At 34.8% G+C, this 67,759-nt stretch overlaps 7 protein-coding genes, 4 long non-coding RNA genes and 1 other non-coding gene across 24 annotated transcripts; 8 read left to right on the forward strand and 4 right to left on the reverse strand.

Moving 5' to 3' along the window:
• LOC105159215 (methyltransferase-like protein 2) lies at positions 246-5,348 on the forward strand. Of its 6 annotated transcripts, XM_020692659.1 has the most exons (13): positions 248-625; positions 728-950; positions 1,586-1,656; positions 1,769-1,899; positions 2,120-2,157; positions 2,420-2,495; positions 2,684-2,861; positions 2,940-3,029; positions 3,104-3,203; positions 3,365-3,548; positions 3,702-3,775; positions 4,708-4,772; positions 5,091-5,348. In XM_020692659.1, the coding sequence occupies exons 1-10, from the start codon at positions 329-331 to the stop codon at positions 3,505-3,507; spliced, it is 1,347 nt and encodes a 448-aa protein (XP_020548318.1). In that variant the 5' UTR covers positions 248-328; the 3' UTR covers positions 3,508-3,548; positions 3,702-3,775; positions 4,708-4,772; positions 5,091-5,348. The 6 variants fall into 6 exon arrangements, with proteins under 6 accessions (XP_020548320.1, XP_020548319.1, XP_020548318.1 ...); XM_020692658.1 differs by having other exon boundaries at positions 3,365-3,775; XM_011076197.2 differs by lacking the exon at positions 1,586-1,656 and having other exon boundaries at positions 249-625; positions 1,769-1,922; positions 3,365-3,775.
• On the forward strand, positions 7,125-7,856 carry LOC110011717 (uncharacterized mitochondrial protein AtMg00810-like). The gene has a single exon (XM_020692528.1). It carries the CDS (start codon positions 7,125-7,127, stop codon positions 7,854-7,856), a length of 732 nt encoding a protein of 243 aa, XP_020548187.1.
• On the reverse strand, positions 13,380-14,286 carry LOC105159214. The gene is made up of 3 exons (XR_847567.2): positions 14,148-14,286; positions 13,983-14,052; positions 13,380-13,772 (listed from the first exon to the last, which is right to left on the reverse strand). It is a non-coding gene; the product is annotated as an uncharacterized LOC105159214 (long non-coding RNA).
• LOC105159213 lies at positions 15,528-16,335 on the forward strand. The gene is made up of 3 exons (XR_847566.2): positions 15,528-15,785; positions 15,860-15,959; positions 16,121-16,335. It is a non-coding gene; the product is annotated as an uncharacterized LOC105159213 (long non-coding RNA).
• Positions 16,353-18,318, forward strand: LOC110011724. Its single transcript, XR_002286778.1, has 3 exons — positions 16,353-16,707; positions 17,625-17,688; positions 18,008-18,318. It is a non-coding gene; the product is annotated as an uncharacterized LOC110011724 (long non-coding RNA).
• On the reverse strand, positions 23,805-27,623 carry LOC105159216. The gene is made up of 3 exons (XR_847568.2): positions 27,485-27,623; positions 27,320-27,389; positions 23,805-23,999 (listed from the first exon to the last, which is right to left on the reverse strand). It is a non-coding gene; the product is annotated as an uncharacterized LOC105159216 (long non-coding RNA).
• On the forward strand, positions 30,615-30,686 carry TRNAD-GUC. The gene has a single exon. It is a non-coding gene; the product is annotated as a tRNA-Asp (tRNA).
• LOC105159217 (geranylgeranyl pyrophosphate synthase, chloroplastic-like) lies at positions 32,743-34,133 on the reverse strand. Its single transcript, XM_011076201.2, has 2 exons — positions 33,608-34,133; positions 32,743-33,515 (listed from the first exon to the last, which is right to left on the reverse strand). Exons 1-2 carry the CDS (start codon positions 34,131-34,133, stop codon positions 32,962-32,964), a joined length of 1,080 nt encoding a protein of 359 aa, XP_011074503.1. The 3' UTR covers positions 32,743-32,961.
• LOC105159218 (NEDD8-conjugating enzyme Ubc12) lies at positions 38,249-42,328 on the forward strand. 2 transcript variants are annotated; one of them, XM_011076202.2, is made up of 6 exons: positions 38,249-38,398; positions 40,222-40,335; positions 41,296-41,404; positions 41,556-41,634; positions 41,750-41,866; positions 41,945-42,328. In XM_011076202.2, exons 2-6 carry the CDS (start codon positions 40,227-40,229, stop codon positions 42,101-42,103), a joined length of 573 nt encoding a protein of 190 aa, XP_011074504.1. In that variant the 5' UTR covers positions 38,249-38,398; positions 40,222-40,226; the 3' UTR covers positions 42,104-42,328. The 2 variants fall into 2 exon arrangements, with proteins under 2 accessions (XP_011074504.1, XP_011074505.1); XM_011076203.2 differs by lacking the exon at positions 38,249-38,398 and adding an exon at positions 38,406-38,542.
• Positions 44,593-46,846, forward strand: LOC105159220 (protein BRASSINAZOLE-RESISTANT 1). Of its 2 annotated transcripts, none has more exons than XM_011076204.2 (2): positions 44,593-45,077; positions 45,705-46,846. In XM_011076204.2, exons 1-2 carry the CDS (start codon positions 44,781-44,783, stop codon positions 46,395-46,397), a joined length of 990 nt encoding a protein of 329 aa, XP_011074506.1. In that variant the 5' UTR covers positions 44,593-44,780; the 3' UTR covers positions 46,398-46,846. The 2 variants fall into 2 exon arrangements, with proteins under 2 accessions (XP_011074506.1, XP_011074507.1); XM_011076205.2 differs by having other exon boundaries at positions 44,596-45,074.
• Positions 50,776-56,627, forward strand: LOC105159221 (lysophospholipid acyltransferase LPEAT1). Of its 4 annotated transcripts, none has more exons than XM_011076207.2 (9): positions 50,776-51,688; positions 52,873-52,992; positions 53,115-53,152; positions 53,803-53,867; positions 54,216-54,284; positions 54,648-54,781; positions 55,243-55,383; positions 55,720-55,783; positions 56,539-56,627. In XM_011076207.2, the coding sequence occupies exons 1-9, from the start codon at positions 51,179-51,181 to the stop codon at positions 56,571-56,573; spliced, it is 1,176 nt and encodes a 391-aa protein (XP_011074509.1). In that variant the 5' UTR covers positions 50,776-51,178; the 3' UTR covers positions 56,574-56,627. The 4 variants fall into 4 exon arrangements, with proteins under 4 accessions (XP_011074509.1, XP_011074511.1, XP_011074512.1 ...); XM_011076209.2 differs by lacking the exon at positions 56,539-56,627 and adding an exon at positions 55,893-56,041; XM_011076210.2 differs by lacking the exon at positions 56,539-56,627 and adding an exon at positions 55,881-56,041 and having other exon boundaries at positions 50,777-51,688.
• On the reverse strand, positions 56,671-60,394 carry LOC105159222 (deSI-like protein At4g17486). 3 transcript variants are annotated; one of them, XM_011076211.2, is made up of 4 exons: positions 59,697-60,394; positions 57,815-58,080; positions 57,339-57,626; positions 56,671-57,156 (listed from the first exon to the last, which is right to left on the reverse strand). In XM_011076211.2, the coding sequence occupies exons 2-4, from the start codon at positions 58,023-58,025 to the stop codon at positions 56,903-56,905; spliced, it is 753 nt and encodes a 250-aa protein (XP_011074513.1). In that variant the 5' UTR covers positions 58,026-58,080; positions 59,697-60,394; the 3' UTR covers positions 56,671-56,902. The 3 variants fall into 3 exon arrangements, with proteins under 3 accessions (XP_011074513.1, XP_020548322.1, XP_020548321.1); XM_020692663.1 differs by lacking the exon at positions 59,697-60,394 and adding an exon at positions 58,864-58,993; XM_020692662.1 differs by lacking the exon at positions 59,697-60,394 and adding an exon at positions 58,292-58,461.

A 67,759-nucleotide genomic window follows, 5' to 3' on the forward strand; every position in this document is an offset into this window, starting at 1 on the left:
TTTTATTTATTAAATAAAAACAAACGTTAGTAATATCAAAATTATGTATAATTATATTAAACTTGAATGAACGACGGTGTAATTATCCCAAATATTATTTGTAGAAGGTTTCGATAAAAAAAATGATTGCAATGATGGAAAAGAAGTAAAGTTAATGGGCCCTTCTTCTTCTTGGGCTAGACTACCTGTTGCGCTATGAAAAGCCCATCTGTAAGTGGACAAATTCGGATCCGATTTGACATTTTGGGCTGAGTCAAGGCCGACCTGCCCAAGACCCATCTCGTAACCCGCCTGCCTAAATTCCCGCTGACAGCCGTTCTCGGTGAAAATGGCCGCCTCCGAGTCCGATGATCGGCTGTCGGCTTTCTCAAAGTCGGGCATTTACCGATTTGACGATGCAAATGCTTTTTTCGTCGATCCTGTTCGGGTACTGAACCGGTGCTACACCAGGTTTAGGGTTTCTCCTTCCGCTTACTACTCCCGCTTCTTCCCCTCTTCGATTTTTTCCACTGGAAATTACAACAATGTTCCCAAAAACTCGGGAAAACGTAAACGCCGCGAGAAAGAAAAGAAGAAATCCCAAGCTCTCAACTTGCGGGAACAGATGGCCGATCGACGTCACCAGGTGAGTGTGTGCCGGGGTGTGAATTGTGTGTAGTTTTGATTTTTATCCTCTCTCTCTCTCTCTCTTTCAATTGTTTGCTCTTTTTTCCCCTTGGGTTGTAAGGAGGTGAGAGTAGCGTTGTTGAAGGCGCATGAAGCATTGCTTGGTGCTAGTCAAGTATTGGAAACTTTGAGGAACTTGAGGGATGATGTGGAGGAGCGTGGTGGGGATTCGATTCTGCGGGAGAATGAGCTCGATTTTGTGGGGTTAGGGAGCGTTTGGCAAGCTCCATTTTATGAGATTGTTCTTAAGGTTAATGAAGATGAGGCAGCAGTTGAAAATGCAGGTTGGGTTTCATTTGATGAAAACAGAGTATTAACTGTTACCTTTATCCTTTTGACATTTAGAATTAAGATCATCTTTGTCCATAATGGAAAAGATTGTCTTGATATACATTTAGCGGTGGTACATAGCTTGGTAGCTCGACCTTGGCAGCTTTCTAATATACTCTGATACTTGAGTGTTTGATATTTGTTGTCATTGCATGTTACAAATTGTATTATGATCTTCAGGGTGTATGATATTCTAAAAACTGATTTCAAGTGTGAACCTTTATATGTAGCATGACGAGCATGCATGAGTTTCGGCAATTCACCACAAACCAATTCACGATTTTTTAAATTATTAAGACTGATTCAGGAAGCTATCATTGTCTGAACTTATACTTAGTCAATCTATGTTTGTTTCCATTATATCAGATTGATGTATGGTGACCTATTGTTAAAGATATTTTCATGATGTTATACTTAGTCATGACTCAATAATTCCTTGGACCAGATGTCTGTGCTGCAGTACAACGCCTTAGCTGACTCTGTATGCATGACTCAGTTTATAGAAGTCAGGAAGGGATGCTAGCATATGCTTCTACTTACTCATATTATATGTCAATATATAAAATGCTCAGAAAATTCTTTTGTTTAGGATTTTGCGTCATTGTTTGTATGTATGAGCTGGACAATGTTATTATATGTATCTGCATATGCAAGAGACAGGTAAGTCAGTTTTGCCCTAAATAGTGATGTAAGCTAGAGTAGAAGGCAAATTAAATATGTTTGTCCTTTTTCTTTAAGTCTATATGGACATATATGTCCCTTGAATTTGCAGGTGGTGAGTCGTATTATCAAAAAGTGGTTCCGCTTTTTGAAACCCACGTCGCCAATGAGGCAAGTAATGATATGGAGGCTGAGTTATTGGACCACAAGTACATTTTGCCCAAGAATAGTTGCTTCTACATGGTATGGATTGAAAATCTTTTCAGGTATTTAGCTTCTGATGTTGTTCAATTCTAAATTTATAAATATTCTTTGTTTGCTCAATATGCTGTCAATATTGGGCTTTTGAGTTCTCACTGAAAGATGGCTCTAATTTTCATTGAGAAGTTCATTCTTTAATATAAATGCCTCCATTTAATATACTGCATCTAATATTCCGAATGCTTTGTTTCCATGTCATGAGGAAGTCTGACCTCAGGCAGATTCACAACTTAATTCCTGGTAAGGATCTTTGCTCTTATTATTCATATGAATCTTCTTTCTAGGGATGCAAGAAAAGGTTCTTTGTTCTCTGAAAGTTTATAAGTTAGCTGATTACTACCATTCACCAAATCTCTAGAGCATGCATTTGCAGTTGCCTTGTTCTTGGCTCTTCTGTTTGAATAACTCCATGTAGAAGTTGTTATGGACTTCTGTGCATATATTGCTAAATATCCTATATCTTTTACAAATTGGATTAAGGTTCATTATTGACCTTTGGCAGCGGAGTCTGATTGTGGCTTCAATCTTATACTGATCGATCCTCCATGGGAGAATAGCAGTGCACATCAGAAACTGAAGTATGTTCATCTGTATTATTCTATTAAGTTTAAATTCTGAATTACGAGAGGTTTCCTGTTAAATTGTGAAAATATTGGACCTCTTTATAGAGGCTGCTTATAAAATTTTATTTTATTCATCTTCTAACAAATGATGTAACAGTTTCATTGAGCTTTCTTTTCAGATTTTCTTTCTCTCACAACTGCAGGTACCCGACTTTGCCCAATCGGTACTTTTTATCTCTTCCTATAAAGCAGCTTACCCATACTGCTGGAGCCCTGGTAGCCTTGTGGGTAACCAATAGGGAGAAATTGCGGAACTTTGTGGAGAATGAATTATTTCCCAAATGGGGTGTCAAGTATGCTACTACGTTTTACTGGCTGAAGGTATTATTATCTTTCACATAAATTAGAATTCATCACTTGTTGCTTGGTTTTCTCACATTCAACCTAGTTCACTGGTAGGTGAAAGCAGATGGCTCATTGATCAGTGAATTGGATCTCTTTCATCACAGACCGTACGAGTGTCTTCTTCTGGGTTTTAGTCATGGGAAGGTGAGGATCAGTAATCAGGTATCAGTCTACTATTACTCCTTGTCGGATACTGATCTCAATCACTATCATTGCAGGAAATGAATTCTGAACAGTTGCTGAGACCAAACCACTTACCAGATAATCAAGTCTTTATCAGTGTCCCAGGAGATTATTCAAGGAAACCCCCAATTGGAGGTATTCTTGTGGCAACATAGCCTCGGGATCTTGTGTTCTGATTTCAGTTACTTATCCGATCCCGAATTGGCGCCCCAGTTTGGTCTCGTTTATGTCTTACTCCTGATGTCACTAAGTCTATAAAATCGAGGTTATTCATTGTTATGTCTTTGCATTCTCAGAGATTCTGCTAGACTATGTGCCAGGGTTTAAGCATGCCCGCTGCATTGAACTGTTTTCTAGGGAGATGATAGCAGGCTGGACTTCTTGGGGTAACGAACCCCTACACTTTCAAGATTCAAAGTACTTTCTAAAGTACAATTAATTGATCTCTACATGAAATGAAGGGCCTCATGATCAGAGAAGGTCATCCTTTCCATCCGAACCTCTGCTGACATTCTGATGATCTTTGCTCACCAATATGTTCCCGTATCCCTATGAAATCCAGCATTCTCGGACGGATTAGTTGAGGAATTTCGATTTGGTTTCTTATTAATAAGATCTGATTACTCCTCTCAGGAAGTAATGACTCTCTGGAAGGCCAGCAGCCCATTGTTCTATGTCATGTAGGCTTATTATCAGTCAACACAAAGGTAAGTGTAGTCAGACGACAATTGGAATGCACGTTAAATCTCTATAGTGCCAAACAATAGTTTCTTGATGCTTTCAATAGTGTCAACCGGTTGTTTCTTGATGTTTTGTGTTGAATGGATGTGATGATGGTTTGATCATTGACCATGCAAATAATTAGAGTGCTTTTGTCAGATAATTTGTATCCACATCTTGAATCAGGCGATGATACTGTGCACTCTAATACCAAACGACATTGCATTTGCTTGTGATAAGGTTGATAGGACTTCCTATGCATTCCCTAACATTTAGTTCAGTATCTCCAAATGGTACCAACATCCAACCAAAGCTATGTGATGATGATCAGTAACTTCTTGATAAAAAAACAGTTTGGTCTTCTTTAACATCTTGAAACCTGAAAAAAGACGAGTATCATATAAATTACTTGGAACTTGCTCACTCATATTTCTAACACGCCTGACTTGACTAATATTTTCGAGAGTCGCCAAGCTAGTGAATGTTTTAACTGAAACAGAAAACATGCCGTGAAAAGTTAGGAATCAAAAATAATTTTTTTTTTCTTTTATAATATGAATTTGTTACTCGAGTAGCCACTTCACAAAAGTATTTTTTCTTTAGAAAAAAAGGAAATTGCGAAAGAAAAAAAAAAGGAAAAGAAAACACTAACCTATGTGAAGTTAACGACTTCACATAGTTTATGCGTGCTCATCATTATCTCATGCCCAAACCCCTAAAATCTGTTCACCACTTCACAATACACTTACGTGACAACTCATTACAAATAGTCAGTCGTGTTGGAAATGTTCTCAAATAAACTCATTGTATAGTGATGCACTTCATGTTCACATTCAAGTATAATGTTCTATATGTGAGTTAGCTATGTGCACAATATAATATGAGCTTACAGTTTGTTCCTTCACACTGCATTGTGCAGAACCGGATGGGAACTTGGCTCACGAGAGGTGCATGGGAACTTGGCTCACGAGGACGATTTCGCAGGTATGAACGTTGCCTTTGGTAGCTTTGGAAATAGCATTTTATCTTCTTGGATTATAGACACGGGGGCGACTAACCATATGTGTGGCAATATTTGCTCCCTTGACAATCTTATAGCTCTTCCTAATCTCACACTTATACATTTACCCGATGCCTCTACACACTCTATTACACATACTGGGAATGTTTCTGCACAAAAATTTCACTCTTACAAACGTTTTGTTGGTTCCCTCCTTCAAGTTCAACCTTCTCTCTATTCCCAAACTTTGCTCCTCATTATTTGTTGAAGTGTTGTTTCATGCGTCTCATTGTATGTTTCAGGACCCGAAGAATAAACAAGTTATAGCGGTGGGCAATCAGGCTGGAAATCTGTATTTTGTGGATAAATCCTCCTTTGATTATGATGTGATAGAATCTTGTATTAATAATTCTTGTTTTACTTCACATAATTGTGCTGATTCCTTGTGGCACTTGAGGCCGGGTCACCCCTCCTCTGTTGTAATGCAGTATATTACAGATATTGAAACTGCAATCTCACTTTGCAACCTGAATTGTGAAGTCTGTCCTATTGCGGAACAACATCGTCTGCCTTTTTCTTCAAGTAGCATCACTTTCGCCTCCATATTTGAGTTGTTACACACTGATCTTTGGGGACCCTATTCATTAGAGTTCCCTAAATGGCTGCAATAATTTCCTAACTGTTGTGGGCGATCTTACCCGTGCCACTTGGACATTCTTACTTAGATACAAATCACAGGTGCATCAAACAATATCCAACTTCCCTGCTATGGTAAAAACCCAATTTCATACCTCAGTAAAATGCATCCGCTCTGACAATGGAACCGAGTTTAACAACTCTCAGTGTCAGTCCCTATTCCATTCTTCTGGTATTATTCATTAGACATCATGCTCGTACACCCTTAGCAAAACGAGGTCATCGAACGAAAGCACAGACATGTACTTCAGGTAGCTAGAGCTCTGTTGTTCCAAGCCCACTTACCTCGAAAATTTTGGGGTGAATCCATTCTAATAACTACTTATCTTATCAATAGATTGCCCACATCCATTTTTCATTGGAAATCTCCCTTTGAAGTGCTCTATAACAAACCTCCCAACCTCAATAACATCAAAGTCTTTTGGCTGTCTCTGCTTTACCATGAACACCTCACCCCAGAAGCAAAAATTTGATGCGAGAGCCTCCAAATGCCTTAGTATAGGTTATTGCCAATTGAAGAAAGCCTATAGGGTGTATGATTTGGATACACCTATCTCCTTTGCCTCTAGAGATGTTATATTTTGCAAACACTCCTTTCCCTTTAGCTCTACTTATTCGCCCCCTGATCCAATATGCCTTCCTTTTCCAATTGATGATATGGAACCTCCTTGTGATGCACCTGTCCCCTCTCCTCCATCCTCTGAATTCGTTCCAGCCACAACAGCACCTTCTCCCCCTCTTCGTCGGTCACAAATGACCCATTCCAAGCCTTCTTGGCTCGCTGATTACGTCTACAATTGTTCTTATTCTGCATCCTCTTGTACTCCCTCTTCTTACTCTGGTGCACATAGTGTTTTTGTTACCAACTTGTCTGCCTTGCAGGAACCTAAAAGTTATCTCCAGGCCAGTAAAGACGAGCGTTAGGTGAAGGCTATGTCTCAGGAGCTGTAGGCGCTTGCTGCAAATAACACTTGGACCTTCACTTCCTTGCCGCCTGGGAAGAGAACTATTGGCTCGCGCTGGGTCTTTAAGTTGAAGCTCAAGCCAGATGGGTCCGTTGATTGCTACAAGGCACGCTTGGTTGCAAAAGGTTACAACCAGATTGAAGGGGTAGATTACTTCGACTCCTTTTCCCCTGTTGCAAAATCAGTAACTGTTTGTGTGTTTATCTCTTTGGCAGCTTCTAAATCTTGGCCATTGATGCAGCTCAACGTTAATAACACATTCCTCCATGGCTCCTTAGATTTGGATGTGTACATGGACCCTCCTGAGGGCTTGCTCAATGTGCTTGCTGGTTAAGTTTGCAAATTGCAGAAATCCCTCTACGGCCTTAAACAGACCTCTCGTCAGTGGAACCTCGAGCTGACCTCCAAGCTTGTCAAGTTTGGCTTCAGTCAATCTTCCCATGAACATTGCCTTTTTCTCAAGAAATTTGCAGGTGAGTTATATGTGGACGACATCTTGTTGGCTGAATCATCTCCTGCTGCTCTTCAATCTGTCAAGGATTAACTCCATCGCTTTTTCACCATTAAAGATCTTGAGGCGGCTAAATATTTCCTTGGTCTCGAATTGGCTCGTTCCTCACATGGCATTTTAGTCTCGCAGCATAAAATTTGCAAGATATTCTATCAGACACTTCCATGATCAATGCAAAACCTGTTCCCACTCCCTTGCCTGTTGGACTTAAGTTAGTTCTTGATGATGGTCATGTCCTTCCTGATCCTGGCCGTTTTAGGCGCTTGGTTGGTTGCCTTCTCTACTTGGGTTTTACTCGCCCAGATATCTCCTTCGCCGTCCAGCAACTTAGTCAGTTTCTTCAGGCACCTCGGCGCTCTCCTTGGGATGCAACATTGCATATTCTTTCCTACCTCAAGGGCACTCCCACCATCGGTTTGTTCTTCTCTTTTGCCAGTTCCACTCAGTTCACTGCTTACTCCGATGCTTCGTGGGCTTCGAGTTTGGATTCTCACTGTTCGATTATTGGCTTCCGTGTGTTCTTGGGCTCCTCCCTCATCTCGTGGAAGACAAGAAAGCAAGGTACGATTTCTCGTTCTTCCGCCAAAGCTGAATATCGTAGTATGGAATCCATTGTCTACGAACTTCTTTGGATTTCTGTGTCTCTGCCAATTCCTTTTTGGTGCGACAACAAAGCTGCCCTTTACATCACTGCGAACCCGATCTTTCACGAGCGCACTAAGCACTTGGACATCGATTGTCATCTTGTTGGGGACCAGTTTAAGCTCGGTTTCATTTCCCCTTCGCACATCCGCAACTCTGATCAATTGGCCGTCCTTTTCACCAAAGCTCTTCCTTCCCCTGTTTTTGCTCGTTTCCTCTCCAAGATGTGTCTTTCTTCCACGCCTCCATCTTGAGGGGGGGCTGTAGAGATATGATGATTTTGTCTTGTTCCCAACTATAGTAGAAGCAGAACTCCATTGAAGACGATGCTGCTGCAGTACTCTGTTTCTATTTATTCTTTGTACTATAAATCGTGTTTTTCAATATTAGTTGTTTAGCATTTTTAGCTTTGACACTTGGAAGCTTTTTACACACAGGCACATGTAGTTAAAGTAGGTACACATTCTTCTTCAGTGCAACCATGTATGTATACCTGCAGTTTAGATGTAACAAGTTCAGTTTTTGGGAAATAAGAAATATGTTTTTCTCACTGAAATATTCACCATGAATACTGCTACTTGTTTGGCGAATTTCATCTTCTCACAACTATCTTTGGCAATCACTATTTCCTTACCCATCGTGTATGATCACGTTGGGGCAATTTGGCTGTACCTAATAAAGCATAAATCTCATAGTGTCAACATAACAATTTCCTTAACATTGTCAAGACTCAATTTTCTGGCATAGGTTGGGCATCCCGCATGGATAGCCCCCATTCAGTTACTGGTTATTATATTTTCCGTTCTTCCTCATTGATTTTTTGGAAAACAAAGAAACAATCAAGGTTCATGGCTAAGGACGAATATCGTAATCTAGTCTCGAGGGTAGGTGAGCTCCACTAGATCCTTATTTTCTATGAGATTTCAGAATTCCTATGCACACACCAATTCCTTTTTGGTGCGATAATCAAGCGGCTTTACACATCACTACGAATTTGGTATTTCACGAATGTACCAAGCGCCTGGATATATATTGCCACTTGGTGAGCCGTAAATAAAAGCGTTGGTTCATTTCTCCTCTTGGCACATTTCTAGCAAGCAACAAAATTGCTGACTTGTGTAACAAAGTTCTGCCTGCTCCAGCTTTTATCTCTGGTGTCCAAGTTAGGCTTGGTGACACTTCGCCCAGTGCCAACTTGAGGCGGCTGTTAAGTTCTTAGGTGCTATTCATCGTTCCTTTTGACAGAAAACATAGTATGGCTTCTTCTCTCTTTGGTTTGTTAGCTGATGTGAGCTAGCAAGCATAGCTGGCATGTTTCTTTTTCCTTCCCGTGTGTTATATATAATCAACTGTTTAGCACAATTGTTAATTGCATGTGGTAAATATTTTCCACAGAAAACAGAGTGTGGCTTCTTCTCTTTTTCTTCAAGATATCACAGAGAAAATCACATTTTGACTTGTCAAAAGACAGGAAGAGAGAAGGCAGTCTCTTATTTCAAAAACCAAAATTCGGCTACATCTTCCGTGACATGGACTGTAAGAATAAGATACTACGAGGGGTGATGGTTTAGTATTTCCCTTTTCTTTTTGCGTATACGTATATGCGATGATACAATATTAACATAAGGTAAACTGCTCAACAACAAAACTCAAATTTCTGTATCAACTGCAGAAGCTCTAAAAGAAGCCTCGTCAAGGGGTGTAAAGTGGTTATAGCGACACAAAAATAAGAAAGGAACTTTGTCTGAACTTTTGACACTGGACATTGTGTGCTTGACTTAGTCCTTGTTTGACATTGATGGTACTATCATTGGCTCGCTCTGTGATAGACTCGTGTATTCTGAAGATGGTAACTTGGCTGGCACAAACAACATTATTTCATCAGAGTTTTCTTTTGGGGTTTGCATACAGGTGTAGCTTCTGAGACATATGTTCTTTTCAGCAAATGAGATTTATGGCTTCGTTTTAGTGGTACTTTCTTTTCAATTGAACATTATGACAAGATTCTCAGCTGTATTAATAAGTTTTCTCTTTATACAACAATCAGAAAAATAGAGTAGTCGTTTGTCTTCCCTAGTAGAGTGAATTCCTACCGTGCTATCTCTTCCTGGTTCTTTCTATCAATCTCTTCCTCACATGTCGAGTGACGGGATACACATTAGGAACTTCTTAGATCATGAATATGCAGATCAAATGCTTTTCTTCTATTATATTTTTTTTTTGTCGTTCTTATGCATGTATATTAAATGCTTAAATTTGCTTTGAACTTTAAATTCTATGATATTTCTATATTTAGCTATGATTTCCAGGGGTTGCTGGTCTATGGATTATTATTTGTATTGCTGAGCCATCATTCATATAGTGGTGTACTATTGTAATAGCAGAAGCTGATCTTCTTAGACACTTCTGAGGTAGTAGCTGGTACTTTGTGCCCTTATTGGGCAAACGCAACAGAAGTTCGTGCATCTATTACTCAAGCAGTATCGGATATGCTTGAAATTGTGGCACCTGGGACTTTGAAAGGAAGTGGTGTAAGAATACTTTTTGATCATCTATGGGTAACTCCCAAAAAGATAGCTGACTCAACCTGATGTTTTGATCAGTATCTAAGTCAGTTAAAATAGTTTGCTTGAGGCATTTTGAAAGCAATTAATGTACTCGCATTATATTTTATTTGAGAAATAATTGTCCGTTAGTACTCGATACTGTTGATTGGCTTGCTTTATTTGGTTCTTTAGTTGCTTGAGTTCAACAATATACCTTCCATGTGGTTAACTCAGCCACAATGGAATCAACTGCATATGGAAGGTGCTTGAATTACAACTTTCAACAATGAAGCTTCTAATACAAGTTGCCAACTGAGAAGCATTGCTATGAAGTGAACATATATTGGAATGCCAACTGAGAAGCATTGCTATGAAGTGAACATATATTGGAACACAAGTGCTCTTTTGCAAGGCGTAAAAATGTTTTAAGTATCTCAATCCACATGGTTATCACTCTTCTATCTATATAAATAAGATTCTAATTAGGACATTGCGTGGTATTAAAAATTGAAGTAATTGCAATAGGCAATTTTAATAAAAAATAAAAAGAGGAGTATAAAGAATATATGTTTTTCACTGAAGACACAAGTACTACAAACAAAGTATTCTAATTTACAATAGGCTAGATTTATTCTTAAGCTAATGGCTGTTGATGTCTTGAAGAAAAACCCGTATAGCATGCAACTCGTCAATTACGACGGCTCTAGAATTCATATTTGGTTTCTCAATTCAGTGCTTGCTTAAATAACATCATCTCGCTAAAAATTGTTTGAGAATTTAAAGATTGAAGTAGAGATTCAAACACTCAATTGTTTCACATTAACCACTAAAAGCAATGTGTTTTTTGACACTATCTAGAACCAAATGACAACCTATGTATCTATCTCTTCCTCTCTACCATTTATCTAACCAAAGACGCAACCTTTGTCCCTATCTAGTTATTCTCCACCGTCTTCCCCCATATTTTAAATTTCAAGAAAGGTTGAAACCATTGAATTTTTTTCTTTGTATACTTCAAACCCAAAAATGTATGTGAGTTCTATGAAACCTTCACATTCTCAACATTCTAACTTGAAAGTAATAGGATTATAAATTTGAGGCCAGTTTCAAATGCGAAGAATGAGTTAGGAGTTGACGCCTAAAGGCGAGATAATTCTCCACAGTTTTTGCAAATTTATTCTCAACTTATTCATTATGTTTGGTTTTATCCCATTTGCCTTTTCAAAACCTTTTGTTTGTCATACATTTAAGACTTTTGTACAAATCATACAGAAACACCATATTTGTCCATATCGACATCTAAACTTTGTAGATGTACCACAGTAAAATTTGTTGAAAAATCGCGACTACGCAACCACAAATTAGTTTATTTTTGAACTTCGGAAATAAAATATCATATACTACACGGTAAAACGATTGTCTAGATGCCAATCTCATTGTTTCTTTTTCAATTACCTTTGCATCTATCATCTTAAAAGATTTCTTTAAGTATTATGAAATCAATTATTTGTCACAACAAAAAAAGTTAATTATACACTTTTTTGGAAGTCTAGAGAAAAAATTATCCATTTGTTCAAAAGTAATAAACCGAATGCACTTCAAACTTCAAATTGTTCCCAAAAAATACAAAAACTGCTTTTAAAATATGTCAATAAAAATCAATTAACAATTTTCTCTTAAAATAAAACACGTGACTTTTTTTATTCACTTATTCACAAAAGTAATAAACCGAATGCACTTCAAACTTCAAAGTGTTCCCAAAAAATACAAAAACTGCTTTTAAAAAATATCAATAAAAATCAATTAACAATTTTCTCTTAAAATAAAAACACGTGACTTTTTTTATGCACTTATTCACAAACCAGAAAATTTATATACTTGTTAAACTACACAAAATATTCAGACTTTGTAAATTTATCTTAGAGAAATTAGTACACTTGATGCTAATTTTAAAAACATACGTTGATAACAGAAAACACTTGACAAGAGAAAACAAATCTTAGCAAAAGAAAAAAAGAAAAAACAATAATTTTTTTTAAAATACACTATAGTTAATTCCTCATAAAAACTATAAAAAAATTCTCATATCTAGTATTATTTGAGTTACCAACCTTTTTGTTCATTAAAACACATTTATCAAATCTTGAAATTATGTAATAATATTCACAAAATTCACAAAGAAAAGCAAATTTAATTGGCATCTAGACAACCCCTCTACGCTTAGCATAGTATTTAATTTTCCAAAGTGCACAAATAAAATAACTCATAGTTGGATAATATAGATTTTTCGATATTTTTCTATGATACATCTGCAAATATAAGATGTTAACATGGACCAACATGATTTCTGTAAATTCATACAATTATTTTAAATGTATAACAACAAAAAATTTCAAAGCAGGCTATTTCAAAGCCATTAGAAAAACCCAACACGACGAATTAATCAAGAATAAATTTACAAAAAAGGGGAGATTTGTTCTCCAATTTAGGACTCAACTCTATCCTTTCATCGTTCACATTTCAACAGCCTCAAACATTCTCAATCCTATTCTTTCCGAGTCAAAATGATGGTCACGTGAGTTTTTCAAAGAAATCAACACACAATATTTGGATTTGAAGTTTACAATGCATAAAATCAATGGTTTCAGCCTCCTCGATTTCAAAAATATGGGAGAAAAGTTGGCAAGGAAGAATCGATAAGGACATTGGTCACTTTTCAGTTAGAAATTCGAAGAGAGGAATATGAAGATACACAAGTTAACATTAGGTTCTAAAATATCATCAAAAAACACACTTTTAGCGGCCGGAATGTGTCCCGATTGAGTGTTTAAGTCCTACTCAACCCTTTTGATTCCCACACAATTTTTAACAATATGAAAGTTATCCGGCAACACAGAATCTGCGAACCAAATCCAAATTCTAGCGCCCCCAACCATTAATAAACGAGTACACATTACCTATACTAACTAACATGCTTCACTTGTAGAATTAAATATAAACAGGCTACAGTGTTAGGCCACCATTTGTAACTGCATAATACGTACTTTTGGAATTTAACTAATGACGACTTATCATATCTACCTCATGCTTTTGGGGACCTGAAGCATACTAGGCAATTCTCAATTTTAGTGGCACTAGCAAGAGATATACAATGAAAATATTGCTAACAATGAAGCATGCAAATAAAATAATTGCTAATAGATGATAAGACATCTCTGTTAAATAAGTCCTTTCTCCTTGTACTTTGCATTAAGACAGAACTAGGAAGAAACCAAGACAGGGAAGAAAACAACATAGATACATAACTGTGGCATTCTCCAATTCAAAGGCATAATATGCAACAGATATTTCATAACCACAATACCTTTCTAGATGTAGTTGAGAGTTCATATTCTGGTTGGCCCATCGATTGGGCAAGTACTGATTGGTTTAAGAAGTTTAATCACAGTCCAACCAGAAATTTTAAGTTGAGATCAAATTGGAGTAACAGAGAGTGGATGGCGGCACTTAAATTTCAGTTAATAACATATAATCATTATGACAGGAGATAGGAGAAATTGACCGCTAAAACACGGAGGAAGTCTGATTGTAGAAACGCCGCCTTGAAAGAAAGAAAACCAAAACCTTCCAAGAAAAAAAATAAATTCAAGAACAAACAAGAAACCGTGTAATCAAGATTGTGAGTGCTGGCAATATGTATAAATGCAATTCCTGGACAAATGGCATGAATCTTGAGCAAGACCGAATTGAACAAATTTGTTATGCAATGGGAAAATCGTGTGAACTCATGCTTCCTGAACTAATTATAAAAGAACCCTTGCAAAAGCAAAGTACCTTTTTAGGTAATAATCCGAGAAATTCAAGAGAACCCATGTAGTAGTTCCTTGAAACAATTAGCCAAAACCTCCAAGAAAAAGAAAAAAATTCAAGAGTAAATAAGAAACCGTGTAATCAAGAAGTACCTAAACATAAATAAGAAATTGTGGAATCAAGAAGTACCTAAAGATGGAGGCCTGAGGGCGGTCGCAGCACGAGAACGGCGGAGGTAGCTGCCTGAGAACGCGTCGCCATTAGAGCAGGGGCTTTTCACTTGAAAACTCTCGATTTTGCACTCTCTCGATTTCTTTATGTTTTGTTCAAAATTCTCTTACCTGATGTTGTTGTATATAAATTGGGCTGGGGCCTATCTCCAACGGTACAAATTTCAGTTGGGCCCAATGCTAAAAAACTTATTATTATTGTAACGGCTTGTTTGAAATTCGTTACAATTTATAACGGCTGTTGTATTGTAATAGACTAATAGGCATGAGAGACCATTACAATAGTAATTCAATTGTAAAAAATGCATTTAGACCTATTTTTGGAACTGTTAAATTAAATTTGATTTAATAATTATTGAAATGGTCTTTATAACACACATAAAATGTTAACATGGAACAACATAACTATTGTAAATTTATACAATAATTTTAAATGTATAACAATAAAAAATTTCAAAGCATGCCCATTAAAAAAAAACTCAACACGACGAATTAACCAAAAATAATTTCAAAGCCAGTAGCCCATTGTTCTATGTCATGTAAGCTTATTATCGATCAATACTGAGGTAAATGTTGTCAAACAACAATCAAAATGCACGTTAAATCTTTCAGTGCCAACATCAAACCAAAGTTATGTAGTGATGATAAGTAACTTCTTGATACGAAAACAGTTTGATTTTTCTTTAATATCCTGAAACCTGAAAAAGGACGAGTATCATATAAATGATCAGTAGCCACTTCACAAAAATATTTTTTTTTTAAAAAAAAAAAAAAATATAAAGAAAACACTTAACTATGTGAAGTTAACGACTTCGCCTAGTTTTTTTTTTTAAAGGATAAATTACATATTCTTCTGAAATATCTGGCTTAATTACAAATATTTATAAATATCTTTTTAATTTTAACGACCGTTCAACAACTATCACAATTTGTTAGTCTCTGTTAGTTTTTATCTAATTTGTGATAAAATGATCAATATATCTTTTAGACTATAAAATTAACTTTAGTTATTTTTTTAAAAAACCTAATTATTCTTTTTTACAATTTTTTTTATTTTTTTCATCTACTTTGTCATTTTTTTTATAATTTTAATTTTTTTTAAAAATAGCAAAAATTGAGAATTTTAACCATCCATTCAAAAATTATATAATTTTATCAAATATTAAAAAATATTAGTAATTTATGAAACAATAAGGAATATTTATAATTATACCAAATTTTAATAAAGCTCGTTGTAATTAAAATAAAATTGTCAAGTCAATATTCCATGTAATTATACCTTGCTATGTCTTGTTCTGTTACAATGTGTACAATGCAACATGTGTTTGTCAGTGTTTTGCCTTTTCTTGTCAAATCTGGAGCTGCTCCTAACGTTCAAGGCCAAGCTCTCAGTATTATCTGTAAGTTTCATGTTAACTCGCCTCTGCTTCTCTACATTTTGTTAGGGAGTAGGCTTTGTTTATTGTGGGTGCAGGATCCAATAACCAGAAGTTCGTGTCTTACACTATCAAAAATGTGCCATTAAGCCCCATAAGGAATTGTATAAGTTGTGTGAAGGTGGCTGATTCTGCAACTGTGTCCCAGGCGCCATGGGAAGGTGAGGATCAGTAATCAGGTATCAGTCTACTATTACTCCTTGTCGGATACTGATCTCAATCACTATCATTGCAGGAAATGAATTCTGAACAGTTGCTGAGACCAAACCATTTACCAGATAATCAAGTCTTTATCAGTGTCCCAGGAGATTATTCAAGGAAACCCCCAATTGGAGGTATTCTTGTGGCAACATAGCCACGGGATCTTGTGTTCTAATTTCAGTTACTTATCCGATCCCGAATTGACACCCCAGTTTGGTCTCGTTTATGTCTTACTCCTGATGTCACTAAGTCTATAAAATTGAGGTTATTCATTGTTATGTCTTTGCATTCTCAGAGATTCTGCTAGACTATGTGCCAGGGTTTAAGCCTGCCCGTTGCATTGAACTGTTTTCTAGGGAGATGATAGCAGGCTGGACTTCTTGGGGTAACGAACCCCTACACTTTCAAGATCCAAAGTACTTTCTAAAGTACAATTAATTGATTTCTACATGAAATGAAGGGCCTCATGATCAGAGAAGGTCATCCTTTCCATCCGAACCTCTGTTGACATTCTGATGGAACTGTTTTCTAGGGAGATGATAGCAGGCTGGATTTCTTGGGGTAACGAACCCCTACACTTTCAAGATTCAAAGTACTTTCTAAAGTACAATTAATTGATTTCTACATGAAATGAAGGGCCTCATGATCAGAGAAGGTCATCCTTTCCATCCGAACCTCTGTTGACATTCTGATGATCTTTGCTCACAAATATGTTCCCGTATCCCTATGAAATCCAGCATTCTCGGACGGATTAGTTGAGGAATTTCAATTTGGTTTCTTATTAATAAGATCTGATTACTCCTCTCAGGAAGTAATGACTCTCTGGAAGGCCAGCAGCCCATTGTTCTATGTCATGTAGGCTTATTATCAGTCAACACAAAGGTAAATGTAGTCAGACGACAATCGGAATGGACGTTAAATCTCTATAGTGTCAAACAATAGTTTCTTGATGCTTTCAATAGTGTCAACCGGTTGTTTCTTGATGTTTTGTGTTGAATGGATGTGATGATGATTTGATCATTGACCATGCAAATAATTAGAGTGCTTTTGTCAGATAATTTGTATCCACAACTTGAATCAGGTGATGATACTGTGCACTCTAATACCAAACGACATTGCATTCGCTTGTGATAAGGTTGATAGGACTTCCTCTGCATTCCCTAACATTTAGTTCAGTATCTCCAAATGGTACCAACATCCAACCAAAGCTATGTGATGATGATCAGTAACTTCTTGATAAAAAAACAGTTTGGTCTTCTTTAACATCCTGAAACCTGAAAAAGGACGAGTATCATATAAATTACTTGGAACTTGCTCACTCATATTTCTAACACGCCTGACTTGACTAATATTTTCGAGAGTCGCCAAGCTAGTGAATATTTTAACTGAAACAGAAAACATGCCGTGAAAAGTTAGGAATCAAAAATAACTTTTTTTCCTTTATAATGTGAATTTATTACTCGGAGTAGCCACTTCACAAAAGTATTTTTTTTTTAGAAAAAAAGGAAATTGCGAAAGAAAAAAAAAGGAAAAGAAAACACTAACCTATGTGAAGTTAACGACTTCACATAGTTTATGCGTGCTCATCATTATCTCATGCCCAAACCCCTAAAATCTGTTCACCACTTCACAGTACACTTACGTGACAACTCATTACAAATAGTCAGTCGTGTTGGAAATGTTCTCAAATAAACTCATTCTATAATGATGCACTTCATGTTCACATTCAAGTATAACCTTCTATCTGTGAGTTAGCTATGTGCACAATATAATATGTTCCTTCACACTGCATTGTGCAGAACCGGATGGGAACTTGGCTCACGAGAGGTGCATGGGAACTTGGCTCATGAGGACGATTTGCAGGTATGAACGTTGCCTTTGGTAGCTTAGGAAATAGCATTTTATCTTCTTGGATGATAGACACGGGGGCGACTAACCATATGTGTGGCAATATTTGCTCCCTTGACAATCTTATAGCTCTTCCTAATCTCACACTTATACATTTACCCGCTGCCTCTACACACTCTGTTACACATACTGGAATGTTATTCTGCACAAAAATTTCACTCTTACAAACATTTTCTTGGTTCCCTCCTTCAAGTTCAACCTTCTCTCTATTCCCAAACTTTGCTCTTCATTATCTGTTGAAGTGTTGTTTCATGCGTCTCATTGTATGTTTCAGGACCCGAAGAGTAAACAAGTTATAGCGGTGGGCAATCAGGCTGGAAATCTGTATTTTGTGGATAAAAAATCCTCCTTTGATTCTTGTATTAATAATTCTTATTTTACTTCACATAATTGTGTTGATTCCTTGTGGCACTTGAGGCCGGGTCATCCCTCCTCTGTTGTAATGCAGTATATTACAAATATTAACTGCAATCTCACTTTGCAACCTAAATTGTGAAGTATGTCCTATTGCGGAACAACACCGTTTGCCTTTTCCTTCAAGTAGCATCACTTTCGCCTCCATATTTGAGTTGTTACACACTGATCTTTGGGGACCCTATCATCAGAGTTCCCTAAATGGCTGCAATAATTTCCTAACTCTTCTGGACAATCTTACCCATGCCACTTGGACATTCTTACTTAGATACAAATCACAGGTGCATCAAATAATAGCCAACTTCCTTGCTATGGTAAAAACCCAATTTCATACCTAAGTAAAATGCATCCGCTCTGACAATGGAACCGAGTTTAACAACTCTCAGTGTCAGTCCCTATTCCATTCTTCTGGTATTATTCATTAGACATCATGCTCGTACACCCCTCAGCAAAACGGGGTCATCGAACGAAAGCACAGACATGTACTTCAGGTAGCTTAGAGCTCTGTTGTTCCAAGCCCACTTACCTCAAAAATTTTGGGGTGAATCCATTCTAATAACTACTTATCTTATCAATAGATTGCCCACATCCATTTTTCACTGGAAATCTCCCTTTGAAGTGCTCTATAACAAACCTCCCAACCTCAATAACATCAAAGTCTTTTGGCTGTCTCTGCTTTACCATGAACACCTCACCCCAGAAGCAAAAATTTGATGCGAGAGCCTCCAAATGCCTTAGTATAGGTTATAGCCAATTGAAGAAAGCCTATAGGGTGTATCATTTGGATGCACATATCTCCTTTGCCTCTAGAGATGTTATATTTTGCAAACACTCCTTTCCCTTTAGCTCTACTTATTCGCCCCCTGATCTAATATGCCTTCCTCTTTCAATTGATGATATGGAACCTCCTTGTGATGCACCTGTCCCCTCTCCTCCATCCTCTGAATTCGTTCCAGTCACAACAGCACCTTCTCCCCCTCTTCGTCGGTCAGAAATGACCCATTCCAAGCCTTCTTGGCTCGCTGATTACGTCTGCAATTGTTCTTATTCTGCATCCTCTTGTACTCCCTCTTCTTACTCTGTTGCACATAGTGTTTTTGTTACCAACTTGTCTGCCTTGCAGGAACCTAAAAGTTATCTCCAGGCCAGTAAAGACAAGCGTTAGGTGAAGGCTATGTCTCAGGAGTTGTAGGCGCTTGCTGCAAATAACACTTGGACCTTCACTTCCTTGCCACATGGGAAGAGAACTATTGGCTCGCGCTGGGTCTTTAAGTTGAAACTCAAGCCAGATGGGTCCGTTGATTGCTACAAAGCACGCTTGGTTGCAAAAGGTTACAACCAGATTGAAGGGGTAGATTACTTCGACTCCTTTTCCCCTGTTGCAAAATTAGTAACTGTTTGTGTGTTTATCTCTTTGGCAGCTTCTAAATCTTGGCCATTGATGCAGCTCGACGTTAATAACACATTCCTCCATGGCTCCTTGGATTTGGATGTGTACATGGACCCTCCTGAGGGCTTGCTCAATGTGCCTGCTGGTTAAGTTTGCAAATTGCAGAAATCCCTCTACAGCCTTAAACAGAACTCTCATCAGTGGAACCTCGAGCTGACCTCCAAGCTTGTCATGTTTGGCTTCAGTCAATCTTCCCATGAACATTGCCTTTTTCTCAAGAAATTTGCAGGTGAGTTTACTGCTCTTTCAGTATATGTGGACGACATCTTGTTGACTGGATCATCTCCTGCTGCTCTTCAATCTGTCAAGGATTAACTCCATCGCTTTTTCACCATTAAAGATCTTGAAGCGGCTAAATATTTCCTTGGTCTCGAATTGGCTCGTTCCTCACATGGTATTTTAGTCTCGCAGCATAAAATTTGCAAGATATTCTATCCGACACTTCCATGATCAATGCAAAACCTGTTCCCACTCCCTTGCCTGTTGGACTTAAGTTTGTTCTTGATGATGGTCATGTCCTTCCTGATCCTGGCCATTTTAGGCGCTTGGTTGGTTGCCTTCTCTACTTGGGTTTTACTCGCCCAGATATCGCCTTCGCCGTCCAGCAACTTAGTTAGTTTCTTCAGGCACCTCGGAGCTCTCCTTGGGATGCAGCATTGCATATTCTTCGCTACCTCAAGGGCACTCCCACCATCGGTTTGTTCTTCTCTTTGGCCAGTTCCACTCAGTTCACTGCTTACTCCGATGCTTCGTGGGCTTCGTATTTGGATTCTCACTGTTCAATTATTGGCTTCCATGTGTTCTTGGGCTCCTCCCTCATCTCGTGGAAGACAAGAAAACAAGCTACGGTTTCTCGTTCTTCCGCCAAAGCTGAATATCGTAGTATGGCATCCATTGTCTACGAACTTCTTTGGATTTCATTTTTACTCCGTGATCTTAGCATCTCTGTGTCTCTGCCGATTCCTTTTTGGTCTGACAACAAAGCTGCCCTTTACATCACTGCAAACCCGATCTTTCATGAGCGCACTAAGCACTTGGACATCGATTGTCATCTTGTTGGGGACCAGTTTAAGCTCGGTTTCATTTCCCCTTCGTACATCCGCAACTCTGATCAATTGGTCGTCCTTTTCACCAAAGCTCTTCCTTCCCCTGTTTTTGCTCGTTTCCTCTCCAAGATGCGTCTTTCTTCCACGCCTCCATCTTGAGGGGGGGCTGTAGAGATATGATGATTTTGTCTTGTTCCCAACTATAGTAGAAGCAGAACTCCATTGAAGACGATGCTGCTGCAGTACTCTGTTTCTATTTATTCTTTGTACGATAAATCGTGTTTTTCAATATTAGTTGTTTAGCATTTTTAGCTTTGACACTTGGAAGCTTTTTACACACAGGCACATGTAGTTAAAGTTGGTACACATTCTTCTTCACTGCAACCATGTATGTATACCTGCAGTTTAGATGTAACAAGTTCAGTTTTTGGCAAATAAGAAATATGTTTTTCTCACTGAAATGTTCACCATGAATACTGCTACTTGTTTGGCGAATTTTTTCTTCTCACAACTATCTTTGGCAATCACTATTTCCTTACCCATCGTGTATGATCACGTCGGGGCAATTTGGTTGTACCTAATAAAGCATAAATCTCATAGTGTCAACATAACAATTTCCTTAACATTGTCAAGACTCAATTTTCTGGCATAGGTTGGGCATCCCGCATGGATAGCCCCCGTTCAGTTACTGGTTATTATATTTTCCGTTCTTCCTCATTGATTTTTTGGAAAACAAAGAAACAATCAAGGTTCATGGCTAAGGACGAATATCGTAATCTAGTCTCGAGGGTAGGTGAGCTCCACTAGATCCTTATTTTCTACGAGATTTCAGAATTCCTATGCACACACCAATTCCTTTTTGGTGCGATAATCAAGCGGCTTTACACATCACTACGAATTTGGTATTTCACGAATGTACCAAGCGCCTGGATATATATTGCCACTTGGTGAGCCGTAAATAAAAGCGTTGGTTCATTTCTCCTTGACACATTTCTAGCAAGCAACAAAATTGCTGACTTGTGTACCAAAGTTCTGCCTGCTCTTTTATCTCTGGTGTCCAAGTTAGGCTTGGTGACACTTCGCCCAGTGCCAACTTGAGGAGGCTGTTGAGTTCTTGGGTGCTATTTATCGTTCCTTTTGACAGAAAACATAGTATGGCTTCTTCTCTCTTTGGTTTGTTAGCTGATGTGAGCTAGCAAGCATAGCTGGCATGTTCCTTTTTTCTCTCTTTGGTTTGTTAGCTGATGTGAGCTAGCAAGCATAGCTGGCATGTTCCTTTTTTCTTCCCGTGTGTTATATATAATCAACTGTTCAGCACAATTGTTAATAGCATGTGGTAAATATTTTCCATAGAAAACAGAGTGTGGCTTCTTCTCTCTTTCTTCAAGATATCACAGAGAAAATCACATTTTGACTTGTCAAAAGACAGGAAGAGAGAAGGCAGTCTCTTATTTCAAAAACCAAAATTCGGCTACATCTTCCGTGACATGGACTGTAAGAATAAGATACTACGAGGGGTGATGGTTTAGTATTTCCCTTTTCTTTTTGCGTTATACGTATTGCGATGATACAATATTAACATAAGGTAAACTGCTCAACAACAAAACTCAAATTTCTGTATCAACTGCAGAAGCTCTAAAAGAAGCCTCGTCAAGGGGTGTAAAGTGGTTATAGCGACACAAAAATAAGAAAGGAACTTTGTCTGGACTTTTGACACTGGACATTGTGTGCTTGACTTAGTCCTTGTTTGACACTGATGCTACTATCATTGGCTCGCTCTGTGATAGACTCGTGTATTCTGAAGATGGTAACTTGGCTAGCACAAACGACATTATTTCATCAGAGTTTTCTTTTGGGGTTTGCATACAGGTGTAGCTTCTGAGACATATGTTCTTTTCAGCAAATGAGATTTATGGCTTCGTTTTAGTGGTACTTTCTTTTCAATTGAACATTATGACAAGATTCTCAGCTGTATTAACAAGTTTTCTCTTTATACAACAATCAGAAAAATAGAGTAGTCGTTTGCCTTCCCTAGTAGAGTGAATTCCTGTCGTGCTATGTCTTCCTGGTTCCTTCTACCAATCTCTTCCTCACATGTGGAGTGACGGGATACACATTAGGAACTTCTTAGATCATGAATATGCAGATCAAATGCTTTTCTTCTATTATATTTTTTTTGGCTGCAGCCTATAAATATAGACATAATTTGGTTAAATAGATTATTGCAGAGATCATTAAAAGACAGGGACATGGAAAGATCCATATTTTAAGTGTATTTAGTTAGAATATCAGGAGGGTTATCATGTTAGTTATTTGTCGTTCTTATGCATGTATATTAAATGCTTAAATTAATTACTTTGAACTATAAATTCTATGATATTTCTATATTCAGCTATGATTTCCAAGGGTTGCTGGTCTATGGATTATTATTTGTATTGCTGAGCCATCATTCATATAGTGGTGTACTATTGTAATAGCAGAAGCTGATCTTCTTAGATACTTCTGAGGTAGTAGCTGGTACTTTATGCCCTTATTGGGCAAACGCAACAGAAGTTCGTGCATCTATTACTCAAGCAGTATCGGATATGCTTGAAATTGTGGCACCTGGGACTTTGAAAGGAAGTGGTGTAAGAATACTTTTTGATCATCTATGGGTAACTCCCAAAAAGGTAGCTGACTCAACCTGATGTTTTGATCAGTATCTAAGTCAGTTAAAATAGTTTGTCTGAGGCATTTTGAAAGGAATTAATGTACTCGCATTACATTTTATTTGAGAAATAATTTTCCGTTAGTACACGATACTGTTGATTGGCTTGCTTTATTTGGTTCTTTAGTTGCTTGAGTTCAACAATATACCTTCCATGTGGTTAACTCAGCCACAATGGAATCAACTGCGTATGGAAGATGCTTGAATTACAATTTTCAACAATGAAGCTTCTAATACAAGTTGCCAACTGAGAAGCATTGCTATGAAGTGAACATATATTGGAACACAAGTGCTCTTTTGCAAGGCGTAAAACTGTTTTAAGTGAAGTATCTCAATCCACATGGTTATCATTCTTCTATCCATATAAATAAGATTCTAATTAGGACATTGCGTGGTATTAAAAATTGAAGTAATTGCAATAGGCAATTTTAATAAAAAAATAAAAAGAGGAGTATAAAGAATATATGTTTTTCCCTGAAGACACAAGTACTACAAACAGAGTATTCTTATTTACAATAGGCTAGATTTATTCTTAAGCTAATGGCTGTTGATGTCTTGAAGAAATACTTGAGCCCGATAGACATGCAAGCTAGTGTGTCATTGTGAATGGATGCAAGTCGGCAATTGTATCATCTTCACTAGCATTAACCTGCACATAATCAACAATATCAGTATATTTAAAGATATATGTAAAGAGCAAAATGCATAACCGTATAGCATGCAACTCGTCAATTACGACGGCTCTAGAATTCATACTTGGTTTCTCAATTCAGTGCTTGCTTAAATAACATCATCTCGCTAAAAATTGTTTGGGAATTTAAAGATTGAAGTAGAGATTCAAACACTCAATTGTTTCACATTAACCACTAAAAGCAATGTGTTCTTTGACACTATCTAGAACCACATGACAACCTATGTATCTATCTCTTCCTCTCTACCATTTATCTAACCAAAGACGGAACCTTTGTCCCTATCTAGTTTTCTCCACCGTCTTCCCCCATATTTTAAATTTCAAGAAAGGTTGAAACCATTGAATTTTTTTCTTTGTATACTTCAAACCCAAAAATGTATGTGAGTTCTATGAAACCTTCACATTCTCAACATTCTAACTTGAAAGTAATAGGATTATAAATTTGAGGCCAATTTCAAATGCGAAGAATGAGTTAGGAGTTGACGCCTAAAGGGGAGATAATTCTCCACAGTTTTTGCAAATTTATTCTCAACTTATTCATTATGTTTGGTTTTATCCCATTTGCCTTTTCAAAACCTTTTGTTTGTCATACATTTAAGACTTTTGTACAAATCATACAGAAACACCATATTTGTCCATATCGACATCTAAACTTTGTAGATGTACCACAGTAAAATTTGTTGAAAAATCGCTACTACGCAACCACAAATTAGTTTATTTTTGAACTTCGAAAATAAAATATCATATACTACACGGTAAAACGGTTGTCTAGATGCCAATCTCATTGTTTATTTTTCAATTACCTTTGCATCTATCATCTTAAAAGATTTCTTTAAGTATTATGAAATCAATTATTTGTCACAACAAAAAAAGTTAATTATACACTTTTTTGGAAGTCTAAAGAAAAAATTATCCATTTGTTCAAAAGTAATAAACCTTAATTATACACTTTTTTGGAAGTCTAAAGAAAAAATTATCCATTTGTTCAAAAGTAATAAACCGAATGCACTTCAAACTTCAAATTGTTCCCAAAAAATACAAAAACTGCTTTTAAAAAATATCAATAAAAATCAATTAACAATTTTCTCTTAAAATAAAAACACGTGACTTTTTTTATGCACTTATTCACAAAAGTAATAAACCGAATGCACTTCAAACTTCAAAGTGTTCCCAAAAATACAAAAACTGCTTTTAAAAAATGTCAATAAAAATCAATTAACAATTTTCTCTTAAAATAAAAACACGTGACTTTTTTTATGCACTTATTCACAAACCAGAAAATTTATATACTTGTTAAACTACACAAGATATTCAGACTTTGTAAATTTATCTTAGAGAAATTAGTACACTTGATGTTGATTTTAAAAACATACGTTGATAACAGAAAACAATTGACGAGAGAAAACAAATCTTAGCAAAAGAAAAAACCACAATTTTTTTTAAAATACACTATAGTTAATTCCTCATAAAAACTATAAAAAAATTCTCATATCTAGTATTATTTGAGTTACCAAACTTTTTGTTCATTAAAACACATTTATCAAATCTTGAAATTATGTAATAATATTCACAAAATTCACAAAGAAAAGCAAATTTAATTGGCATCTAGACAACCGCTCTACGCTTAGCATAGTATTTAATTTTCCAAAGTGCACAAATAAAATAACTCATAGTTGGATAATATAGATTTTTCGATATTTTTCTATGATACATCTGCAAATATAAGATGTTAACATGGACCAACATGATTTCTGTAAATTCATACAATTATTTTAAATGTATAACAACAAAAAATTTCAAAGCAGGCTCATGAGAAAAACCCAACACGACGAATTAATCAAGAATAAATTTACAAAAAAGGGGAGATTTGTTCTCCAATTTAGGAGTCAACTCTATCCTTTCATCGTTCACATTTCAACGGCCTCAAACATTCTCAATCCTATTCTTTCCGAGTCAAAATGATGGTCACGTGAGTTTTTCAAAGAAATCAACGCACAAAATTTGGATTTGAAGTTTACAATGCATAAAATCAATGGTTTCAGCCTCCTCGATTTCAAAAATATGGGAGAAAAGTTGGCAAGGAAGAACCGATAAGGACATTGGTCACTTTTCAGTTAGAAATTCAAAGAGAGGAATATGAAGATACACAAGTTAACATTAGGTTCTAAAATATCATCAAAAAACACACTTTTAGAGGCCGGAATGTGTCCCGATTGAGTGTTTAAGTCCTACTCAACCCTTTTGATTCCCACACAATTTTTAACAATATGAAAGTTATCCGGCAACACAGAATCTGCAAACCAAATCCAAATTCTAGCGCCCCTAACCATTAATGAACGAGTACACATTACCTATACTAACTAACATGCTTCACTTGTAGAATTAAATATAAACAGGCTACAGTGTTAGGCCACCATTTGTAACTGCATAATACGTACTTTTGGAATTTAACTAATGACGACTTATCATATCTACCTCATGCTTTTTGGGACCTGAAGCATACTAGGCAATTCTCAATTTTAATGGCACTGGCAAGAGATATACAATGACAATATTGCTAACAATGAAGCATGCAAATAAAATAATTGCTAATAGATGATAAGACATCTCTGTTAAATAAGTCCTTTCTCCTTGTACTTTGCATTAAGACAGAACTAGGAAGAAACCAAGACAGGGAAGAAAACAACATAGATACATAACTGTGGCATTCTCCAATTCAAAGGCATAATATGCAACAGATATTTCATAACCACAATCCAAACTTACATGTAGTTGAGAGTTCATATTATGGTTGGCCCATCGGTTGGGCAAGTACTGATTGGTTTAAGAAGTTTAATCACAGTCCAACCAGAAATTTTAAGTTGAGATCAAATTGGAGTAACAGACGGTGGATGGCGGCACTTAAATTTCAGTTAATAACATATAATCATTATGACAGGAGATAGGAGAAATTGACCACTAAAACACGGGGGAAGTCTGATTGTAGAAACGCCGCCTTGAAAGAAAGAAAACCAAAACCTTCCAAGAAAATTGTAGAAACGCCGCCTTGAAAGAAAGAAAACCAAAACCTTCCAAGAAAAAAAATAAATTCAAGAACAAATAAGAAACCGTGTAATCAAGATTGTGAGTGCTGGCAATATGTATAAATGCAATTCCTGGACAAATGGCATGAATCTTGAGCAAGACCGGATTGAACAAATTTGTTATGCAATGGGAAAATTGTGTGAACTCATGCTTCCTGAACTAGTTATAAAAGAACCCTTGCAAAAGCAAAGTACCTTTTTAGGTAATAATCCGAGAAATAAAAGAGAACCCATGTAGTAGTTCCTTGAAACAATTAGCCAAAACCTCCAAGAAAAAGAAAAAAATTCAAGAGTAAATAAGAAACCGTGTAATCAAGAAGTACCTAAACATAAATAAGAAATTGTGGAATCAAGAAGTACCTAAAGATGGAGGCCTGAGGGCGGTCGCAGCAGGAGAACGGCGGAGGTGGCTGCCAGAGAACGCGTCGCCATTAGAGCAGGGGCTTTTCTCTTGAAAACTCTCGATTTTGCACTCTCTCGATTTCTTTATGTTTTGTTCAAAATTCTCTTACCTGATGTTGTATATAAATTGGGCTGTGGCCTATCTCCAACGGTACAAATTTCAGTTGGGCCCGACGGTAAAACACCTATTATTATTATTTTTACTTCAATTTATAATGATAACAAAATTAATTCATTTGCTTGAAAATTTAAATTATTACCCAATTGAAAAATGGTCGAATAATAATTATAAAATATAAAATAATATATTCAAATAATAAAATTATGAATTCAAATGCAAATTTTTTCGAGTGAGTAAGAGGAATTACAAAAAATCGCGAAAAATATGGTAAAATGAATATATTAAAGTTTTTTTTGATTAAGAATAAAATAGAATATTTTTGGATAAATAACAAAAATAGTGAACTATTAGCCATGTGCTACTATAATTAAATCCTTACTAAATTTTATTTTCAGGAAATAATTAGCATTTATTTTTAACAGCAATATATAAGTTTCCATGAGTTTACAAAATTTGTTCATCTACATTATTATAAAAAAACAAAAAAAATCCTTTTTTCGTGCCAAATTTACCCTTGAATTCACTTTTTTCTCTAAAAATTTTTTATTAGAATAGAAATTTTAATTTTTTTAATAATTTTATAATTATAATTTTTTTCTCTCATCCACTGCTCCATTATTTCTCTCACATCAAACTTCTCCATATTTTTTTTATAATTTTTTTATTAAATTAACAATCATAATATATTTTTTCTCTGTTGCGTGACGTTTTTTCCTCTAACAATTTTTTTGTCTTTCTCACTCTCACGCTACGATTGTTGTTTTCACAAAAAAAGAATCTCTTAATCTTATATCATGACTTTTTTAATGCTTGCGAGAAGTCCGTGCAACAGCGATTAATTTATTAATACATAAACTCAAATAATTACTGCAATTTGAGTGTTATATTTATTGTTAGTCCTCTCAACCATAAGTTTATTGATTCAATTACAATTTGTCAATTTAACATATTAAAAATGAATGAATCCACATATCCACTTAATTATAATTGGGCTAGCTATACATTTTTACAAAAAATGGTTTACAAGTTACACTTCAAAAAAATTATTTTATAGTAACAGCTTTTTAAACGGCCAAGTTAATAATGTAAAAAAAAAAAAATTAATTCATAACGACCGTTGTAACGGCACCTCCTATCGCGGCTTTTTTCTGTAATAAGAAATCTTTGTAACGGCTTGCTTGAAACTCGTTATAATTTGTAACGGCTGTTGTATTGTAATAAGCATGAGAGACCGTTACAATAGTAGTTCAATTGCAAAAAATGCATTTAGACCTATTTCTGAAACTGTTAAATTAAATTTGATTTAATAATTATTGAAATGGTCTTTATAACACACATAAAATGTTAACATGGAACAACATAACTATTGTAAATTTATACAATAATTTTAAATGTATAACAATAAAAAATTTCAAAGCATGCCCATTAAAAAAAACTCAACACGACGAATTAACCAAAAATAATTTCAAAGCCAGTAGCCCATTGTTCTATGTCATGTAAGCTTATTATCGATCAACACAGAGGTAAGTATTGTCAAACAACAATCAAAATGCACGTTAAATCTCTACAGTGCCAACATCCAACCAAAGCTATGTATTGATGATAAGTAACTTCTTGATACGAAAACAGTTTGATTGTTATTTAACATCCTGAAACCTGAAAAAGGACGAGCATCATATAAATGATCAGTAGCCACTTCACAAAAATATATTTTCTTTAAAAAAAAAATAGAAAGAAAACACTTAATTATGTGAAGTTAACGACTTCGCCTAGTTTTCTTTTTTTTTTTAAAGGATAAATTACAGCAATCTTCTGAAATATTTGGCTTAATTACAAATATTTATAAATATCTTTTTAATTTTAACGACCGTTCAATAACTATCACAATCTGTTAGTTTTTATCTAATTTGTGATAAAATGATCAATATATCTTTTAGACTATAAAATTAGCTTTAGTTTTTTTTTTTATAAAAAAAGTATGGACTAATTATTTCTGTTTACAATTTTTTTTATTTTTTTCATCTACTTCGTCATTTTTTTTATAATTTTAATTTTTTTTAAAGAGCAAAAGGTGAGAATTTTAACCATCTATTCAAAAATTATATAATTTTATCAAATATTAAAAAATATTACTAATTTATAAAATAATAAGAAATATTTATAATTATACCAAATCTTAATAAAGCTCGTTGTAATTAAAAAAATTTGTCAAGTCAATACTCCAAGCTACGACTACTTCACAAAAATTTAAATAAAAAAATGTGAAATGATTACTTCACAAAAAAAGAAAAAAAAAATCAGAGTAATTACTTCACAAATATATATATATATATATATATATATCTTCTTTTTTCACGTTACAATTAGGGATAATTGTATTCCTCTTATTTAAAATTTGGTATAATTATACTTAGACCCCTTGTGATTTGAATAATTATATTTAGCACCATTGAGGTGTTTGTTTCCGTCTAATAAATAAGTCACTCCGTCAATTTAAATTTATAGATATTAACAAAAAGAACTGAATGAAAAATAATATTTATTCTCGATTAATTTTTAATTGGAGATCAAACAAGTATTTTTTCAACTAAACTATCCTTATAACAGTGAATATATACCTCCTCGCATGTATTAAGGCATGAACGCTTATGAAGTGAATTTGATGATAAAAAGATTTATTTAACCTGAAATAAATTAATAATAAGTCAATTTGGGTAATAAATATTATTTTTTTATTAACATCAACAAATTTACTAAATTTTGACTAATGAAAAGACTTCTTTGTTAGACGAGAATATCAAATATAAATTTTTTAAATTATAAAATAACTAATAATTACATGAAATTTTGAGGGAGAGAGCATAATTACCCCTTATGTAATTATAAATAAGCGGAATCAGGGGCTTATATTATGGTTTAGTCCATGGCTAAATAGAGATAGCATTGAGCATATTATTTGTCATCAAGGTCGTTGTAGTATAGTGGTGAGTATTCCCGCCTGTCACGCGGGCGACCCGGGTTCGATCCCCGGCAACGGCGCTTTTTCCACCTATTCAGACTTTTGGCGGTGTAACGCTGTCGATTCTTTTGATTTTGGATATTTCGGGACCCATTTTCTAAATTTCATTATCATTTGAAAATACAAAAAACATATGCTTATTGTACTAATTTCATGAGAATTATCTTCGAGATTTTTGGAATTTATGGGGTTTGGGCATCATTAAATATTGTCTTAATCTGAACATCCTTAAGTATTCAAATCATCACATTGATCATAAATACTGTACAATCACGTGTAACTTTTTAATTAGTAGAATATGATAATACTGAAATATCTAAATCAAATCCTAACTCTAATTATTTAACACTTAAAACAAGTTGACTATACATATATTAATCAACGATGCTTAATTAAAAATTATGAGCATCAAAGTTGACATATTAATGTGCTGCACATGGATATATAAATATATAAGAAAAAATCGCTTATACGATTATAAAAAATTATCATGTTTCGTATTATTAGGACACATTATATATTATTGCTATATTAAATAATTCTATTATAAATATTTATAGTTGTAGAGTTCAAATCCCAATCCACTACATTGTGTGACAAACATTGTCAAAACTCCTTTGCCCATCATTATGTGAAATTCATTTCATGTCCCTTTCTTGACGTTATTTTCCCAAATGTGGACATCATCAATTTTCTTACAACCTATTATTAAAACAAGTCTCCACATACTTCACACAAGACGGAAGAATTTGTAGTTTCAAGTCTCAATCCTTACTAACAATCCTAGTCAATCACAAATCTCAAGTTGTAAACAATAACTGCTCTTACTTCAAACGGAGAGTTTCACGTGTACTTAATTTAATATATATATATATAGGTTGTTGTGATTGCTAATATTATATTCAATTTTTTATTTATATTACTGACGATCGTAATTAATGTGCTGTATATTTAACGTGGATTACGTAATATGAACAATTGCAGTTAGTTTTTCAAATTTCTAAAATTCCTTTTTCTGAAATATATATATATATATATATATTGATATTTTTAAATTCATCAATATACTATTGACATTCAGTACATAACACAACAATATTTTTAAATCAACAACAAATAAAAAATAATATAAAGTCGTAGATTAAACACCTTTTGTCTGCAGGACACGAACTCATTGTTGTGAGGACCTCACTGCTCGGGCAAGAGATCATGGTCTCAAATTGACAAAATTTTAGATCTCTGCAGGAATAATGACACAATTTTGAATAAAACACCCAATATGCCACTATCTAACATATACAATAGGACCATGTTACTAATATTGCACATTAATTATATTGCTATATAGTGTACAAAAATCTACATTACCAAGAAAAAGGCTGGTTGAATTCTCTACCCATATAGTTAATTAGTACAAGTTGAATATCGCACACACGCTTTCCATTTTTCAAGAGTAATAGCAAGTTTTTCTATTTTTACGGGTTTAGAAGAATGGTTAGGGAGGTTTTGAAGAATGGGAGGGTGGCAAGTTAATTAATTAAATAAATACTCAAACAATTTATATCTATATCTGTACTATATAAAAATTAAAGCTTTATTTTCATTTACAAATAGTGGTTATTAAATTTACACTGCGGTATCAATTTTTTAATTATCAAATATGTTCTTACGTATTTTAAACCACTCCTCCTCATCAAATTATTCTTATCATCTATATGGTTTATACTATCTACCTAAATTACTTTTCTTTCTTTCACTCTTTCTTTTTAATTATATATTGTTTTTATATATTTTATTCTTATTTATTATATATTTTAAAATGTGAAATATTATGTATCATATATGCACATAGAAATAACGTACCACAACGACTAATATATATAAATTGCATACAAAATTAAGTGAGACACAGAAAGGTGGTCTCACTTAATTATAAGGAATAGGTAGATATTTAGATTACATGTACATTTTTTTAAAATATTAAATAACATAATACATATAAAATACATATTCACTATTGAATCCAAAAACAGTATCTTAGAAAGGAAATATTATCCCATAAAATAGAAGTCCATGTAAATCAAGAAAGATGCCAATTTAACACCAGATAACGTCCAAATTTTTGTTCCTGCCAAATTTACCAAAAACGGAAAAACTACAATGTGATTTTCATTGCGTACAATTACAGCATAGGATATATATGTATATAGATATCATCTTAAACACTTCCAACAATTTACTACAACAAACATTAAATTCTAGAAAACAAGAATTAAGCCCAGAAATCTCAGCAAATTAATTCTGCCGGCGAGCAATGTAATCAGTCAACGCCACCAGCGGCGCCACCTTTGCCGGATCGAAATCCGCCAGCTGTATCTTAGCCTCTTCATTCAACTTCTCAGCAAACTCCACAGCCCTCTCCAGTCCCAACAGCTTCGGATACGTCGTCTTGTCTGTCACCAGATCTTTTCCGGCGGTCTTTCCTAGCTCCTCCGACGACTTAGTCACGTCCAATATATCATCCACCACCTGAAAAAGCAGCCCGATTTTCCTAGCAAAAGTCCTCAAATTCTCCACTTGCTTATCACTCCCCCCACCCATGATTGCACCTAAAACCACCGCAGCCTCTAACAGTGAAGCAGTTTTGTGTATGTGTATGAATTCCAATATATCCAATCCCACATTTCCGTTGTTCCCTGTGCAAGTCAAGTCCGCCACTTGCCCCGCCACCAGCCCCCCCGTCCCTATCGACTTTGCCAATTCCCCCACAGCCGCAAGAACCCTTTCCGGCGCCACCGCGGTGGTTGCGGTGACCATGAACTCAAACGCATAGGCCAGTAAAGCATCACCTGCGGAAAGGACAGAATAAGATGGTGTAGGATGTATACATATATATATGTGTGTGTGTGTGTGTTTAGTATGACTTTTTGAATTAATTTACCAGCCAGCACCGCCACATTCTCGCCAAACACTTTGTGATTGGTGGGCTTGCCACGGCGGAGGTCGTCGTTGTCCATACAGGGCAAATCATCATGGATGAGTGACATGGTGTGGATCATCTCCACCGCGCAGGCTGCAGGCATGGCTGCGGACTGGTGGCCGCCCACAGCCTCGCAGGCGGCAATACACAACATGGGGCGGACCCTCTTACCGCCGGCTAACAAGGAGTACCTCATGGCCTCGTGGATGATCGGCGGGTTCTTCACCGGAACCGAGTCGTCCAAGGCTTTGTTCACGTAATTGGCTTTCTCAACAACGTAAGCTTTGAAATTGAAGGTGGGTTCGTCTTTCGAAGTCAAGATTCTATCTTCTTCGGCAATAATGGCGGACACGACGAACGGCGATACGGGCTTTCGTAACCTGAGGAAATTAGGTTTGATTCCCCGGTGGTCGGTGGAGCCAATGAAGGGTTTTTTGGACGGGCATGGTTGCTTGAAAATGGAATCGACAAGATTCATAGTCCTCATTCTGGTTCTTGATTTCAGCAAAACAACAGTTTTAGTACTGTTCTGTAACTTTGCGCAACGGGTTCAGAACTACACATATATATAACATACATGTAAATAAATAGAGATAGAGTTGTAGATGAGAGAGGTACCAAAAAAGTCAAAGATAGAGAAATGAACCTAAACATGAATGATGGAAGAAGAGAAAGTACGATGACATCAGATGATACTACTAAATTAATACTACGTTTCCATTTTTTTCTTATCAAGTGTGTACAATTATTACACGCACGTCTCATTCTAAAAAAAATGACAATTTAATTAATTATGTAATCATCACTTCATGGTGTTTGATTGAGTTGTAAATATCTATTTATTAAAAGAATTATACTCTCCTCTATTAAGATTTAGTATAATTATATATAGATTTTATTTGATTTAAAAATTATATTTAGTACTTTTAAAATTTGCTTCTATCTAACAAATAAGTTCCGTCAGTTGTTAAAATTCACTAAATTTGCTAATATTAACAAAAAAAAATTGAATTTTTCATGGTGGAAAGAATAGTTTTTTGCATCGATTTTATTTAATTATAGTGAATAATAGTCATTTACCATGATTTTTAGTTATAGCCACTAATATTATAGTCAATAGTAATTTTTTTCTAGTATATACCTCTCCTTACATGCATTAAAGCATGAAGACGTGTGATGTTAATTTGGTCATAAGAAATTTATTTGACCTATAATAAATTAATAATAAATCAGTCGGAGTTAAGTATAACTTTTTTTTTCAATTTTTTTGTTAATAATCAACAAATTCAGTGGATTTTGACTAATGAATGGACTTATTGTTAAACGAAAGCAGACCTCAAGAATACTATATATAATTTTTCAAACAACAGAAGGTTTACATGTAATTGAATCAAATTTTAAAAAGAAGAGTGTAATTATTCTTTTAATAAATTAAAAATTATAATTATCTGTCACCCTTCAAGTTTACAAAATATTAGGTAACATGAATGAACACAAGAATTTTCTATTCCAAAAGTATAGGTGTATCACAAAATATTTTGCAGGCTTTAACTCAAACTGAATTTGATTAAATTAAAATTAATCATTTAACAAATGCAATTTGATTGACAAATTGAATTTTTTATTTCAAATATTGTTATATTCTCTATTTAATTAATATATTAATTTTACAAAATTTCATTATTTATTTTATTTAAAAGAAAGAAAGGTTTTAATAAATAAATTCACTCGTCAATCAAAATTTACTGAATTTATTGATATTAATGAAAAAGTTTAGATAAAAAACCATATTTTAACCCAACTGACTTATTATTGATTTATTATAAGTCAAATAAATATTTATTAATCAAATTACTCTTATACATCTTCACATCTTAATGCATGCAATGATGTATATTTTCACTGTTATAAGAGTAGTTTAGTTAGAAAAATATTTGTTTGACCAGCAATAAGTCAATAATAAATCAATCGAGGATAAATATCAATTTTCATTCAATTTTTTTTTTTTGTTAATATCAACAAATTTAGTGAATTTTGACTAACAAGGAAACCTAGGTGGAAGTAAACCTGAAGAGTATGATCTTGTAATTATCAAATTATAAAGAGTTTATACGTAATTATACTAAATCTCAAGAGAAAATAATGTAATTGTCCTTTATTATATAATTAATTGAGCCAAGACAAACCTAATTTGAATAGTGCAACATGGGGCAAAGTATTTGGAATAAAATTTTCAAAATGCATAACTGGTGAGTAATTTGCCAATGAGGCATAATTCAGTTGGTGAAACTGAGGCTTCATGACCCCTAGGGTTAAAATTCTGCTTTATGTGTGGAATGTTGTTAGATACTGATATCCGACAGAAATAATTGTAATTAATTTACATATGAATAGTTAATCACTCTTACTTGAAAAAAAAAAAAAACAAACTAGTGAGTAATTTATAAAACACGTCCAATCACATCTTCAAATTATACTTATTATATAATCAAGGGATAGTTACATTTATACCCTTGTATATATTTTTTTAATTATATAAATCACTCCTATTTTTTTAATAATTATATAGAAACCGCCCCATGAGTGTTTTCTGTCCAAAAAAATGATTTGAAATGTCAATAATGCCCCTGTCGGTGAAGCATTTGAAAAATAAAGTAAGATGAACATGTTTTTATGTGTGACAGATTTGCCCGTAAGGGCATATTCCTATAATTATTAAATATTAGAAGGGGCGACAGAATAATGTTATGGGGAAAAGTAATATGGGCTCATGTGATTTTTATTTATTATACCATTTTTTTAATTTAAATCTAATTTTCATACCATTGTACTTTTTAATCTTTACAAAAATTTAAATTAAAAATTTGGCATTTATTAATAAATTTTAAATGAGCATAACTATCCCATTTTACCATCATTTTTTTTTATAGAACCAATATTAAGTTACACATTTTAATAATTAAAATATGAAATTATATTTTTATATGTTCAAAAATATAATGATTAAATTATTATTTATAATTTAAAAAATATCTCAACTTGTACTCATTATTGTAATTTTTTAACATAAATACTTATTTAATAAATATGTGAGAGCACATTATACACATACCAACTAAAAGGAATATAGGCAATAGCGACGTTGGGAGAAAAGGAAAAGAATAATTTATTAAATAAATTATTACTAAATTATCTTAAAATAACGATTTGCCAATTTCAATTAAATTTAGATCAAATACAAAATTTATCTTAAATTATAATTTATATATTAGTATTTTTTATTATAAATAAAAAAAAGAGGATAACCAGTAATAATTAATATGAAATATTTTGTAATTTTTAAAATTTATTAATTATTCATTAATATGAAAATTTTTAAAGATTAAAAAGTGCAGTGTAGTAAAATTTAACTAAAATTAAAATTTGCATGAAAAAAGGACTATATGGGGGTTATAGTGCTATTTCTCAAAATATTACTTTGATACCCTATCTAAATTTCAATAATTACAAGAATACCCTTTGAGAACATTATCGTTCACAAAAAATTAGATAAATATATGATCAAATCAATGGGGATATTTGGGGTTTTTAAGGGTATTTTTGACTGACATCAACTTTTTTTTTGGAGCTTGAAAATGGGAGAGGGGGTGTCGGTATAATGATTTTAACGTTTCTGATATATGCATGTTTAAATATGCTAAAGTAAAGGATGATTAGTGTAATTTTACTAAAAATTAAGACGTGTAAATATAATTATCCCTATAATTAATTGAATCCAGCCAAATCTAATTTAATTTATACAATATTAGACATAAGTATCTTGCATAAAAAAACCACTCTACATACTAATAAATAATTTCACGTCCTCTAATTACACTTATTATATAATTAATTAAATCTTAAATGACTATTTAAAGGGATAATTACACCCTCCTTCCTGAATATTTTATGTAATTACATGTAATTTTTTATAATTTACTTCTGTTTAATAAATAAGTCATTTCATTAGTCAAGCTTCACTAAATTGTCGATATTAATAAAAAAACTTGATTGAAAATTATTATTTATCATTGATTGACTTATTACTGACTTATTGTAGGTCAACACATGTGAGGATGTATAAAGATAATTTGGTTTATAAAAAGATTTATTTGATCTACAATAAGTCATTATTAAGTCAATTAGGGGTAAATATAAATTTGTCATCCAATTTTTGGTTTAATGTCAGCAAATTTAGAGATTTTTTACTAACGAATGAACTTATTTAATTTATTAGACGAAAATAAATATTAGAGACGTTAAATGTAATTTTCTAATTATGTTTAATTAAGAATACTTATTTATCTTTAATGTGCTAAATTTTTTTAATTACATTGTTTAATTGTAAAAATAGATTATAACGGGATAATAAAAGAAATGGCACCTCCCATATTTATATGACTAAAATTATAATTTTTTCAAATAAATAATCAAGAATTAAATTATTACTAGCAAAAATAGAGAAAGGAAAAAGGAGAATTAAAAATTGATTAAATATTATGTTAATTTGGTTTTGATCCATTAATAATTTAGAAGATAGAAATTGAGGGAAAAGGGAATAGTTTCCCAAAAGTAGACTCGCTTTCAGCGTCCTTCCTCAGATTCTCTCTCTTTCTCTCTTTCTGTTGATATATTCTGTTATCGCTTCTCTACGTACCTCTGATCCCAAACTGGAAACGGCCTTGTTTTCTGAGAGGCATTTCATCGAAACAGGTGCAGTTTCAATTACACAGCGAGTCTATTGTTATTTCTGCATGATACGTAATTTTGGATGTATACGTACTGCATGGATGCGCAGATGTAGCTCCGTATATTGGCGCTATTGAGATCGTGCAATTGTTGGCTCAATTTCTTTGTGTACTGCGTCTGTCCCTATTTAATCTTGTTTTTTTGTGCTGCTATATTTTGAGATTTTTGTTTGGCTTAATTGTTGTTATTTCCCTCATTCTTCTGTGGTATGTTTGACATAAAGGGCGCTTTTTCAGGAACTTTTATCTCGTAAAGGTATTGTCTGATGTTTATACAGTTCTGTATTCAGGAACATGTTGAATGGGGGCTGAATATATGTACTGGACGTAGTGACGTAGTGTTTGTCACCAAACTTACTTTACATCTGAAAGTATTTTTCCTGGGTTTTTCTAGGGTATTTTGGCTCATTCACGTGCATGTCTGAGTATGATGTATAGTTCCACATTCAGCATTGATGCAATGTGAGAGGAGCTATAAATTGACATCGGTAGCATTTGCAGATAAATGGTTGACTTGTACACTCTCTTGGATTGGACTATGATCTACTTCTAGCTTTGAAATGAGCTATACGACTTTATATTTGAAATTTAACTTGACATTGCAATATTTTCATGTTCACACCCAAAAAAAGAGAGAAAAGAAAGGAGGTTATATATTTCCATTGCAATTGAAATATGAATAATGTTCACAAACTCCTATTGTTTTCTCCCATTTCTGTCCAGCAAATGAATCTCTATGGACGTTGTACGCATATGTTGAATGACAATTTTTTGATAAAGGGCTGAACAAGCTTGATTGGTTCATCAACAGAGGTCAAGAGTCAGCGGTTATCTGTGAGGATAATGTGAAAGACAAAAATATAAACCCAGAGAAACAAAAGATTACATGTTCTCGATCAGCTTCTCCTTTATCTTTCAAGAACTCCTGCTTCTAACACAGGAACACCCTATGCATACACCCGTCCATTATTACTTCAGTTAAAAGCCATGTTTTGGATTTGAATCTCACATAGGTTTAATCTCTTAGCAGCCAACAAGCGATGGCTAGAAGTAGTGCCATTATGGTCATTGAATGAGATTCATGTTTAAAGAAGTGAATTGACTGAGTGGTTACTTGTTGATTTTATTGTTCAGAATTGGTATCTCTTTTTCTTACACTGAACCCCTTTCTTTCTCTTAATCTTTTATACCCATGCCTTTTATGCTTTCATCATAGTTCTGTCATTGTTATAACTGTCGAGGACATGGTAATAGTTAATATAGAAAATTGAGTTTCTTAAAGCTATGAGCAGATTTTACCCCTCACCTGTCAACCTTAATCGCAAGACTAAAATCACAATTTCTTAAACTAATATGTATACTGCTAAACACTTCCATTTTAGTTGTGGTAACAAAATACAATTACATTTTCTGGTAAAGGAAATTCAGTTATTTCTTCTATAAAGCTGCTTTAGGGAAGATCCAGCTTGTCTTTCAATTTTTTTACCCTTATTTTAAGTATCAATTTCCTACAAGAATTGTTCTTATTCGCTGTAAAAAAGGAATCTTCCCTGCCAACATGAAGATGTTGCAGCTGCTTCTGTAGACAAGCTTTTGTAAATGGGTATAGTAATGTTTAAGATTGATTTCTGAATTTGTTCTGCATAGATAACACAAGTGCTCACTAAAAGAACCTGCTTAATCTGTTAAAATCTTAACTATTTTGTATCTTATCCTCTACCATAAGGTGATTGCATATGCTTCTTCAAAATTTGTTTAGTTATTCTATTTTCTGTGTTACATATATAGGCACCATGATTAAGTTGTTTAAAGTAAAGGAAAAGCAGAAAGAACTAGCTGAAACTGCTGCTGGGGAGCCTCCAGTCAAAAAGCAAACTGCTGGACATTTACGTCTTATCAGAGGTTTATTTCTTCACTAATGACTGTTAAGTCTCCAATGCAATGCACATCAAATATTCCTTTTATGTTTATTGCATGCCACCTTTCGTATTCTAATATTTCTGATGATAAATATATGAAACTGCATCTTGGAAACTTCCTCATGCTGTTTGAATACATTCTCTGTACTTATTGACCATTTATGACATTTTGAACTGTTAAAATTGTATTCAACTTGATACTTGGAAGCTACTTTCTCATGATGTGGTAGAGTAGAAACTTCCAATTTACATTTTTCCTCCAGTGAAATTGCCGTCAGAATATTTGTATCTGTGAACGATAGATACATAAAATAATTTCTTACTATCACCTTATATTAGAAAGAAGTGCAGTACAGGTCATATCTTGCAAATAGATTTTCAGATGTCCCTATGTTATACAATGAAGAAGGTTTGCTTAGTTTTCTAGTGTATTAGATGCACATTGTTAATACATAAATGATCTAATCCTAGACACAAATTTGTTAAGTCCCTTGAAGGCCCTCAACTCTCTTCCTTGCTTTGATTTTATATGGTCACCTAGCCGCTGAATTTGTTAATAGTCTGATGGATGTGCAGTCATAACTTGGTAAATCAGAGTACTTTTTCGTTAACTCAGATGACAAAGAAACAAGATTATGATGCTATGGGAAAATGAATCGATGTTAAAGTTTGGCGTTTATGGGGAGAACCTACTAGATCAATCTTGTACCTAGGATGGCTTTCTCATAGCAAAATTTGTTAGTCAAAGTGGGCCTGTGCGATGAAGAAGAGAAGCAATATCAGGACTTTAACACAAATACTTCTGTCGTTGAGGACATCTCTTCCACATCTTGGTTCTTTGATGTGCTACAAGCTGTTACGCCACTTCTTCATCTTTCTGGCACTTAAGCCTTTTAATCCCAATAGCAATTTTAACTAAATTCTTCCACTGTTGCTCATGTAGATATAAGTGAATTAAATCTGCCAAAAAGATGTACCATAAAATTCCCTAATGGCCAGGATGATGTTATGCACTTTGAAGTAACCATCTGTCCTGATGAAGGATATTATGAGTAAGTAAATATTTCTAAGCTCTGTTATCACTCGGGAGCCAAATTATTGCAATTAATATTCACATGCCAGCCTTTTGGGGATGGCATGTTGCATTCCTTTATGATTCTGTTACTTTGTCCAATGTACGTCACATTAGTGCCTTGTGTTCAGGCATGGGGCTTTTGTTTTCTCTTTTCAAGCTTCTCCACTCTATCCCCATGAACCACCTAAGGTTAAATGCAAGACAAAGGTAAAATGAAGTCTGATATTTCCATCTGGAGCTGCAGAATTACTAACTAATGCATTGAAAATTCCTGTTTATCTTTGACTATTCAGAGCTTGTTTCAATCGATCTGCTTTTGTAGGTCTACCATCCGAACATCGACTTAGAGGGAAATGTCTGCCTAAACATTTTACGAGAAGACTGGAAACCTGTGCTAAATGTAAACACAATCATTTACGGGCTATATCACCTTTTTACGGTAATCGTATCCCTCCTTTGCTCAAAATTCCGTTCTGGTGACTTTATAGTTCTCTAACCTCAGCGTCTTTACATGCAGGAACCAAATCACGAGGATCCTCTCAACTATGAGGCTGCTGCAGTGTTGAGAGAGAACCCGAAATTGTTTGAAAGTAATGTTAGGAGGGCTGTGAGTGGTGACCTTGTGGACGGCACTTGGTATCCTAGCGCCTATTGTCCCTACACCGATGAAGAATGAATCAGTTGCCAACTTACTCGAAGTTGGGGTTCAAAAATCTGTACATTTTAGATGCTCCTCTCTATCTGCAGTCTTTCTGCTTCAAATTTGAGACTGCAGGAACTGGGAAGTAGATAGCTGCTCATATCCTACTATAGCATAATAATTGATTTTCAGTTTAGACATTGTTGAAGATAATTAAGGTTAAATCTCCTGTTTTGAAGAAAATGATGAGATTGCTGTTGATTCTTGTTTAGCTTGTTAACTTCTTGTTTTTGCCTTCATATATCATTATTAGTTCACAATAGGTGCATTTTATGATACGCCTTAATTTCGAGTTTCTTTTTATAGTAATTCCAAACTTATATTATGTCAAAATAATATATTTAGAATTCTAGGGAGGTATTCTCTGATGATCGAGATTGTTTGGATAAGAATTTTCTAAATTCAAACTTATATTATTGCAATATAAAATGGTTGAAGATTTTATGAAGGCATTCTTGACTTTAGCCTAGTATTCATACCTCTTTTATGCAGGTGGAATGAATTTTTATACAACAAAAAAACCCTTCCGTTTGTATTTTTGTTCAAAGACAATTATAATTATTTGTGACCCTACTTGAATCGAATTTGTGAAAATGCCCACATGTTTCAAAATAAAAAAGCGCGTTTATGGATACGATGAATGTTTTTTCCTTGGATGCTTGATCTGTACTCGCAAATTATGTTTCAAAAACCAAGAGTATGCCTATGCCACCGTATTTATTAATCTGTCAACAGAATTCAAGTAGCAGAAGTGAAAGGCATATACACACACATATATATATATATATCAATAAGTCCACGTGGCAAGACACCATTGGTTCGTTGACCAGTTCAATAATCGAGGAGACAACTCTGGCCCCATTCTGCCAGAAAACCACAAGGGAGAAATTTTGTCCTAAAACTTCTTTTGCACGAACATGATGATATATAGACTAAGATATTGTAGCAGCTTTTCCTTTTTTCTTCCCCATCCTTTTCTCCTCATACGGTTTTCATCAAATGACTTCAAATTAAATTTAAAAATAAAAATTTAGGAACTCAAATTTTATTTATCTATATTAATATAAAATAAAAAATCATACATCAATTTTTTATTGTGCTGATATATTTAATTATTTTATTTTTGTTTTTTTATATATGATATATAGATTTATATATTTCTATTTATAAAAATATTTTAATATATAAAAAAATATTTATTATATAAACATTAAAAAATCGATAATTAGTAATTAAAAAAGTCCAAGAAAATTCTATAGTTAATTTCTTAATTCTAAAATCTTCAATTCAAATGAACCATTAAAAAATTCTCTCAATCCCAAAACATATATGCATATATATATATATATATATATATATATATTATTTTCAAGCATAAACAACGTTTACTAGCACCCCTAATATCAACTTTTTAAATTATCAAAAATATTTTTATGTACTTTTAACTATCTCTACTAAAAGTCTTCTTTTCATTTATATGGTGTGTATTTTCTATCTATATTGATATGAAAATTTGGTTCCTACTACTTTTTTTTGAGTTGATAATATTTTTAATTAGTTTTGTTTTATTTATTATTTATTTGTTTATTTTTTAAATATAATATATTAATTAATTTATTTTATTTTTATTTATTATATATTTTAAAAAATATATAATTATTTACTATATGCATTTAAAGACGATGTTCTACAACGAGTAATGTTCTAAAAAATATATATACAGTAAAACCTCTATAAATTAATAACCTTGGGACCATGAAATTTTATTAATTTATAGAGATATTAATTTATCGATAAATTAATATTTTATTAATTAAAAGAGAGACCTTTTAAATTCAACAAATTTAGTACATATGTATTGAAAATAAATGAATTCATATATATTTTATTGATTATATTCATGCATCAATCAATTTTTTATAACTAATTAAATATATTCATGTATAATATCAATTTATTGTATACAATTAATAACTATATTCATAGACACATGTATCAATTCATTGAAATTAAATATACATGTTTACAGTAATTCGTTGCACTTAAATAACTATTATAACCAATTAAATATATTCATGCATGATGAATGAAACATATATTACATAAATCTCTAGAGGATAATAAAATAATTTATAACACCCAACCATGTCTCATCATCTAAAAGGCATAACAAAATCATCCATGAATGATCAAATGCGTAAAGCATTACAGACTTCATATTTTAGTAAATTACCTTAATATTTATGAATTATTAATTTAGAGTTTTAATGGGACCTAATATTTATAAAGAAATTTTCTAAAAAATTATTATTTTATTATCTTATCGAATTTGATGATTTTTTACAAAGGCCCAAGTCGGGACCGGAAGATTTTAGAGAGTTTATTAATTTATAAAGTATTAATTTATAGAGGTTTTACTGTATATGCACATTATATTATAATATAAACAGAAGCAGGCACAGAGACACCTGTAGAAGGGCACAACAGATTCCTCTACACTTGGGAGAGGAGGTGAAGCTCATTCATAAGTAAATACTGCACACCCTGCAACGCAATATACGCTACTGAAACTTCTCTCTCTCTGTCTCTCCCTCAATTATATATACGCACATAGGCAAAAAGATAGTATTTTTAGACAGGAAAATCCAAGAAAATGATGTGGGAAGCTGGAGGATCAACAGCATCATCGTCAGCAGCTGGAGGAGCCGGTGGAAGCGGGAGCGGGGATGGTGGCGGAGCTGGGAGGAGGAAGCCATCTTGGAGGGAGAGGGAGAACAACAGGAGGAGGGAGAGGCGGAGGAGAGCTATAGCTGCCAAGATTTATGCAGGTTTAAGGGCGCAGGGTAATTACAATTTGCCTAAGCACTGTGACAACAATGAAGTCTTGAAAGCTCTCTGTGCTGAGGCTGGTTGGGTTGTTGAGCCTGATGGGACTACTTATCGCAAGGTGGTTATATCTTATTCTCTTTCAATTTTCCTCTGCTTTCAACTTCTGCTGTTGTCTTAGTTGGATCTTCCCTGTCATGGTTTGCTGAGTTGTTTTAATGGTTTTTTTCTTGAATTAGTTTAGATCTATTGATTTGAGATGTGGGTTTGCCGTATTTGGATCAAGATTGCTGTTTTATGTTCTGTTTTTTTTTTCCCCAAGATTTGTAGGCTTTGTTTTGTGTCAAAAGGGCTTTCTTTCTCATCTTCTTTCACTACTTTCTAGTTACTTTTGCCCTTCTCTCCCTCTCCTTGTCCCCTTCTTCTTTGGAAGAGTCAAGAGCTATTGATCTACTTCTCCAATTGCTTTCACTATATGTGCTATTGGAGTTTCTGGAAGCTCAGTTTTAGCATAAAAGGTTTTCTGCAGACGGGAAAGAGGAAAAATAAGAGGTTCCTTCTTCAATGACATTTGTTTGGTAAATTGTGGTCATTTAAATGATGTTTGGTTATAAACATTTCCATTCTCTTATGCTGAGGTTCAACTGCTTAAATTTCTTCAGTTGTCTACCTATCATTTTACCTATAGTGTTTGTGTAAATTTTTCTTGGATTTTAATTTGACAGAGGCATTCATTCAATTTATGATGTAGGGATGCAAGCCAATCCCAATGGAAATAGGAGGCACTTCGACTAATATTACCCCGAGCTCTTCCAGAAATCCAAGCCCACCATCTTCCTATTTTGCCAGTCCAATTCCTTCATATCAACCAAGTCCATCATCCTCTTCCTTCCCCAGTCCGTCCCGTCATGATGGCAATGGGCCGCCACACCCATTCGGTTTCCTCCTTAACTCGATCCCTTCGTCTCTCCCACCTCTCCGGATATCTAATAGTGCCCCTGTTACCCCACCTCTCTCGTCCCCAACAAGACTTCCCAAGCAAACTTTTAACTTGGAGACACTTGCCAAAGAATCCATGTTTGCCTTGAATATCCCTTTCTTTGCTGCTTCTGCCCCAGCAAGCCCGACTCGTGTTCAGCGTTTTACACCAGCTACTATACCAGAATGTGATGAGTCTGACACGTCTACCGTTGATTCGGGCCGGTGGATGAACTTCCAAGCCTATGCAAATGCAGCCAACATGGTTCCAACTTCTCCGACTTTTAATCTTGTGAAACCTGTTGCTCAGCTTGTTCCATCAAAGGATGCACCGGTGGATAAGGGCAAAGGTACAGAATTTGACTTTGAGAATATGGCCGTGAAGCCATGGGAAGGGGAGAGAATTCATGAGGTCGGAATGGATGATCTTGAGCTCACACTAGGTAGTGGGAACACTCGTGTTTGATTCACTGATCCAAACCTTTACAGATATGCTGTGCGTTTGTGGATTTAGCTACATGCCAAAGCACCGGTTTTCTAGAGAAGTACCAAAATTTCTGTTGAAAGGATATTGAGATAGAAGTCGGTCCATCACTGATTTTGGAGCTTGAATCAATTTCTGTTTTTAGGTCGGATCATTTATTTATTCAGTTGTTTTGTTACCTTCTTTTTTTCTTTTTCGATTTTTCACTTTTTTAGTTGTTGTTGGCCCCATTTTAAATTGTTTTGGGGTCTATTTACAAGCATTACATGTAGATATTTCTTCATTTTTTATTCCCATTGTGATCAAGAAGATTATGTTCTTGATTACTCTAGACGAGTGGGAGTTTATCCGCATGTGAGCTATTCAATGTTTCTTCTTCATTGAAGATTATCTTATTTAATATTAATTATACTACTTTTCTTACAGTTCAACTTCAATGCCATGGTTTATCTACAGATTATTGTCAATTCACCATCTGCTATAACCCTGTTTTTATAAGTGTTATTTAACATTTCTTCAGAGAATTTTGTATCACAGGGAACTAATTTTTATCATACTGCTTGACTACCGTCCTTTCAGACCATCGTTCCAGGTATGAATGAAACAGCTCTTCGCATTTCTTGATATTCTTGGTAGCATACAAAAGTTTTTGTAGTTGATTCCAATGTCTATTTTATGAGCAGTACACATGATGAATGATTCAGACTGAATTATTTGTAGTGACTGGTCCCAGGCAAGCTGGACATTGTAATAATGCATAATGTATACGTTGTTAATTATGAAATGAAACAATAATGTTCAATTAGAATGAAGAGTGTGTACATGATTAATTAGGAAATTGGCTTTTTAGAAACCAGAAGATCACTTTCTTTCTCTCTCTCTCTCTCTCTCTCTCTTTTCTGGTTTGTGTGTGTGTGTGTGTGTTTGTGGGCAGGACAGATAATTTTAAGTTATCCAGCCTTGGGGCATTAATGTGTTGTTATTACATGTAGTGGTTGATGAATGATGATCCCTTTGGTCTACCTGTCCTGGAAAGATATGGATGCATTATTACTCCATACTCATGATGTAAGTTTGTGGTCAATTCACAACAAATTACCATTTCAATTAGCCACAGCAAAAAAGATTGATGAATATGGGCCATCCTATTCTAAAAACTTCACTATGGTCAAGAATTGAGTCAAAATTTTACTGAAATTACAGAAGGAGCAGTCTTGAATCCTCTATTTTAAGTACATATTTTATCTGAAATATTTATATATCCTCTGGGGTTTATGAATAAGATGAAAAAGAGAGAGAAATCTTTAATTTGGTGCATAGTCACATATGAAATTTTAATGTAAGTCGATCTGATCATATTTGAACTAATCACATGAACATCAAGAAACGAGGTTTAGGAACGTCGTCTGATAGATGGATGGGTCGTGTTTGAATGGGCAGTGAGGAACAACGTTCGGGTTTCAGGCGGACACGACTCGTTATATCCAGTATGTTTCCTCCACAGCACCACTTGTCTGTCTAGTTCATAGAGGAGCTGGGGTGGGGTGTTTGGAGATTCTTTGCTGAATCCATTGTATTTGAAGTATGTTTGGAGATGATCATTTTGCTCTCACTCCCACTTCCATAATTCAATACCCAGCTCTTTGTTTGGCCCTACACAAACACAACAGGAGCCTCTCTGCATCTTCAGGAGCTTTAATGTTAGATTAAGTGCACTTCGACTCCTTCTGAAAATATGAAATTATATTTTTTTTCAAAAAAAATTAAAACTACACTTGCCTCCTTCCAAAGTTACATGTGACTTTCTTTTTTTAAGGTTTGGATTGAAAATGCTGACATCAACAAAAAAAAATTACATAAATTTTCAATTTTACTTCTTATTTAACATATGTATTTATATTTTTGCATTAATAAGAGGATAATATAATATATAGCAAAGTTAACATTATTATATTCGTTTTTCTTTTGAGTACAAAATTATTACATGAAAATGTTAAATTAGAGATAAAATTTAACATGTGCATATTTCTTTTTGCTAATGTCGATATTTCATTTAAATTATAATAAAAGAGAGTCAGGTGTAAACAATGAATTTAATTTTTTAAAGAGGCGTAAATATAATTTTGAATTTTATTGTTTAAAAAAAATAATTTCACATTTTCAAATATGGTTAAACAAAATTAGTACTTAATTTTACTAGTTTAATTTCCTTAACTCTGATTAATTAATTTCTAGCCTGGAAAAAACGAACAAGCCAAAGTTCAGGACACTTGAGAACGAGAGTTCAATGTACAACCCAAAATACTATCTCCAGTCCTAACCCACATGGCTAATCAATTCTAAACTACAACGTCCCTTTTAAAATTTATTATAATTATAAGTACACTCTTTATTATTTAAAAAATTATATATAGTGTCATTTACGTTGATTGCTAACAAATAAATCATTCTATTAATTAAAATTTATCGAATTTATTATTATTATAAATTTGTTTGATTCAAATTCACTCCGGTCCTCTATGTAAAATTCCCTCCAAAAACAAAATAGAGGCGAAAGATACCAAAGTGGTCTTGTATCAGACTGCCTGTCTTCTTGTAGTCGGATCCCCAAGTTTTTGGAATGTTCCAAACTCTACTTGAGCATCCAAATCTGGGTCAATACCAGCAAAAACATCTCTGAACAAGGTTCTAGCACCATGCCAAAAATAGATATACCTAGCTCTTTTTTCTATGGATAAAAAAAGGATCTAATTGGTAGAAGAAGCACCGTAAAGATCAATTAGCGAGGTTTGGGGCCAATACAATAATAACTGCGTACTTATGTCATGATGGTAGATATACTTATCCCATGATGTGAGATACAAATTAGGAATCCACTTTTGTAATAGAGTCGATCCACTAAAGTCTTGAGCAGCGGTGTAGGATCAGATCCCAAAGATAGTAAGTCTTTTTTTCTTAGAAAGGAAAGTCTTTTTCAAAGATTCTATATAAATTTTTATAGATAGCGGCGTTTTGATACCACCAGGAACAGGAAAACAAAATTGCAAGGAATCCAAAAAATGGAAAAATTGGATCTATGTTCAACGGATCACACCTAGCAAGAAAAAGTATTTTGTTTTGGTTCGGCCTGTCGTCACATATGAAATAACGGACGGTATAACTTTAGCAACGCTTTTCCCCCCGGATCTGTTGCAGGAAAGGGATAATGTGCAACTTCGAGTTGTCAATTATATCCTTTATGGAAATGGTAAACCAATTCGAGGAATTTCTGATACTAATATTCAATTAGTTCGGACTTGTTTAGTATTGAATTGGGATCCAGACAAAAAAAGGTCTTCTAGTCAAGAAGCCCGTGCTTCCTTTGTTGAAATAAGGCCAAATGGTTTGATTCGACATTTCCTAAGAATCGACTTGGTGAAATCCACTATTTCATATATCGGAAAAAGGAATGATCCATCGGGCTCAGGATTGTTCTCTGATAATGGATCAGATTGCACCAATACCAATCCGTTTTCTTCCAGTTATTGCAAGGCAAGAATTCAACAACCCCTTAATCAAAATCAAAGAACTATTCATACGTTGTTGAATAGAAATACAAAAAGATTTTTTTATTGAACGTGTTCATTCATTTTGACCACTTTAGCATATTTTCTCATAGTAATTTCGACTCCACCTTCCCGGAGTTCATTCTCCGGGGAACTCCATTTAAATTAATAATATTGTTTGAATATAATCCATATGTAAATTACATCTGCACTACTAACTTACTGTCTATTTATAGAAACCATCATTATCTTTTTAAAAATTATATAGACACCCATAAAAAATATCAACATAATTTACATAAATTATTATTATTTTTTGAAAAATTACACATACACCTCCAGAAACATCAATAACATTACACAAACTACCCCAACTTTTTAGCTGTTGAGAGTGGTTCTGTAATTACACTGAAAATTGAGGTGGTTTGTGTAATAGATTATAAATTAAGAGAATGTAATTATAATTACCCTCATCCATATTTATGGCCAATTAACCTATTACTAACTTATTATAAATCAAACAAATGTTTTCTGATCAAACTACCCAAATTCATTTTCATACGCGCTAATACATATGAGAAGATATATCTTCATCTTTATAAGGATAATTTGGTCAGAAAAAACTTTTGACATATAATATGTTAATGGTAAGTCAATCGTTAGTAAATATAAAATTTTATTTAATTTTTTTTGTTTATATCATCAAATTTGATGAATTTTGATTAATAAAAGAATCTAATTACTGGATGTAAAAATCAATTAAAATAACAGATGTAATTTCACAAATCACAAAAAACCTTTTGGGTAATTGTACTTATCCCGAAAAAATGATGTGTATGTATGAAAAGAATATAAGATGTATTATGAATTGATGATTATAAGTAAGCAGTAGGTTAAATAAGGTGGTTTATTACCCAAATCCACTCCAATTAGCTTCAACCAGATCTCGGCCGTACCTATTTGCACAAAATCCGAATCATCACCATACCAATACCACTGCGCCAACTGGATCTAACGGCTGAAACGCGAGTCTGCACACAACTTGCATTACAGCCACAACACCCAACTGAAACGCGAACTACTCACGCGCCAACACACCTGTTTCCTCCACGCGTCAACTCCACCCCCCCAGATCTATTCCAACAGCAATACAGCACTTCCAGAGCAACAATGGCGGCCCGCTAAAGATCCCAAGAAAGAGAAGAAAGGCCGAAGAAAATGGAAACCGAGCTTAAAGACCTACCTCCTAAACCCGCCGAACCGCAGCCCGAATCCGATGAGAGCCCGCTCCTCAAACCCGAACCGGTAAGCCCCGTACCCCAAATCTCGATATCCAGCCAAAGCATCGAGGAGGTGGAGATAAAATTATACGCACCCTTTGTTCGGCACGATGTTTACGGGACAATGGGGAGGGGGAAGTTGCCATGCACGGAGAAGCTTTTACTTGGTCTGGGCCTGGTGTTCCTGTTACCGATAAGAGTGGTCGGGGGGATGACTATCTTGTTTTTTTATTACGTGATTTGTCGGGTTTGCACTGCGTTTCTGGCTCCGAACAGGGAGGCTGAGCAGGAGGATTATGCTCACACGGGGGGGTGGCGGAGGGCGGTGATTCTGCAGAGCGGTCGGTATCTGTCGAGGGCTGTGCTGTTTGTTTTCGGGTTCTATTGGATTTCTGAGACCAGGAAGGGTAATGAGGTTGATGGGCAGTTGAACAGTGAGGCTAATGAGGTCCCTTTTTTTTTTTTTTTTTCTTCTTGCTGTTTAGTGGTCTGATCTGCTGTTTTGTGTAAAAATGATCTTAGATATGTTTTATTTGCTTTTGGTTGTTGTTGATTTGCTTCATTAGTGTGAACTTTTTTTTTTTTTTTTGGTATAAGTTTCATTAGTGTGAACTTGCTTTTCATTGTTTGAGTATTTCTATATTTTCTTAATATGGAAATGTGGTTGATGACAATGTGTACCAGGATCATTTTTAATATGTTTCGAGTATGTGGCTGTGATCTACATGTGCATGCATTTTAATGTCTGCCTGCACGCACTTGGAGCTGCGGCAAGGTGAATTACTAGTGCTAGATTATGTGTTTCTGTATTGACATAGTTGGTAAGTTTACCAAAAGTGAATGTGATGTTAAAATGAAATTACTGATTGACTTTAGAACAAGTAGAATGCAATAGCTGATCTCGTTGATATTGAACAACAAAGTAAAATGTGATGGTTTGGGTATTGGTTCATTTTGTTAGATCAGTACTCTATCAAGCCAACGAATTCTTTGTGAGATGGGGAAGTAGTTAACCTAGAAGAAACTGAAAAGGTGTTTCCTTGCGTTGCATTTGGGTCATGTGATTGATTTTCTAGGAAGAAAAAATGATTCCAGTTGTCTCCTTGAATTTTTGGAACTATTTTCTCTTGTTGTCCACATGGTTGGACTTCTTTATTCAGTGAAGAACCATCTCGCTATTTATTCAACGTAATATAAAGATATTGTTTGGTTTTTCCTATATGGAAATGTTGCCTCTTTGGTCCCATATATTATTTAAGTCCAACTTTGTCTGGAATTCACTATAGTGCTCAAGAAAAGTTAAGAAAGTTCACATATTTGTTAATGGTTGTATTTTAAATTAATCATAGAATTGTGAAAAAGCAATTCATATGGCACGGGTCTACAATTAGTGTTAAGATAAATTGCAGTTTTATGTTGAAGTTAAATATGCCAATATTATTCCTTGTGATTAATGATGGTATTACTCATTGTAAACCATTTTGCTATGGTCTACTTTACTCGTTTGTAGATTGAGTTGCTTCTGTCTTGGTAATGCCTCATCATTATTTGATACCTTAAGATTCAGAGAATAAGTCTTCTGTTTTGTTAAGGTGTAGTTCATTTGGCTTATGCTTTTCCCTAACTTTTCAGCCGGCACATGAGGATCAACTTGAAGAGGTGGAAAGACCTGGGGCTATTGTATCTAATCATGTATCTTATGTAGATATATTGTATCACATGTCTGCCTCTTTTCCAAGCTTCGTCGCCAAGGTTAGTTAACTCTTGCTGGAATTGTTGTTTTTGTATGCTCTTAAGTGACTTTACATAATGCAATGTGACTGACACCTTTGCTCTCTATTTTGTCGATTATATTTGCATTTTTGTTGCTGAAGAGATCTGTGGCGAAACTTCCTCTCGTTGGTCTTATAAGGTTGGTTCACTCTACTTTTTATGTGTGTTTCTATGTACAGAAATTGTGTATTTCAAAGCATCAGAGACGGACATCAAATTCTGTATTTCAATCTGCTATTTGCTGTGTATGTATTTATTAGAATGTCAAATTTAAAATCCAATACAGTAGATCTTTCCATCTGCCATCTGTTGTGCTGTGTAATTGGTAAAATAGAATGGAAGCTCTGCCAACCATAACATATTTGCCTTTAGGTTTGATTTGTCAATGACATGCAGATTAGTAATGCAAGAGTGGCATGCATGATTTTGTTAATGTGAATATTTTACTGGAAAGAATATATGGTGTTTCTTTATTACCTTTCTCATCTGGGTTTCTGCATGAATGACCCTTTCAGCTTTTGCCAACCTACTAGGTACAGACATGTGCCATCTTGTTGTGGCTTTCTGACCCCGTGTGGACTTGTCTTTATTGAGAATCCTAATTTGGGCACTTTTATTATCGTTGTCCTTTTAAAAATAATTCTCTGGTAACACGCAAGACGATTACTGTGACATGGTGAAATATCTGGATAAGCAAATTGGTAGCATTATATGCCTTGGTTGGATCATATCATGTTTACAGGTGATTTTTCTTAATACCTTAAACTGTTACTATTTTTCATATCACAGCAAGTGTCTTGGTTGTGTCTATGTACAGCGCGAGTCGAAATCATCAGACTTCAAGGGCGTCTCAGGTACTTTCTCTTTTCAATTTTTAAACAATTTAGTCACTGCACAAAGGATGGTGTTTTAAGCATAAGTTTTCTCTGTCTGACACCAGATTAATATGCATCTTTCACATTTTTATGGGAAACCTATGCCAACAAAAACTATCTATTGATCACAGTACATCACTTACCTATTCGGGATGTTGGCAGCAGAAGCACAAAAATAGCTATTATGTTAATGTCAAAACTGGAAAACTAGGTCAATATAGGAAATCATTCTTCCTTTGTATGCTTGGATCTGCTATTTTCCACAGACAGTTAAGAATTTCAACAGTATAGTTGCTTTCTTGTTATTTTGACCTTTGTTGTTTGCAGGTGTTGTTAATGAAAGAGTTCGAGAAGCTCATCAGAACAAGTTAGCTCCAAAGATTATGCTTTTCCCAGGTTGTGTTTGTCATCTGATTTTTTCCCAGAAAGTAGTGCATCATCAATCTTAGACTAGTGTTTTATCTGTCCACTTGTAAATTAAACAGACCTTAAGGCTGACTAAAATACACTCATCTATGCCTTTAAAGAATGAGTTGCCAAATCATTGTGAGAAGTTTCTGAGAAAAGAATCTATATGGTGGTTACAGTGTCACTGTACACGAGAAAGAATTATCAAGTCCTAATGGTATATTTTGAGAAGCTTCTATTTGCAAATTTTGCTTATTCCCTTCAGTAGATGGTCCTCTTTGTGTCTTCTATATGCTTGTTACTACAGGGTCGATAGATTGTCTATTAATCCAACTTTGGTTCCTTCAACAGAAGGCACAACCACAAACGGAGATTACCTCCTTCCGTTCAAGACTGGTGCATTTTTGGCGAAGGCTCCAGTACTTCCTGTCATTTTAAGATATCCCTACCAGAGATTTAGTCCTGCATGGGACTCTATTTCTGGGGTAAGTTCCTCCATCCTGCAATGTAGTTTTTGTTTTCTTGTTCTCTCAGTGGGTATTCTTGATTGTACATACTCTTGTGTTGTCACTTCTCCTACCTTGGCTGAAAAGGGATTACTGCTCATTTTTATTAAGAAAAGCTTCTCCATTGTTTTGGGTTTTTTTGCCCGGTTTTTCTTTGAAATAATTTGAAGTCACAATTGTATATAATGGAGATGGTATTTCTGCCTGATTTGCTCAGTTGACCTGCTCTTCATCCAACTACAAGGGGATAGTGTGTTGGTTTTTTACGAGTGTCCTTTCTGTTGATAGCTGATGTTCACTTAAAACATAAATGAACTAAGGTCGATTATTGTGTAAAAGTTTCCAAAGAAACTCTCATTGCTGTTGCTCCTAGTTGATGAATCCCTCAGACATATATGCAGCCACAATTTGTCCAATCTTGTAACTTGTATGTTGTGCAGGTGCGCCATGTGATTCTTCTTCTCTGTCAGTTTGTAAATCACATTGAAGTGACACGATTACCGATTTATCACCCCTCAGAACAAGAAAAGGAAGATCCCAAGCTTTATGCTGAAAATGTTAGACGACTGATGGCTCATGAGGTATTTATTCTTTCCAAGCTTCTTTTTAGCTGCAAAGATTTAGAGAGATCAGTCATCAGTTTCTTGCTTGTCTGGAATCTCATTAAGCTGTCAAATATGGGTATTCAAAGAAGTATCTCGTTCTTGTTGCACCTTATAGACAAATGTTGAGTGTTGTAGAAAGTACTTTATCTCAATAGCGAGCAACTTCTATAGTTGCAATTTACAGGATTGAAAAATTAAGAACCTATGAATTTTCTCTTTCTTGTCCTATGAATCTACTAAAAGGGAAATAAACAGAAAAAGATAATGATAAAAGGCAAAAATGCCTGATTGGCTGTTGATCTTATGATGCAGGGCAATTTGATTCTTTCGGATATTGGATTGGCGGAGAAACGTGTTTATCATGCTGCTCTGAATGGTAATATTAGTATGCCTACTGTTTTGCATCAGAAAGACGATTGATAATTTCATCGCCTGGCTCTGAAAGTTATCTTGTCCATCTTGGATGTTAACAGTTTAAATTGTAGGAAGCAATGTGGGAGGCTGACACCCATGGGGACAAGAATATATTAGAGTTGTTGTTAGACTTCTGTAACTATTTTTTGTACACAATTGGATGGCCAAATAATAAAATTTTCCGATGTTCCCGTGGAGTCGTTTTTGGTCTCCATTTCAAGAGCTCTGCATACATCTTCTTTGCATAGTCAGCACAGAAATTTACTAAACGCCCTTCAATGTCCTTTGGTTTTAATCTGAATGATCTCTTTGGTGAGCCTGCAGGTTTGTTTTTGTGAAAGATAGTCTGCGTCCGCCATGTGTATTCTCAGTGTATAAATTTATTTTTTGATCCCCATAAAAAGTAAAAACGAGCCCTGATGAATTATGTTGGAATAACTTATTCTTTCTTGTTTATACAATTTGTTTTTCCAACATCTCAGCCACTGCTATAGCTTTGGTGGGATTTTGGTGTACCACTATTAGACAGTTTGGCATGAAGTAATCCTGAATTCAATTGATTAAACACAGTGGTGTCTTAAAGTTGTGTTTGTTACTTCTCCATGGAATCTGTTTAGACTGTCTTCCTAGCTTGCTGATATCCATTTATTTGATCTTGCAATGCGAAGTTGAGAAATTAGAGTTTTCTTGCAAGTGGCTGAATTCCTCTGTTTTCAGTTTGGAAGGTAGCAAAGGATGGTCTCCGACCATAGGAGAAATAGAACATTAGACCACGGAAGCAAGATAGATGCTTTACATCAGCGAGCGCTGCTCTATATGTTCTACACTGTGACACTAAAAACCAGCAAATGAACAGCACAAGCATGGCAATACTTTCTACTGGGAGTTGGTTGATTTACATCATCTCCTACTAATCATATGAAATACACAGCTACAGAGATGAAAAAAGAATCGTCAAGAGGGACAGAAAAACAGAGCACCGCGACTATTCCCTCCGACAGGCATGATTTTGCTTTAACATAACATAGAAAACACATTCACGATCCCAGGAAACTGACCATACAATTAATCATCTCTCCTCCTACCTCTCCTTGAGTGAGCCATTAGCAGACCTTTTTAGTTCCCACGGGGGCAAGCATCCTTTCAAGGGTGACTGTAGCAACAAGGAAGAAGTCGAGAGCTGCTTTTGCCTTGACGAGATAGAGGACAGACAACTAAAAGTACTTCTTAGACGTCTCTTCTCGCAATTGCTATCATCGTATGCTTGGTATTTGGGGTCGTGTTGCACAGCCGTAATCTTAAGGGCTTCAGGCAGGACACAGTTGAAGATTGAACCTAGGCAGGCCCAAATGCACGGAAATAAGGTTAATTACAACAATCTCCGATGGGGTTAGTGTAATTACTCACTGTAACTTTCTGGTTATGAATTACAAAAACTTCTCTAAGTTTTCTTTTCCTTTTAAAGAAAGCCTTACAGTCACCTTCTTTCTTGGAAGTAAATAAACTGGAAAATTTACCTAATTTGGCAAGTCGATTGACCCACTTAGGAATTCTTTTCCCTGTCAACTTGTAACATATGTCCTTGCAGAAATGGTTGCAGTTCTTCACAATCAAGTGATACGTATCACCATTGTAGCTTGCAGCTTGACGTTCCATGAACTCCCTAACCTGAGTAGCGTCCAAAGATGTTGTCCCGATGAATATCGACTTCCTGAACTGAAATCCAGGGCACTGTCGAGGTTCAACTTCGAAAACACCACTAGATGGAAAGTCATGCGCTCCAAATGCATATTCTACACCATGAACTGTGAAGTGGATCCAACAAGTTGAATCAGAAACAACATTCTGGCAAGACTGCTTTCCAGAAAAATTATAGAATGAACTTGTATGTGATCATGAATGTAATTGTAACATGATTAACTTAACACGATAATTGTCAATTTCCAGACCAGAAGAACTAGAAGTAACTACAACTGAAAAATGGACAGCGTACCTTCGACGCCAGAGTGAAATATACCTAACCCCGCCCAATAAAAATAACCATTCATGGGTGTCAAGTCATAAACATTGAGATAAACTGGAGTTCTTTTGGCACCATCATCATCCGACTTCACTTTTGAAAATAGACAGAACCGACGAGCCGATTTCCCGGTCAACCGAAGGGGCACTATTGATTTCCACCCTTTCTTTGATCTTAGCGTCATGGTGCTTCTGCTGGGCAACTGAACATCAGCCAAGACCTAATAGCATTTCCTGCATCTGGAGAAAGATGGAAGAGAACCAGGTTAAGAAGCAATCTATTTTCAGGGTTTTGACAGAAAGATGCACAGTAAATCAGTAAACTTAGAGCTTTAGATGCGGATACTGGCAAGCATATTTAGCTGAGAAACAATACTGAAAACTGATGTATTTATTGGGTGTCCAGATAATCAATGTGCAAGAATCCAAGAATGCAGGGGATAGACAAAACCAAAATGCAGAAACAGGCAGATCAATTTCTTTCTGTTCGCTTCTGCCTGCGGGATATGATACGTTGTGACAATCAATTCAAGATCACAATAAGTCCTTCCACATCGCTTATGCTAAAAAACAACGATGAGGATGCTTATCTTCATTTCTTAAAACGTTATGGGGTAAGCAGCATGACTATTACAAAATGGAACTGAGTCTTCTGATGATAACGAGTCAGATTAATGGTTATCTGACTATATTATGTTTATTGATATTTGTTTCTAGTCAACTGTGTAAAAATCCATCTTATTTTATTTCCACTTCCCTTTGGGAACTTGTATAGTATATTCCACGAACATTACTAGACCTACCAACTGTAATAGTTGGACCGGGATGACGGGCCTGGCATCTCCGAGACCTAATAAGGAAAGAGTTCTCCGAGAGAAATGTTGGTATGCAGCCGTTCAAGAAGATGAACTCTACAGAAGGAAAATTCTGATATTTTGTTCAACTTCTGAAAGCCGATTATACAAAGTCAAAAGCACATTCAAACGACTAACATACTGTTGCAAAAGAATAAGCCGGTAATACCTTGGACCGGTGTTAATTATCAGGTCAGCGTCGGCGAGCAAGCACACATACAGCCCACAAATTTTAATCCAAAATGGAAAAACTCAAACAGAATTCTTGAAAGGAATAGGACAAAATCAACAGAAAAGATAATAGGCAACCATATTGCTGATGTGCAAGCATAATGGGAGCATGATTGCGTGCTTGACTTGACATAAACATTTATGTCAAACTTGCTAATCATCACCTAAACATAGACAAAACATACTATTAAGAACAGCAAGAACCATCATCGTTCGTTGCTGAAAAGTGTAAACTTGGTCATCTTTGGTTGGAGATTCTGACTATGAGGTAAGAGTATGACGCAGTTCCAAGAACTTCACCATGAATTCTACAAGTACTAGATGAATTAACATACGAAAACCATTTAAATTTCAAAATATTTAGACCGGCCCTTGATATGCACAAACAAACAAAACTGCATTCATCACAAAACCTACAATAAATCGAAACAGTGAAACGAATTATGCCACATCAAGTGAAAACGGAAAGCACATCAGCTTCAGATTTGAGAATGAGAACATAATTTTATTAGATCTTGTTCTCAAACTGGAACTTTTTACAGCAAAGACGGAAGAAACTACGGAACAGAATGTTCAAGAAATTCTTGAAAACACAGATCAGGGCCTCGAAAAATTTGCATAGAATTCAAGCTATTCACACAAACAAGTAAGTTGCAACAGAAAATGCACTGCCGACATTAGCAAAAGAAGAAAGACAACAAGAATTTGGCCCCAGAAAACAGAAGCTCGTGAACAAGAAAGCAAAAAGCGCCAGGAAGAGAGAAGACTCACAGATATGGAGGCGAATGGCATTGGTGGATAGCCTAAAGATTCCAGCTTTCAGCTTCTTCAGAACATTGCTTACAAGCAGTGGACTAAAAGAATGTATTTCTGTGCATCCGTGAATGCTTCACAGAGAGAGAGAGAGAGAGAGAGAGAGAGAGAATTGAGATGGGTTAATTAGCAAGCGTCTGTTTCTCTACCTTAAATTATTAGCACACGTTCATCCTTTTCTGACAGATCCCAGGTAAGAAAATACTGCAAGAATGCAACCAGAGGTTTGAAATCTCTAACAAAAAACTGAATCTTGAGCCTTAAAAGAATTATTGTACTAGTAGCTATTTAGTCTACTGATAGAAGAAAAAAGGAAAAACAAGAGGTGTCTGAATGAAGAGACCCCAAGTTTTGGAAGCTAAGGAGAAACTGACACATCAAAAAACAATTCTTTTTCTTTCTCTTTGCTCTTTTATTCATCTTCAACCACAAATAACGGGTAGAACAAAAACTTTGGCCCTTCTTTTATTTCTTTTCTTTTCTACCATTTTTCTTTTTTACTGTTCTTGAGAATAAAGTTACACTGAGAAAGGCAGTAAAACAACTGAGTAAATGACAAGCCCAGTGAATAGAAAACACATTGACAAACACAGATGCAATTCCAACAATCCCTTTCTCCCTTTTGATATTTTCTTGGGGTTATTGAATTATTTTTGCCGAAGATTTGTTCAAATTAATCACTTTTCAGCCACACAGATGTCATATGCTATTTCCCTGGCTCTAGGTAATCTATACACACCAAGACCACTCATTTTATTTCTTTCAAATTTTGAGCACAAGAATTTGTAACATAGAAAAAGAAAAAAAGAAGAAATAACTAGAATCTAAATATGAGTAAAAGGAGGATTCTTTGAGGACAGAGGCGAGTCTTTTGATGTAAAACTCTGTGGTTTATTCTACAGCAGCCTTCATTTGGCAACTGGCCTTTGGCCTTTCACTTCCTACAGATATTGAACAATTCTATGAAACATTTTCCTAGGAAAATAAATAATTAAGAAAAAGACTGTCCATTTCAAGCTCTTACAATGGTCTCCACCAAAAATGAATAAGACACGAGCAAACCAATTACTATAGCAAAAGGTACAGCTCTATTAAATATTATACAGCCCCTCAGGGACCCCAACTCACATGCTATTTCTCCCAAGATTCAAGACTATCTTATCAAGGCATATGTTTGAAAACAATTATAGAAAGAAGATATTACTTGGATTTGCAGACTGTATAGGCCTAGCTCTTGTGTCCCTCTTGAATATGTGGAGTTGTTGCCTAATCCTTCTTTATCATCAACTAGTCTAATTACCTATCTTTTTCATTAATTTATGAGAAGTTTCGCGTGTAATTAATGTAGTTTTTGAATTCAAACTTGATCGAGTTTACAGTATTTGCTCAATGAATCTAACTCTTGTCTTGTTTTCAGAAAACATATAGTTCAATGTATAAATTTATTTGTATTTATCTTACACTAGTACAAAACATATTAAAAACACCGGAACACATACACATGTTTCTATTTTTTCCTCATTGTATACCAAAAACGAAGAAAACATTCTTAAAATAGAAAGAAACAAAGCCAGCAATTCGTTCAGCGAATTAATTCACTGTTAAAATTGAGCATAAAAATGGTGATGAACAAATGAAAACCAAGTTGACAAATTGGATGGAAAGAAAAGGAAAGTCATGCAAAACTAGCATTGAGTAATAGTCTTGGAAGAACACAGAAAATACTTTTACTGATTGTTAAATTGTAAGTCTCATTTATGGTGAACTATAATAATGGAAGTCAACTTAACTATGTAGGTTTATTAAAGAAAATGCCAGCTCTGTCATGAAGAGGTACAGCTACTTGTCTTCTTCTTTTATTATTATTATTAGATAATTTACAGCTGCTTTTGCTTGTTTTTGGAAACCTTCATAAAACACTCTTGTCTGGGGTTAAGGGAAAAAAGGGGGTTCCAAGAGTACAATAATGGCAAGCTGCACATTCATCCAGCACAACTTCATCTAGTGCTAGGATTTCACTTTGCCCCTTATCTATCACGGAGAATGAGACTGTCCCTACATCCCTTTACTGCATCATTTACTCATTTTAATTCTTTAAAATATTTCACTTACCAGAATTCCTTAAAAGCCCACAAATTCAAAATGCCAAAGCAATTGGTTATGTAAACTTTTGAATTAGTAACAATTTTTTGATGAAGTGGAAGCAATTGAAAGTAAAGTATGATAAGAGGACCTTTACCAACTCATGCTGGAAAGTAAAAATAGTTTATTGTTGAATTAGTCTCTTAATAGAGTTATCAACTATTTTAAAAAAAAAAAAGAGAATCCTAATCCTACTAGATGTAAAACACTCATTGAACTTACGAAATTTTGGACCATCTCAAGATGCTATGAGACTCTGTCCAAAAATACTTTACCACGGTAGCAATACTCCAGTATAATATTGGGCTCAAAAGATAATTTCAGAAAATAAGAAAAATACGCAGAGTTCATTTAAAATAGAAAACTATAAAGAAACGCTCAAACGGTGGTTGAAACAATGAAATTTCGAGATGATCGCAAGGCCCCTCATGAAAAAAGTATGAGGGGTTGAATTCTCATTTGGAAGACAATCGAAACGGTGGTTGGCACACCCATAACTCCAATCACATCAAAAGTTATAGCTATTTAAAATTTATCATCAAACTACACAACCAAAACACTCAGTCTTCGACTTACACTTTTTGAAACGTTCTAAAAGAACATCCGCCTCTTGTTCCACATCATTTTTCTCATGCAATTTTTTTCTTTTTTTTTTTTGGTGAGTAAATTTCTTTGCTTTTCATTAGTTATATATCATAAATTGCTAGGACATAAGATGCATTTCTCTTGTCAGGATATGAAATTATTGATGAGACCGTCACTCAAGCAATTTGTTTTTAAGCATTAAAGATGTTATAATTTTTGTTTTGTGGACGAGGTTCTATGACAATCAATGTTGAAAACAAATATGTAAAATAGTTCTGTAGAAAAATTCAACCTATTCTTATGTCCTGTAATTAAAAATGGCGTTTTACATATACACTTTTACTCAGCTCATGGATGACCCTTTTCATAGTTCTTCACTCTTCACAAGGTTAAAGTGGAGCAAGAGTGTTGAAATGGACCCATGCCTCCTGCATGAAAAAACAACACAAGTCCTCTTCATATGTAACATGTAACATGCATGCTAGTTCCAGTGTTTATGTGCAAAATCTATTCATCAAATATGCATGCGACAATGGAAAACATCTAGAAGAAACCAACTAATTGTAAGAGAAAAAGGTTTTCGATACCTTAAAAATATCAAAAACTTTATTGCTTTTGCTTCCAGTAAGTCATGAATGGGAGGTGTTGGTTTCCATCTACTTCATGCCCAAGAACCTGTAAAACCATCCACTAGCTAATAAATAGAACTAAAAGCATAATAGAAGAATTAAGAAAAATATTGAATTTGCAAGAAATTCGTTTCTACGTGGGAGGTCATGATACACTTCAGAGGGCAAGACATAATCAGGTTCTTTCGCTGCAAAAATCAAAGAAGCCTAATGTATTGCAGAGTTGACAGCAGCTACGTTATGTTCCCTTTCTTCCCAGCTGATCATTGTCGAATTGTAGCATCTAAGCCTGGACTACTAAGGTTACATTTTAATTGAAGACTATGTTGTTAAAATTTAATTTTGGAAGAAAGGATATGAAGAAATACAGGTTCAGCTATTAGGCCGACATTTAATTAGGACTAAGTGCTAAAAGGGGTTATAATTCTTTCGTGTCCCTCTTGTTGCTATAGACATTGAACATCGATTTGTGTAGGAGAATTTGATGAACATGTGGTGAAAATGATCGAGAAAGTGCACTTGATATACATTGCAACAATCATGCATTGTCCTGTTTCTGCATATTTCCAGAACCATTAATCAAATCAACTGTGATTTTCTACTGATGTTGAGTACCTTTGTGTCCTCAGAACCTAGACCACTCTTTGTAACTTTTCAAGATCATCAGACAATTCTTGAACCTGCTAAACCATGATAATATCTAACGTCACAATTAAGTTAAGACTTCAATAGGACATAATATTAATATGACAAGCAGATTAATCAGTAATCAACAAGTCATATACCAGGAGGTTATCTTCTAAGCTGACCCCCAGAAACATCATCAAAATCCGGAAAGTGTATTGATGGCGTTTTTGGGAAGTTTCTGAAGAAGCCTTGAGGAGTATATTACGGGAAAGAAAGTTCAAATAATATTTGACGGGAAAATCTAATGTTGGTAGATTCTGCATGAAGTCCTTTTATTGGATAACTTGATAAATGGACACTTAAGTGCCCTGCTTAAAGAACGTTGATCAAGGAAAAGGGTCTAAAGAGAATCAAGATTGTGATAATCTGAGACATCCTTGATGAAAGTTCCTTGTTGAGCTTCAAGTTTTTGTCTCAGATTCTTGAAAAGTATTGCAATTATAATTTTTCAAATACTTATTGCATGAAAAGGACTTCAGAAATGGGCTAGAAATCGGATGCAGAAATTAAGGGAAGAAGACAGATAAAGTGGGATTCTCATAATTCTCTTGGTGCCCGTCAAAAGCAATTTCTTCGGTATATTTGAATCACTCAGCCGCTATCACAATGTGAAAGATGTTGAAAACTCATGATTGGCAATTCACAGTTCATATGGTCTGTTTTTAACCAATTTCTCTTCGTCCCTCGCGAGTTGAGTGGTTGTCAACCATAACCAAAGTAAGAAAACCTACACAGAAAATTCACCTCCTACAATGCTTTTTATCACCAAAAACAGACTTTTTTGTCATCAAGATACAAGAGTTGTGAAAAATACAGCCTGTTTGCCTCAAATGATGCAGCTAACGATCAAGCTATACAATTATGATCATTGGAGCTAAGTGATTTCTCTTCATCACTAGGCGTCCGAGTCATGGATGATTAATCATTCAACAGTTGGTTCATCTTGTTCCACTCGTTGTCCACACGAAAAAAAAAACCCCCATTGGAACCAACAAGCATCCTCAGGGCAGTCCATGTAAACATGTTGCAATTAGCCAATGCAGACCTGAAAGGTTTCAAGCACAAAGAATTACTCCACAAGTACTTTCACACAATTTTGAGAGACTATGTTGTTAAATGTGAGCTCATTTGCATACAGACTACATTGGTCAAGAGTAATAGCTCAAGTTTGCTCTTCAAGGAACTTAAAATGCTCAAGCACAAGGCCAGTGGATAAGGATTCATTCTTTTGAAAGATAACTTGAGGTGTGCAAAATATACACAACACATGTACAAAATCCTTTTTTTTTAAAAATAAAGTAGATGACATCGTCTTTGTACTTTTGACCTGCATATGTTAAATGAATAAGAATTATAATAGGATTTGAGATAGAAAATTCAATTTGATATGCATATACTGGAAATATTTGTGATGCTAACATGTAATGCCCTATAACACAAAACTTTAGATTAGTATCATATTATTTTATTTTAATTTTCAGTTGGAACAAAATAATAAGAATGGTAATAAAAGAATATAATTTGTTTCAAATATTTCGAAATGATGTATAATAAATGAGTGCTCGGACTTTAAAAAAAAACAGCAATATCTAAGTGAAAGAATGCATTAGTCACAATTCTTCTTTTATCATAATAAAATCAAGAAATAAATTTATACTAACAGTCTAAATACATAATAGTGTATAGTTTGGAATTTTATTATAATTTTTATCAAATTTAATAAAAATCTGAAATAAATAAATAATGGATCAAATTTGACAAGATAAATTAATAATAAATATGCATGAATACAGAATTAGTGAAAGAGTTAATTGATTAAGAAATGGATGTTTTCTGAATAATATATACGTTTAAAATTAATTTTTCAATCAAATAAATTACTATAGAGGTCTCTAATATTTAAGGAGTGATTAGTTTATCTTCCTCATGTAATTGGGGGTTATATGGAGATTTTATCATTTCACTGGGGTAAAATGCTAATTAACTCAAAATTACCTATAGAAAGTGAAACTTCTGTGCTCAAAACTAGCAACTCCAGTGTTTTCTTTGAAACGGAAAAATTGAAAACCTCCTCGCTTTGGCTGCAAATACAGCGCTTCTGGCTATTGTTCATTGCCTCGGTGTCTGCAGCCTGCGTGTCACCATCGAGATGGGTCTGAGGGAGCATAAACTATGGCATAACAGTTCCCTGATTCTTGAAGAGATGTTTAGTGGGATCAGATTTTACAGTACAAGATCGAAACCGGAGGTGGATTTAAAGAAGCTCAGGCCTATGATCTTGAAGCGGATTGAGGAACGGGCCAAGGAGTATCCCGTCAAAGGCATGCTTACCGTAGCCCGTGAAGTCCTCCAGGCCCGACCCGCTCTCTATGACGGCGTATCTACCCTCAGCCAGCGTATTCCAATCTGGGCTTGCAAGTAATTGCACAAATTATTGTATTTTAATGGGTTTATTGCTCATTCGTGCATGCTAATAGATGTTCCGGATGAGTATGTTTATGGGCATGGTTGGAAGGATCGGATTCATGTTTAATGAAATAAAAGTTGTTAGCTTATAAGAATGGAATTTCGTTTTTAGTCATTTTTTGGTTGATTCATGGGGCAGTTTTAATGGGTCCGTGCCGATGGTTTTAGTGACCTGGGACTTTGATCAATGATTTGTGGTGAATGCTGGTTTTGTGCTCTTTGAAACGGAATAGATTCATTTTGGTTGTTTTCAGATTTTGGTTATCAGGATCAATTCGATTTTGTTAGTATAAAAAATGTTTGATGTTTCTATTTTTGTGATGATTTGAGAAAGAGTAGTGAGATTAGAAGTGTTATAACTTTCTTGGAATAAGATGCTCTGATATGACTGTTATTAATTGCATCAGATTATTGGTTTAGGGGATGAATTGGTTCCATCACACTATATAACTTACAGCCGACTGCAGCTTCTAATAAGCAGTATTGGTGTTCTTTTACAAATGTTTATTTCTTGATCATCTGCATGTACTCATGGATAAAGGAGCCTATCACGTATGTGTTGAAGCTTAGTCTGGAGGGGGATTTGGGATGAGAGTGGAGGCTGTGATAAGCCCTTTGAGTAAATTAATATGCCCAGTTTCAGTAGGCTGAGATGGAAGCTTAGTATGAAATGACATGGTCAAGAGAAAGGAGAAATATTTGATGTCACTGGATTGAAATATCCTTCAAATGATTTTATTTGCTTCATTGGCCAGAAGAGCCTTCTATGATACATCAAGTTATTCGGTCAGTTGATTGCCAAGGTGTTATTTCAATCATTAATTGCGGCGTTCATAGGATTTCAGAGTAGTTGTTAGAAAGAGATGTATCCGAATCCACTTAATCACAAATAAGTTCTCTGGATAAGCAGGAAAGTATATTGTTTTGTGTCATGCTAATTTTTTACTTCGATTTAGCTTTCATATTGTTCCTGCATCTGTTCTTAAAGAAATTCGGAGATTTGACTAAGATGAGGAGATTAATTTCGATACCCACAAAATGTGCTGAAAATTTCGTGACCAGGACCTGAAATGAGAATAGCGTCAACCAAGCGAAGCTTCTTCCAGCTAGTATCTTATCTATTTTTTTGCGCATATTTCCAGTAATGACCATTCATTTTGCCTTAAATTGACTGCACATCCTCTGATACAAGACTTAGTTTCATTGAAAGCATTAGTATTACTGAAACCCCTATTACTTCATAGATATCAATATCGCCCATCTATGAGATTTTCTGTAAGTTCACTCTTCTCCATATGTTTCATATGTATTTTTGTTGGTGCAGATACTGCCCTGAAGTTTATATAGGTGAAGGTGGCCATTTAATTCAAACTTGCCATGGTTACCGGCATCATGCAAAGAACAAGGTCCATAGTTGGGTTAAAGGAAACATGAATGATGTGATAGTCCCTGTACAAACTTTTCATCTGCAGAAAATGTTTCAGAATGTAGTTAAACACCATGAGAGATTCG

This window comes from Sesamum indicum, linkage group LG3 (genome assembly GCF_000512975.1).
Source record: "Sesamum indicum cultivar Zhongzhi No. 13 linkage group LG3, S_indicum_v1.0, whole genome shotgun sequence".
Classification (NCBI taxonomy): Eukaryota; Viridiplantae; Streptophyta; class Magnoliopsida; order Lamiales; family Pedaliaceae; genus Sesamum; species Sesamum indicum.

Excerpts from the sequence above, each read along its gene's own strand:
- LOC105159215 (XM_020692658.1), top strand. The coding sequence starts at position 329 with ATGGCCGCCTCCGAGTCCGATGATCGGCTGTCGGCTTTCTCAAAGTCG. Across the intron at positions 951-1,585 it reads GGCAGCAGTTGAAAATGCAG|GATTTTGCGTCATTGTTTGT; the intron begins GTTGGGTTTCAT and ends TCTTTTGTTTAG. Across the intron at positions 2,862-2,939 it reads CTACGTTTTACTGGCTGAAG|GTGAAAGCAGATGGCTCATT; the intron begins GTATTATTATCT and ends GTTCACTGGTAG.
- LOC105159217 (XM_011076201.2), bottom strand. The coding sequence starts at position 34,133 with ATGAGGACTATGAATCTTGTCGATTCCATTTTCAAGCAACCATGCCCG. Across the intron at positions 33,516-33,607 it reads GAATGTGGCGGTGCTGGCTG|GTGATGCTTTACTGGCCTAT; the intron begins GTAAATTAATTC and ends TCCTTTCCGCAG.
- LOC110011717 (XM_020692528.1), top strand. The coding sequence starts at position 7,125 with ATGATCAATGCAAAACCTGTTCCCACTCCCTTGCCTGTTGGACTTAAG.
- LOC105159221 (XM_011076206.2), top strand. The coding sequence starts at position 51,179 with ATGGAAACCGAGCTTAAAGACCTACCTCCTAAACCCGCCGAACCGCAG. Across the intron at positions 51,689-52,872 it reads TGAACAGTGAGGCTAATGAG|CCGGCACATGAGGATCAACT; the intron begins GTCCCTTTTTTT and ends CTAACTTTTCAG. Across the intron at positions 53,153-53,802 it reads CCTCTCGTTGGTCTTATAAG|CAAGTGTCTTGGTTGTGTCT; the intron begins GTTGGTTCACTC and ends TTCATATCACAG.
- LOC105159218 (XM_011076202.2), top strand. The coding sequence starts at position 40,227 with ATGATTAAGTTGTTTAAAGTAAAGGAAAAGCAGAAAGAACTAGCTGAA. Across the intron at positions 40,336-41,295 it reads ACATTTACGTCTTATCAGAG|ATATAAGTGAATTAAATCTG; the intron begins GTTTATTTCTTC and ends TTGCTCATGTAG. Across the intron at positions 41,867-41,944 it reads GGCTATATCACCTTTTTACG|GAACCAAATCACGAGGATCC; the intron begins GTAATCGTATCC and ends CTTTACATGCAG.
- LOC105159220 (XM_011076204.2), top strand. The coding sequence starts at position 44,781 with ATGATGTGGGAAGCTGGAGGATCAACAGCATCATCGTCAGCAGCTGGA. Across the intron at positions 45,078-45,704 it reads GGACTACTTATCGCAAGGTG|GGATGCAAGCCAATCCCAAT; the intron begins GTTATATCTTAT and ends TTTATGATGTAG.
- LOC105159222 (XM_011076211.2), bottom strand. The coding sequence starts at position 58,025 with ATGACGCTAAGATCAAAGAAAGGGTGGAAATCAATAGTGCCCCTTCGG. Across the intron at positions 57,627-57,814 it reads ATTTCACTCTGGCGTCGAAG|TTCATGGTGTAGAATATGCA; the intron begins GTACGCTGTCCA and ends TCCACTTCACAG. Across the intron at positions 57,157-57,338 it reads CAATCGACTTGCCAAATTAG|GTTCAATCTTCAACTGTGTC; the intron begins GTAAATTTTCCA and ends GGGCCTGCCTAG.